At 32.6% G+C, this 72,089-nt stretch overlaps 2 protein-coding genes and 7 pseudogenes across 2 annotated transcripts; 4 read left to right on the top strand and 5 right to left on the bottom strand.

Moving 5' to 3' along the window:
• Positions 1-38,039: 38,039 nt before the first annotated feature.
• Positions 38,040-39,397, bottom strand: LOC122818537 (cytochrome c oxidase subunit 1-like; annotated as a pseudogene).
• A 4,498-nt stretch (positions 39,398-43,895) lies between these two features.
• Positions 43,896-45,546, bottom strand: LOC122818536 (NADH-ubiquinone oxidoreductase chain 6-like; annotated as a pseudogene).
• LOC127012062 (NADH-ubiquinone oxidoreductase chain 4-like) lies at positions 45,543-46,975 on the top strand (annotated as a pseudogene).
• A 634-nt stretch (positions 46,976-47,609) lies between these two features.
• LOC127012061 (NADH-ubiquinone oxidoreductase chain 5-like) lies at positions 47,610-48,919 on the top strand (annotated as a pseudogene).
• Positions 48,920-51,539: 2,620 nt separating this feature from the next.
• On the bottom strand, positions 51,540-52,211 carry LOC122818923 (cytochrome c oxidase subunit 2-like; annotated as a pseudogene).
• Positions 52,212-52,282: 71 nt separating this feature from the next.
• LOC122818938 (cytochrome c oxidase subunit 1-like) lies at positions 52,283-53,803 on the bottom strand (annotated as a pseudogene).
• A 6,448-nt stretch (positions 53,804-60,251) lies between these two features.
• On the bottom strand, positions 60,252-61,911 carry LOC108035833 (NADH-ubiquinone oxidoreductase chain 6-like; the record flags this gene model as incomplete). Its single annotated transcript, XM_050890251.1, is given in 1 exon segment — positions 60,252-61,911. A coding segment is annotated over 1 exon segment (519 nt), but the record flags the coding sequence as incomplete, so codon positions are not given.
• Positions 61,912-62,053: 142 nt separating this feature from the next.
• LOC127012063 (NADH-ubiquinone oxidoreductase chain 4-like) lies at positions 62,054-63,340 on the top strand (annotated as a pseudogene).
• Positions 63,341-63,974: 634 nt separating this feature from the next.
• On the top strand, positions 63,975-65,284 carry LOC122818554 (NADH-ubiquinone oxidoreductase chain 5-like). Its single transcript, XM_050890245.1, is given in 1 exon segment — positions 63,975-65,284. A coding segment is annotated over 1 exon segment (693 nt). The 5' UTR covers positions 63,975-64,115; the 3' UTR covers positions 64,809-65,284.
• Positions 65,285-72,089: the final 6,805 nt, after the last annotated feature.

The following is a 72,089-nucleotide window of genomic DNA, read 5'->3' as shown; positions in this document are numbered from 1 at the left end:
CGTGCAGTAGTCGCGTGGAAATCAAAATTGAAAAATGGAAGGTTAAACAAAAAAACCACGCTTAAAACGCCTTCATGAGGTCATTTTGATTAGATGTTGCTCATTATTTTTGTGTGTGCTGGAGATAATTTAATTTAAAAGGGGCACGGCCGTTTATATTTATATTGATTAATTATTTAATTAATATATAACATAAGACGTAAAACTCTTACTAAATTAACCATGATTACAATGAGTCAAAACGACGTTTGCATACAACTTTAACGTGAGCAAGACGTGAGAGAGCTTTCAGTACAAAGAAACAACGCGTACTTCTCTTATAAAGCAACCGAAAATAACGTAAGCTCTGATCAAGCGCTTTCATTTACCCCCAACGAAGTGCACTACTGTCGGTCGATAGCCAAAGAGCACGATCTTGCTCACCATGCATACCTAAGGCTACCCCTACTCCGACAGTGAGGAGTAAGCACTTTAGAACCCCTCCACCATCCAACAATGCAAAACCCCCCCACCTGGCGCACCAACAACATGCAACGGTAAAACTTTTGCAAAAGCACTAAATTTATCAGCAACAACAACTGGCAAAAAACCAACAATTACCACAGTTACCGCTATTAGTTCGGAATCGACTGTAACCGCAGCTCTAAATACAACGGAAATAAAAACCACGACAACAAATAAAAACCAAAACAAAACTGGGCAATCGGGTCCGGCCGGTCTGAATGGCCTAGATCGGTACACTCATATCAAGTGTAAGCTTAGCTCGCAGAACACCGCGGTAGGTAACAACTTTAAAATAAACCTTGTCCAAATAGCAAATAAATTACCTGGGAGATCAAACAGCAATAGATTTGCGCTTCTAACAAAAAAATGAGGCTCAGGAGAACCAACCGAAACCTAAACCACCACCAATTTACATTAGGGAGAAAATCTCGAACGCCCTGGTCATTAAAATATTTGCGCTGACCGGGGACGGAAACTTTTATGTTGTTCCGGTCACAACCAAGCATCAGACAAAATCTGAAGAATATATCCGAGCTATTTCCGAACACCTGGAGGAAGCTAGGAAAAGCTCTTAAACGTTCTAACTAAAAAGTAGTAAGGGCCTGAAAGTCCAAAGTTCGAGTCCAACGTAACCACCAAGGAAGTTATCGATGCCCTCAAAGAAAAAGGGTTTTCTGCAAAGAAACTAAAGAGCCGCTGGCACTCTTCAGGTTCGAGCTGAAAGTGCGTACAACCTGCAATACGTGGAAGGGCCACATAAAAGGAATGGCTCAGTGCAATGCATAATTTGTCAAAAGTAAGAACACACCAGTTCATACTGTTCACTGCAAACAGTCTGTGTAGCTTGTGACTTCCAAAATTCGACTTACTGCCATGCCAACAAAGAATACCCCACAAAGAAAAAATGCGCTAACTGCCAAGGTAACCACAAGGCAAACTACAGGGGCTGTCCGATCTACAAGGAGATGAAGGACCGCATGCGAAAAGAGACAGCAACGCGTCATCAGAATACCCAAAGTACGTGCACTTACTCGCGCACGACGCTGGAAGTATTTTTCGGCACGGCTGCAAGATCCTCATTTGGTCAACTAAATACCCAGAAAGGCTTCTCATACGCCGATGCCCTTCAATCAGGGACGGAAAACCCACTTCAGAAAAGCTCAGCAGATCCAAGTGCAATCACCCATCACACTGGAATCTATGAATCACCATGCAACAAAAAATGATAGAATTCATGTCATTCATTAAAACGACCATGCAAACACTGGTTCAAATAACAAATGTGGAACACCAATGACGTTACCCTACACAATTTTTAAAGTAACACAGTTTCTGAACGATAATCATACCGACATTATGCTTCTGGTAGAGACGCACCTCACAAACAAGTACAACTTCCAAATAAGAGGCTACACTTTCTACCGCACAGATCATCCAGATGGTGAAGCTCACGGCGGAACCGGCATCCTAATCAGGGAACGCATCAAGCACCACTTTCACCAAAGGTTTGCAACTAATTACTGGCAAGCCACGTCTATTAAAGATCAGTTAGGCAACGGAAACCTCACCATAGCCGCTGTCTTTTGCCCGCCTCGCTTTACAATTTCTGAAGGACAATTCATGGACTTCTACAACTGGCTTGGAGATCGCTTTATTGCTACAGAGGACCTTAATGCCAAACACACTCTACATACTGGGCAACAGACCCCGGACAACTAGACCTAGAGACTAGAGGCGCCGGCGACGTGCTAGGCAAACCAACAGATCGCCGTCACTAAAACAACGTCTTAAGGAAGCTACTCGCACACTAAATCGAGCTCAAAAGCAAGAAACAGAAAATGCACAGCTGCGGTACATCAAAAAACGTTCGCCAACCGGTACCACTCAGATAAGAAACTCATCTGGCAGCTGGGTCCGCAGAGACGAAGATAGAACCGAAACTTTTGCTTCACATCTCAGAAACGTCTTCCAGCCTAACCCTGTCAGTGGTTCACTTGTCCTACCAAAAATCGAATCTGAATCCATTTTCCTATCACCATTGTTATAACCTAAAGAAATCGAGAAAGTCATTAGGGAACTGAAACCGAAAAGGTCCCTGGCGGTAATTAAATAACGCCAAAAATGTAAAATTAACTGCCATTGAGATTATTTGTAAGCTCTTCAATGGGATCATAACTCTCCAAAAAAATGGAAAAAATGTATTGTCATTATGATACCGAAGCCAGGAAAAGACCACACAATTCGATCATCCTATAGATAGTTTATTATAGTCTCTGTCTAAGTTGTTAGAAAAATGGCTTCTAACTTTCATAATACCATATCTAGGAGTATACAATGTTATCCCTGCTCATCAATTTGGCTTTCGTCAAAACCATAGAACATTCGAACAAGTTAACAGAATAACATCAGAAAAACGCGCAGCCTTTGAGCATAGGGAATACTGCACCGCAATATTCCTTGATGTATCTCAAGCCTTTGATCGAGTATGGCTAAGTGGCCTTATGGACAAAATCAAAACACATTTGCCTTATTACACGCACAAGCTTCTTGAGTCGTATCTGTTCAAGAGAACCTTCGCAGTAAGGTGCAATGCAACAACATCCGACGACTACATTATCAAATATGGACTCCCGCAAGGGAGCGCTCTAGGGCCTACTCTCCTCCTATATACAGCGGATATTCACACAAACGAGTAGCTAACAACATCTACGTTCGCTAACGCTACCGCAATTTTAAGTTGCTTGAGGTGCCCAGGCCAAGCCATAACACAGCTAGCAAGTCACCTCCGCATAATAAAGAGGTGGCTATCTGATTGTCGGATTAAAATAAATGAACAAAAATGTAAATACAAAACGTTTACTCTCAACAGGCAAACATGCCCTTCACTATCATTTAATAATACGCAGATTCCCCATGTGAACGACGTTATGTATCTTGGCGACCACCTTGACAGACGAATAACCTGGTGAAGACACATCGAACGCAAGAAAGTACATCTAAAACTAAAAACCAGCAGTTTCCACTGGATTCTTAACGATCATTCGATCCTGCGTTTGGACTGCAAGGTTTTGCTTTACAACTCCACTCTCAAGCCCATTTGGACATATGGCTCTTATATTTGGGGGAACGCCAGCAGCAGCAACATAGACAGCGCGTTCAATCGAAAATCCTGTGAACTATCACTGGGGCACCATGGTATATTTGCAACCAAAACATCCACAGGGACCTAGTCATGAAATAGACTAACAAAAAGCGTCCAACAATGAAAAACTCTCTGTGCACGCCAATCGCCTCGCAAGGGGCTTGACTTGGGTTTCCAGCCGATCCCGTCTGCAACGCAACGACCTGCCAAGCCAACAATAGTATTTGAACCCCCTTTAGCACAATATAAGTCATATGTGATGTTACAGATGTTACATTAATTAGTTTAAGATTTTATACACATATTGTTAGTATCCAAAGAGAGAAGATTCAATAAATAAATAGCAAAGCGTGTTCTGGCCAAATAATATTTCATTTTGTTATCCCTAAAGATTTATAAATGAAAAAAACGAAGAAGAAGTTTTAGGGGATGCGCCCAAGCCGTAAAAGCTAGTGCAGCCATAATTTTACACAATATTCCATTGTTAACCTAAGTGCCTAAAAGTTTCCAGTTTCCAGACTCAAAAGGCCCCAAACCGCTTATTTTTCAGTTATTGCGCCGCAAATCAAACGGCAAATTAATCTTTTAATTTCATATAATTATCGGAGTTGCCAGATTAATAGAAATACATGAAATAATCTTACTTATAAGAAGTTGATTTTTCATTCAGTGGCTTAGGAAATTAAGGAGGAAGTATGCTTATACCTGATTGGCGGGAAAGATAGAGAAACAAGTAAACGTCCTATCAAAACGAGACAAAATTTATTGCATTCGTAATAACCGATCGAACAAAAAAAAGTTATGATTAACCCACTTTTTTAACAATCTAAAGTAAATTAAATTTGAAAGAAATGAATTTCTCACTTTTTGTTCAATTTTTAAGGTTTAACTAAAATTTATAGTATTGAAAATTACAATTTGTTTGGGTTTTTTGTTTCGGTTGGAAATTGCGAACTGTGATAAAACCTGAGTTTCGGTACAATCGAATATATTTTTCCTTCCCGAAAAAGTCCTTGGATTAATTGATTTTTTGAAACTTTTAAAGGCCGCTCCCCTTTCAAATTTCATGTTCTATCTTGACGACAAAAAATGTAATACTGGATTGCCAACACTTTCTCTTGAATACAAGAAAGTATATTACATGCGAATGTTGTTGTTTTTCCACTCTGTCAGCTAATAGTGAATAAACAGGATCAATTGTTATTTCAAGCTTCAAAGAAATCATGAAGTCCGAACCAAATTTAAGAATTTAGAATTACGCATTACGAATATACGGACTACACATGTCTGTGATTTTGGTTACAGTTATAACGGGCGTTATTTCAATCGAGCATTTAGAATATACGAGGTGTGTTCAAAAAGTAAGGTTACTTTGTATTTTCAAGAAAAACTATTAATTTATTTATCAATATTAATGTTGTCCCCTTCAAAGTAATCCACTTTTCGGTATAGCCTTGAGCTCTTCCAGCGATGCAGTCTTTATCTCCTCAATCGTTGCAAATCTCCGTCCATTCATAGGTCTATTTAGTTTTGGGAACAAGAAAAAGTCACATGGGGCCAAATCCGGTGAATATGGTGGCTGAGGCATTATAGTGGTGTTGTTTTTGGCCAAAAAATCTCTCACAAGCAAAGATGAGTGAGCAGGGGCATTATCGTGATGCAAAAGTCATGAATTGTTTTTCCACAATTCTGGAAGTTTATTTCGTATTGCTTCTCGCAAACGGCGCATAACTTCCAGATAATACTGTTTATTAACCGTACGACCATATGGTAAGAACTCGTACATGTCAGTGATATTGTAGTTGTCAACTTTAAAGTTCCGTTTGAATGTATAACGGCCAGGTAAAATGAATAAATAGAGTCATAGGTCCAATGCTAGAGAAACTTACAGACGTTAAAAATTGATTATGAACAACATGGATTAACAATCAAAAAACAAAACAACCGACTGAGTAGGTGACTATGTGATGGTAATAAAGTTTTGACAGTACGGTGGAGTTTCCAGAAAGTTAATACCAAAAAAACAAAGGACAATATGAAATATATACAATTTTGAAAAATGACAGATATTTAGTGAAAGATGTTGAAGATTTTCAACTAACACGAAAATTTATCAAAGCGCTTGGAGTTCACAAAATATTATAAACATAATAAAAAGAAATTGATAGAAAAATACGAATAGGCATTTGATGACAAGTATAAATTATTAAAGTACAACTATGTTAAATAATATATGTAAGTATAGAAATATTATAATTGAACTATGTACATTACAAAAGAGAGATCAGGAGATCTTCAGAGTCAGAATGGCCGGCTTAAAGCAGGCAATTTACGCAGAATATACATGTTTGAGATTTTGGTTACATTTAGTTTACTCATGTCTGTGATTTTGCTGTTGTTTCTTTTAAGTTCCGTTAGAATGTATTACAAAGTTGTCTTTCTCTAATAAATGTTATCCGATTTGTTAGAATGTAGCTATTTCAATCATTTGAAAAGGAGATGAGAGAGAATAGAGTTGTTGAGAAGCTGCGATTAGGCAGCGGAAGCAGTCTGAAGCGAAATGAACAATAAGTATACATGTGTGTGTACACGTGAAGTAATTAAAGGCCAAATTAACCAAAAAATTTAACTTGTAAACGCCAGGTGGTGTTAATAAAAAATTGACTGGCATCTCAGAAATTTCTTACCACGGGGTGCAAAGCGGAGTTGTAAACTTGTAAAACTCCACCCCCTCCTCGCTTCCCCGGCGGTACTGCCGTTAGGTATTACTTCGCCGGGGGGAATGCCCTAAGGGCTCTCTTGGATACTATCCTATTGGAATATCGCAGCCTTTCTGCAATGCGCAGTTTTTTAAGAATTATTGTGGCCATGTTACATACAGCGGACCAATTTACTTCTGATTCAAGCATAATTTCCACCAGGTTACAAACGGCTGGCGTCCTTCCAACCCTTATGCTCAGATCTCGACGTTCATTTTCAAATCTCGGACAGACAAAAAATACGTGCTCTGCGTCTTCATTATCCGACTCGCAGAGTGGGGAGTGCGGATAACGTTCATGCTTAAACCTATTCAGAAAGTATTTAAAGCATCCATGTCCTGTCAGCAGTTGCGTTAAGTAAAAGTCCACATGTCCATGCTTCCTTCCCAGCCATCTCTGCAGTTGTGGGATAAGCCTATGCGTCCATCGTCCTTTGCTGCTATTTGCCCACCTCTCCTGCCACTTTTCAATGGTAAGTTGTCTGCACCTTTTTCGTAGGGACTCGACACTTTTGACCCCTGTGCTACCTGCGCGGATACCCGCTGACTCCACTGCTAGCAAGTCCATCGGTATTACTCCTGAAATAATAAGCGCCGCGTCGTGGGATACCGTGTGGAACGCACAGCAAACCCTCAGGGCACACAATCTGATCTCTGTACGGAATCACCCTCCTGCAAATAACTCCCATTTTTTGTGGCTCGGGCCCATATGGGAGCAGCATACATCAGCGTCGATGTGACAACGCTAATCAGTAATCTACGTCCTGGTTGCCTCGGTCCACGAGTGTTCGCCATAATTCGCGAAATTGCTGCCGCGGTTCTGCCTGCCTTGGCTGGTGGTCGATCAAGACCCCCAAGTATTTTAAGCTTGGGCGAGATTTTATGGTGGCTTCTCCAATTTTAATAGTGGCCGTTTCCACTTTCTGCCTGCTACTTATCAGGACTGCTTCGGTTTTATGAGCTGCCAAGGCCATGCGCTTGCTCGTTTCCCAGCTTCATTGCATATTCTTTCCGCGTCTGGGAGTTTCTTGGCGGTAACTACTATGGCTACGTCATCCGCGAAACCAATGAGTAGTGCCCCTTCGGGCATTTTGATCCTAAGGATCTCGTCGTACATGACATTCCACAACAAAGGGCCTAGGACTGATCCTTGGGGGACTCCCCCGGTGACCCTGTGAGTAGATTGCCCTGATTCTGTTTCGTACAGGAGCAGGCGACCTTCGAAGTAGCTCGCTATTACTCGCTGTATGTACACTGGGACATTAAGTTTGCTTAGTGCATTTAGTGTGCGGTGCCAGCTAGCGGAGTTGAATGCGTTTTTAACATCCAATGTTGCCGCTATGCAATACTGCTTAGTGCCGTACAACCACCTTTTTCCCTCAATGGCTTTGTCTGCGATCTCACACAGTTTACCAAAGGCATCGATTGTGGATAGTCCCTTTCGAAAGAGAGAGGCCGTTGGTTCCGACAAGGGCACTTTCTAGCCGGGAGTGGATAATTCTTTCAAGAATTTTGCCCACCGTATCCAGCATACAGAGTGGGCTATACGAGGAAGGCTCCTCCGCTGCCTTGTCCCCCTTTGGTATGAGTACCAACCGCTGAGTTTTCCAGCGACTAGGGAACACACCTTCTGTTAGGCATGCATTGTACATGTCAACATACTGTTTGGTGTTTGCTTTTATGGCTATTTTTAATACTTTATTCGGGATTCCATCAGATCCCGGTGCCTTATCGTCCTTTATTGTCTTAAGAACCTCAAGGACTTCCTCAGGACTTGTGAGCTTAATGCTTCTCGTTTCTACGATCTGTGCTATACGCGCCATACCCTCTTGCTCAGGGAATAGTGTTTCTACTACCCTTTTTAGGAAGACTGGGCATGTCGGCGACGGTCTACTACTTTCGCAATGGATTGGTTCCACCAGTATGCCGGTCTTTTCCTTGATGGGAGTTTCCCCTTCCTCTGCATAGATGCATCACAGGCTACCTTTGTGTAATCTGCGATGCGGTTTGCCCTTTCGTCTGCTGATTCGTTTGTAGAGAGGTCCTCGAACAACAGCTGCACCATCTCCACGTCTAGCGTTTCTACTTTGTACCCTACCACGGTCTTTGGAACTCGTGGTGGGCCATTTGTTGACTTAATCGTGCAAATTATTGCCGCATGATCACTACCCATATAGGCGTCACTAACCTCCCAGCTGGAGCCCGAAGCCAGTCCAGCGCTCACAAATGTAAGGTCAATGATGGAACTTGTCCCGGCTCTAGAAAAGGTCGGTTTTGTTCCAGAGTTCAGCAGTAGTAGCTCAAGTGCGGCGAAGCTCTCCAGTAGCGCCCTTCCCCTCGCATTTGTTCGGGGGGAGCCCCACTCCGTAGCCCAGGCGTTGAAGTCCCCGGCAATTACGGAAGGGCGATTTTCCCGGGCGTCTTCTGCAATCTCTTCGAGCACATTTATTGCCTGGGGGAGGCTAAGGCTTGGCGGCAGGTAGCAGCTATAGAAAGCTATACCATTCACGTGGGCCCTGGCGAAGCAATTTCCGCTTTTTTTCCTGCTAATCTGGCGCCTTGGGTTTCCGCTGCTCCATATTGCCGATTTTTTGCTACTAATTGCTAGCCATTCACCGGAGTTTTTATTTCTATATTGCTCGCTTATGAGTGCCATGTCTACGTTTTGCTCGATGACATTTTGCTCCAGCAACGATTGGGCAGCCTCGCAGTGGTTTAGATTGATCTGAAGAATCTTCATTAGCCCCTTAGCCCTTGCAAAGCCCTCCTAAAGTACGGACATTTTCCACTCATTGTTGGGTGGTCACAGTCCTTCTCCTTTTTGCGCTTGCAGAGCATACAGCAGGCCTTTGCTTTGCAGCCTCTGGCTTGGTGCTCCTTCGCGCCGCAGTTGTAGCAGCATTTAGAGCAGTCTTCCTGGGATCTGCAGTTTCCTGCTATATGGTTGAATTCCATACACTTAAAACACCTTTTGGGTGTTATCTTGGACCGGATTCTGCACCAGGTCCATCCCAACCTGAGTTTTCCCTTTTCCACGAGACGCCTCCCTATGTCGGGCATAACTCTTAGTGTGGCGGTTTGGATGCCCCCGTACGCCGCCCGTAGTCCTACCACCGCAGATTCTAGCAGTTCCACGTCAAACTGTGACTTAACCGCACATATGACATCCGTTTTATCCGTGGTCTCGTCGATGTCCTTCACCTCGATCAGCGTTGTCTCAATCAGCGCTCTGACGTCAACATTGCTGCCCAGGACCGATTTCATTTTGCTCTGAAGCTCTGCGGTTTTTGGGTCAGAGACCTTGTTTAGGAGGATTAGCAGTTCCCCCTTTGCTGTTCGCCTGACGGCCTACAGCTTGACCTAGGTCTTCCAGCTGCGGATCTGCCTTTATCTTTTTAAGGATGTCCGCGTAGGACCCCCCAGTAGATGTTGCGATAACTATCGCGTCATTTCGTGGCGGACGTACCTTGGGCTTCCTCGCCTTCGGTTCTACTTTTTTTCACTCCTGTGGGGGTTTTTGGGGCTTACTGGTGCTCTCGGTCGCAGCATGTTTGCCCCTATTTCCGTCTTGTCTAGCTTCGCCGGCGCCTTATGCATCGTTTTTTTTGCTGGCATGGCTAGCGTTTTCCCAGTTTCATGTCCCCTGGGTCGCTTGCTATTGCCGCTCGCGAGCACTTCTGCGCAGGTTTTTTTAGCGGTCACTTTAGCTCTTTCCTGTTCTTCGAGTATGCCTTGCACAGCCGACAGAACTTCTCTCTGAAGATAGTCAATTTCATCGACTATGTTCCACATAGGGTTTGTGATGGAGCGCTTTCCGTCCATTAGCTTCTTCAGCTCCCTGGCCTTCGATCCAAGGTCAGTAAGCTGTTTCAGCACATCCCCTTGCTCTTCATCAGCAGCTTTTGGGCCGCCTTTCTCTACTATTGGGGGGGTGCAGGCTGCTTGCCGATGCTCTCCGCCCTTTTTTCTGGCGATCTCGCCATCACATTGCTTTTTTTGAATGGGTCAACTCCCATGTTGGCCCAGTCGGGTAAGCTGGACAGTGGCGTATGGAATCCGTTCGCATTAGCCGGCGCCGCCAGTCCTTTGCTTGCCGGCGTACCACCGCCCACCACCAGCCCAACTCCTAGGATAGCTCCAGGGGGTTGTGCCCCCGGTCCCCTACCCACCATATCCCCGCCTGGGGAATTCACCGGTACTGCACTAAAATTTGGGCCTTTGCCCTCAGTGATCGGACTTTGATCAATTATTTAATATAAAACGAAAAAATCTTAGTTATAAGGTTTAGAAGTTTTATATTTATAATTTCCCGCGAGAAAATACCGCCTAAGGTGTTCCTACGTGCTACGGCACGCACTTATGTGCTTGGCCTGCACCCTGTCCGAAGCTTGCTGCTATGGCACCCGCAGACCCTTTCGCACACTACGATCAGCTGGATGCGCAAGCGCTTTTCACCACTGATTTAGTGTTTGCGAACAAAAAGCGCGAGTGGAAAATTTGGCAACAACTAAACAAACAACGAGTGGAGATAAGGAAGAGGAAAAAGAAAAAGATGCCTCCCCTTCCTCGCCTACGACCGGCACCTGCCTGGCCGCCAAACCTGTTGGGGATAAATTCCCGGGTTGTTCCTGGATGCCGTCCACGACCTCCTGGCCACCAGGTGACGTCAAGGTATGTGTCCCGATGCTTCATGCCGGATAGCCGGCTGTTCCTTCGGGTTTTTGCTGAAAACTTTGGAAAGCTTTCAGCAAAATCCCAGAAGAACAGCCGGCTATCCGGCCTGGAGCATTTGGACACGTACCTGAATGTCAGCTGGTGGCCAGGATGCCGTGGACGACACCTAGGAGCAACCCGCGAATTTATCCCCAACAGGTTTGGAGGCCGTAGCACGTAGGAACACCTTGAGGAGTTTTTGTTCGTGTGAAAATTATAAATACAAAATTTGTAAGTCTTATCACTAAGATTTATTGCTTTTCTATTAAATAATTGAGCAAAGTCCGATCGAAGAGAATCAGGTCACTGCGGGTTAAGGCCGAAATTTCGTGCCGGTGAATTCCCCAGGCGGGGATATGGTGTGTATGGGACCGGGGGTAAAACCCCCTGGCGCAAGCCTAGGAGATGGGCTGGTGGTGGGCGGTAGTACGCCGTCAAGCAAAGGACTGGCGGTGCCGGCTAATGCGGACGGATTCCATACGCCACTGTCCAGTCTACCTGACTGGGCCAACATGGGAGCTGACCCATTCAAAAACGTAATGGCGAGATCGCCAGAAAAAAGGGGCGGAGAACAGTGGCAAGCAGCCTGGCACCCCCCAATAGTAGAAAAAGGCAGCCCAAAAGCTGCTGTTGAAGAGCAAGGGGATGTGCTGAAACAGCTTACTGACCTTGGATCGAAGGCCAGGAAGCTGAAGAAGCTTATTGAAGGAAATTGCTCCATATGCGGGCCATAGTCGATGAAATTGACTATCTCCAGAGAAATGTTCTGCCGGCTGTGCAAGTCATACTCGAAGAACAGGAAAGAGCCAAGGTGACTGCTGAAAAAACCTGCGCAGAAGTGCTCGCGAGCAGCAATAACAAGCGACCCAGGGGACGTGAAACTGGGAAAACGCTAGGGACCGAGAGCACCAGTAAGCCCCAAAAAACCCCACAAGAGTAGAAAAAAGTAGAACAGAGGGCGAGGAAGCCCAAGGTACGTCCGCCACGAAATGCCGCGATAGTTATCGCAACATCTTCTGGAGGGTCTTATGCGGATATCCTGATAAAGGTAAAGGCAGATCCGCAGCTGGAGGACCTAGGTTGGAGGACAGGCCGTCAGGCGAACAGCAAAGGGGGAACTGCTAATCCTCCTTAAAAAGGCCTCCGACCCAAAAAACGCAGAGCTTCAGAGGAAAATGAAAGAGGTCCTGGGCAGCAATGTCGACGTCAGAGCGCTGACTGAGACAACGCTTATCGAGGTGAAGGACATCGACGAGACCACTGAAAAAACGGATGTCATATGTGCGGTTAAGTCACAGGAAGGGCACGAAGGAGTGCAGACAGAGGCTGCAAAGCAAAGGCCTGCTGTATGCTCTGCAAGCGCAAAAAGGAGAAGGACTGCGTGGAAAATGTCCGTACTTCAGGAGGGCTATGCAAGGGCTTAGAGGCTAATTGTATAGCTTTCTATAGCTGCTACCTGCCACCAAGCCTTAGCCTCCCCCAGGCAATAAATGTGCTCGAAGAGAGTGCAGAAGACGCCCGGAAAAATCGCCCTGCCGTAATTGCCGGGGACTTTAACGCCTGGGCTACGGAGTGGGGCTCCCCCGAACGAATGCGAGGGGAAGGGAGCTACTGGAGAGCTTCGCCGCACTTGAGCTAGTACTGCTGAACTCTGGAACAAAACCGACTTTCTCTAGAGCCGGAACAAGTTCCATCATTGACTTCACATTTGTGAGCGCTGGACTGGCTTCGGGCTCCAGCTGCGAGGTTAGTGACGCCTATATGGATAGTGATTATCCAGCAAGATTAAGTCCACAAATGGCCCACCACGCGTTCCAAAGACCGTGGTAGGGTACAAAGTAGAAACGCTAGACGTGGAGATGGTGCAGATGTCGTTCGAGGACCTCTCTACATACGAATCAGCAGACGAAAGGAAAACCGCATCGCAGATTACATTAAGGTAGCCTGTAATACATCTATGCAGAGGAAGGGGAAACCCCCATCGAGGAGAAGACCGGCATACTGGTGGAACCAATCCATTGCGGAAAGAATGCCATAGAGCAAGACGCGCATACCAACGCTCAAGAGGAAGACTCGAATTCAGTGCACTCTAGATATACTACAGGGAAAAAAACGAGCCCTGGACAAATCCATAAAAGAAAGCAAACGCAGGTGTTTTAATAATATATGCGAAGAAATAGACTCCAACACTTGGGGCTTCGCATATAAACTCGTCATAAAATGGCTTCGGGCATTTAGTAGACCATCGCTGACATGCATAGTCATCCTAAAAAGGATAGTTGAAACACTATTCCCTGAACAAGAGAGTATGGCGCGTATAGCACAGATTGTAGGCAAGAGGAGCATAAAGCTAACAAGTCCTGAAGAAGTCCTTGAAGTTCTGAAGACAATAAAGGACGACAAAGCACCGGGACCTGATGGAATCCCGAATAAAGTACTAAAAATAGCCATAAAAGCAAACATAAAAAAGTATGTTGACATATATAATGCATGCCTAACAGAAGGTGTGTTTCCTAGTCGCTGGAAAACTCAGCGGTTGGTATTCAAACCAAAAAGCGGACAAGCCGGCGGAGGAGCCTTCTTCGTGTAGGCCACTCTGCATGCTGGATACGGTGGGTAAAATTCTTGAAAGAATAATCCACTCCCGGCTAGAATGTGCCCTTGTTGGAACCAACGGTCTCTCTGAGATGTAGTATGGTTTTCGAAAGGGATTATTTCCAATCGATGCCATTGGTAAACTGTGCGAAGTCGCATACAAAGCCATTGAGGGAAAAAGGTGGTTGTACGGCACTAACCAGTATTGCGTAGCGGCAACATTGGATGTTAAAAACGCATTCAACTCCGCTAGCTGACACTACACACTAAATGCATTTAGCAAACATAATGTCCCAGTGTACATACAGCGAGTAATAGCGAGCTACTTCGAAGGCCGCCTGCTCCTGTACGAAACTGAATCCGGGCAATCGACTCACAGGGTCACCGGAGGAGTCCCCCAAGAATCAGTCCTAGGCCCTTTGTTGTAGAATGTCAAGTACGACAAGATCCTTAGGATCACGATGCCCGAAGGGGCACGACTCATTAGTTTCGCGGATGACGTAGCCATATTAGTTACGGCCAAGAAACTCCCTTACGCGGAAAGAATCTGCAATAAAGCTGGGAAACAAGCAAGCGCATGTCTCGACTCTAAGGCCTTGCAAGCTCTTAGGACCGAATCAGTCCTGATAAGTAGCAGGCAGAAAGTAGAGACGGCCACTATTAACATTGGAGAAGCCACCATAAAATCTCGCCCAAGCTTAAAATTCAAAGATCATCTAGCGGACGCTAGTGACAAGGCAGGCAGAACCGCGGCCGCAATTTCGCGAATTATAGGACGTAGGATAGGACGTAGATTACTGGCTAGCGTTGTCACATCGACGCTGATGTACGCTGCTCCCATATGCGCACGAGCCACCAAAAATGGGACTTATTTGCAGGAGGGTGATTCCTTACAGAGACTGTGTGCCCTGAGGGTTTGCTGTGCGTTCCGCAACTGCTGACAGGACATGGATGCTTTAGATACTATCTTAATAGGTTTAAGCATGAACGTTATCCGCACTGCCCACTCTGCGAGTCGGATAATGAAGACGGAGAGCACGTGTTTTTTGTCTGTCCGAGATTTGAAAATGAACGTCGAGATCTGAGCATAAGGGTTGGGAGGACTTAACCTGGTGGAAATTATGCTTGAATCAGAAGTAAATTGGTCCGCTGCACTATGGCCCAGAACCCGTTTTTTTTGGCATGAAGTCGATTTTTTTATGTCAATACATCTTTGTTTTCTTGTTTTTATCTTAAAGTAAATTCTTCATACATTATAAAAATGTTAATTAAAAGCTTTAAATGTGCGACCAAAGCTTATTGTGCGCTTTTAAAAGTGCGATTGCGATCAGCTGATTTCCGAATAGAAATTCGCGCCAAAATATTTACTTGCTTTGAGTGGTGTCACACGGTTTAATTTAGTCCGAAAAATTAAACTAAAATATGGAAAATAATCCTCAAGGTATGCACTATTTAATGTATATTGTTATTTTATGTGTAGTTCTACGTATTTAGTGTTGTGTAATGTCCAATTTATGTGTATGTTTTTAGAAAACTAACATGCGTTCTCCGTGTTTCGTGGAATATAACTAATGAGCTGCTCCATGCTGACAGCAACTAATTGGTCCAGAATGTACTTGTGAGTGTTGTCTTTACCTACAAACCAAAAACTCATCCCCGTTCGTCCCCCTTTTTTCGCATTTTGGTAATTTATAGGCACGTTTGAGTTTACTCACAGCGAACTTTTTGAAATATGGCGCAGCGGCAATCGCAAAAATCAATGTGTATCTGGGATATACACAAAAATTAATAAAAAAAATTAGTAATTTTAATAGTTATATTCATAAACGGCTTCCCAAATATAACTACATGCTTGAACGGTTCATGTCTAAGCATACTGTATGGTTGGAATCAAAAATATCAATTACTATTGATGAATCCTGCAAAACACCACAGCAGATGGGACGTCCAACCTTATCTTACACGAATGCGGGTACGGCTGCAGCAGTCTCTGCAAAGAAACAAAGCAAGAAGGACACGGCTTTTGTTCTAAAAAAAGCCATAACAACACCCGAATACTCAACTGAATCGAGAAAACAATTTGATGTGCAAAAACCCATTCCACTTACACCCGATGAAGGTTTGGCATACATCCTGGATAATTCTCTTACAAAACAGCAGTACATGAACACTAGATTTATCAATAAAAGTCGCCATAGTGACATTTATCCAGCCTATAGTCTAATAATGGAATCTAAATTTCAATGCCGTCCTTGAGATATAAAAGTTACAGAAACTGCCGCCCAAGTATCATTCCAAAACCAATTATTAAAATGCAAGCCGATATTTTAAGCCAGTTTCCAAACAGCTCTGAAATTAAACTAAAATGCAGCTATGGATTTGATGGTTCAATATACAAGCAGAAGTTTGATACCAAAACAACTGGTGAACAGCTTTCAGATCACTCCATTTTTGTGACTTCTGTTATACCCATAAAAATTATAGACGCTTTTGATCACAACATATGGAATAATAGAACACCGCTATCTATACGATTTTGCAGACCTTTGAAAAGTGAACTTGAAAAAGAAACTACGGCACACATAATGATGGAAAAGAACTTTTTAGATTCTCAAATTAATAATCTCAAACCATCTGTTTATAAATTCAATGAAAATCGTGATATAACAGTAAATTATGAAATGCATATGACACTTATTGATGGCAAAGTGCTTAACGTTTTGACTGGAACTACATCTACTCAATGTTGTCCAATCTGTGGTGTCACTCCAACAAAAATATTAGAAATAAAAGATTTTAATTCTAAACATTTTGTCCCAAAGCCTGGAGCTTTGCAGTTTGGCGTAAGTCCATTGCATGCCTGGATCCGGTTCTTAGAATTTGTCTTAAACATTTCATATGAAATTGAATTAAAGAAATGGCATATAAAAGGTGATGACAAGATTGAAATGAGCAAACGGAAAAAAATTGTTCAAGAAAATTTTTGGAACGAAATGGGTCTTCGGATAAGCATGCCAAAGCAGAATAGAAGCGGCAATACCAATGATGTTAATACGGCAAGGAGAGCTTTTTTACTAAGGTACTAGCATCTGTTACCAACTTCAACGAAGATCTTTTAAATAAATTTCACGCAATTTTAATCGCCATTTCTTCCAATCATTATATAAATTCGGAAAAATTTCGCTCATTTTGTGAAACAACTTTTTTATTATATTTGCGAAGCTACCCTTGGTATCCGATGTCACCAACAATTCATAAAATATTGGTTCATGGTTACCAGATTAATAATTCGAGCTTAGTTCCACTAGGATGCTTAGGCGAAAATGCTTCTGAAGCTTGCAACAAAATATACAAAAAAAGATAGATTGTCGCATTCAAGGAAAAATAGTCGTCTCAATACTATGAGAGATATATTTCACAGAGCTATAGATTCCTCGGATCCATTATTATCGAGTGTATCTCTAAGGGAAAGAGAAAAAAAAATAAAAAGAAACCTTTCTCAAAAGAGGTATTAAGTCTTTTGGACCTTCAGTTCACAGCAGAAAATGAGAATGATCTGCAGTGCGATTCTGACGACGATCTGGATAATTTTAATATTGAATTGATTGGATGAAGAAGATGATGATGATGAGGATGAAGAAGAAAATTGCATTTAAAAAATAAGTAAGTAATTGAATAGAACAGGAAATAATATATATTTATTCTTAATCAGTTTGCAGGGGCGGCAGACGTGGGCGTGATCGCACTGACCCAATTTTTTGTATAGAAATTTTTAATGCCATAGAAATAAATTCTGCAAAGTTTGAACCCTGTAGCTCAATTTTTCGACTTTATGCCAAAAAAAAACGGGTTCTGGACCATAGTGCGCTGTATGTAACATGGCCACAATAGTTCTAAAAAAATTGCGCATCGCAGAAAGACTGCGAAGTTCCAATAGGATTGAATCCTAGAGAGCTCTTAGTGCATTACCCATTAAGGCTAATTATCCATTGCGCTTAATTGGTGATCTATAAGATAAACTTGTTGGAAAAACGATGTTTTCAAATTTTGATTTAAAAAACGGATATTTTCACGGTTTTCTTTAAAAAGAGTCTATAAAATATCAATAACTCCATAAGGTCAGTTTAAGTTTTTAAGAATGCCTATCGGCCTAAAGAATCATATATTCCAAAGATTTGAGTAAAAATTTTACAGTAGCGGGGAAAACACAGACTGTTAAAAATTTCTTAAGACTGTGTTTTTATTATCGTAGATCTATAAAGATTTCTTAACGCAAGCAAAGCCTTTATATAATTTATTCAGGAATAAACAGACATTTAGTTTTGAGGAGAAATAATAAGAATATGTTGCGTACGCCCTCCATAGGTAAGATTCACATAGAGAAACAACGACGATTCTTGAGTCGGAGGGAGGGGTGCATTTGACTTCCAGACTTAGGCAAATAAAATTGTAAAATTCTCCTCTTCTCCAGGATCAGTCACCAGGATACAGTAGCCCTTGAGAAGGACACAAGTAGCTTAAGAGATATTCGTGTGTTGGACCATCGCCGCCATTATAATCAATGAAGGAGGGAATATCAACCACAAGGACGACACTCGATATACTGGGATGACTGTGGCCGCAGTACTCGAAATTCTCATGCTTCCGAAGATTGTTCACCAACAGAATACTTCGAAAAAGTGGTGGTGCAATGTAAATGTATCCATCGAATCAATCTAAGCTAAATTGAACTTACGCATAACCGATTTAAAAATTCATTGAAATACATTTAAATCAAGTGAATCTGAAGCTGATCCTGATAAACAATTAACGAAGACGAGTCTCACCACCAGCGTTACGTGAATTGGTGTCCTTAAAATCAGCAGTCTATTAGTGCACGTATGTTATATTTATATCTAATATAATATTTTGCAAGTTCCAGGAATCGGATACTTACATACGGTACCCACCGACATAAATATATTTCCAGTAAACTTATAATGTGAAAAGGAAGTCGAAACCTTGGTGAACTAGAACTTTCACAAGGGGGGAGTGCTGATACAAGAAGTGGAGTAGGTCAACTTTCGACGGACAACCTTGACAATAGGGGATCGTATTGTGCGGCCCGCGACGATCCATTGGCACACGAATGCGTGAAGGGAGAAATTACAGCCCGATCGTATTGCGATTGAGCGACAGCTAAGCTTGTGGGGCAGTGTGGACTGACGACTGACGAACTTTACACACTAATATTATTTTCCAGGCTTTTTAAGTATTTATTCTTGATATGTTGGATAGGAGAGAGGTTTACCAAGATCCCACGACCCGAATAAAACGTAGCTTATGCCTGCAAAAATGGTGTCTGAACATCGGACGCCTATCCCTCGGCCTGAGTCCTTTTCAGGACTCAGGTACTAATATGCCCACGTAACAGAATTTGCACCCAACGCAGAATTTTCATATTCCTTAAGGAATTTCATCAGGGTAAATCATCTGACCTGTGTATGGCATAGCTTCAGCAGCACTTTGTCGCAGGGAAAAGGTCTGACTTTGCAAAGTTTTTAACTGTAAAAAAATTCTCTGTTTGTGCATGGCCAAATTTAGCAGAATTTCCTTAAGTCAAGAGTTTTGAGTTACCTTTTTAATAATTCGACACTTACAAGTATGTGCTGACAGACTATTTGTTGAAGTTAACGTAAATATTACTTAGATGTGCTTTCCGACGCACCATGACGTTTTACGCATTGGCCAGGTGGTTTGATAGGTACAGAATAGCAATTACAGTAATGTAACGCATTTAGCACTTGCGGTGCGGGTGTACTGTTCGTTTGTCAATCCAGAACAGACATGGGGTGGGGGAACTGACAGGAAATGTAAAGCCGACGCACGTCAATGTACTGTGCATTAGTTCGGTCGTTTGCTTGGTTCGAGTTGGCTGTTGTGGATATTGATCAGTCAAACAACCGGATTTCTGACGACTAGCGAGAGCGTTTCTTCGGACAGATTCCTTGTCTATATGCAGCCTGTTCCCGTTTGGAACATTTGCGCTGACTAGCTTAGCGGAACCCAGTTGTGTAGAAGAGGCTAACATTCCCAGGTTAGGGATACTTGTTTTGTTTTATTTTTGGGTTTAAATATCGGTTCTTGACCGAAGAGAGACTTGTGGAGCAGAGAGCAGCACCCCCAGTATATACACATTATAATTGTCGACTTCAGCGCTTACGTCGCTGACCGGGTGTTTGGAAAAAATCACGTGAGCCTGTTATACCAATGTAAAATAAAAAAAAGTGTGTGCTATCATTAGTCTGCACAAAGTGACAATCTATTAAAGAAAGCCTTAAAAGAAGGTCCAACTATATAAATAAAGGGGGGCCAAAATGAAGGTCCTGTTCCAACCCAGCACCGGAAGAGTGACCCACACAATGACGGGCGGAGAAAACCACCAACCCCGGAGTTTAAGCGGGCCAAGGCTAGGATATTCGCCTGAAAGAGATATTTGGGAGCTCGCCCAAAATCAGCCAGGACAGGTAGGCACCCTATCCTAAGAAAACAATCTGGACCAAGCCCCCGAAATGGAGGTAGCCTCCGGTGGGGAGAATCTACTCCTAGGACCTTCTATAGGAAGATATGCTTCCCCAATATCAGAGAGGCGTGGAGGACATCTTAGAGGCTGCTGAGCAACGTGAACAGAGATTGATGGAGCTCCTAAGGCAGAGCAATGAAATGCAGCGTGGTATGAGCGTCCAGATAAAAACATTGAAAGCGCAAGTAGCAGGGCCCCAACAGAAAGGACTGCCTTCACCAACCCGAACCGTTCCGAATCCGACTGACAGCTTTTTATGATACCAAGAGATTTCGCCTATGAAAACGGTAACGCAAGCCATGCTCAGTAGACAGATACACCGGCCGAGAACACCCAGGTGGACGGATCCTCCGTCTCGCAGACAATCCCAGCCAGACCAGAGGGAGACGAGTCACCAAATGCAACCAGAGATTGATCGGAATTCATCGTACAGGGACCGAGGTCAAGAGAGGAAAAAGCAAAAAACTACGAGTCTGACTACTATTCGATGACACAGAAGATGGAACGAGCTCTTTCCACCAACGGAAGTGACCTAATAAAAGTCAATAGTTAATGGAGCGCAAGCAAGGACAGTACTCAACCTTTAGTGATTATGTCTCGAGTATGCACGGCTTGCATTTCATACTGAAGCGTAAAATCGCTGAAGATGAGTTTGTCGAGCTTTTGAAAGACAACATGATCACCCAGATGGGCAGCTTGCTGCTTATGTCCCCATTCACTTCGTTAGCGGAATTCAAAAAGGAGGGTCTCCAAGTAGACCGCTGGTTAAAAAATACTGCCAGAAATATGCGCAGCCCCACCAAACTTGAATAATAGTACAGTTTATCCGCTCCAAACTGTCGGCTAAAAAGCTCTCCTAGGGTATAAAAGACCTTAGAAGATCAGAAAGGGGGAGTATCCTTTCTGGTGTCTTGCTGACGGAAGCCGCCGGCCCGTGGAAATGCGACTTTTCCAGGGGCAGTCGGTCGGATTTAAAAGGGGGATAAGTTTGTCGGAACCCGGTTTAGCGTTTTGCTAATGTGCGCACCTCACCGGTGGTAATTCGATACTCTCCAATATTACTTATACACGGCAGTAAACTTTTAATGTGAAAAAGAAATCGAAACCTTGGTGAACTATAACTTTATAAAGGGAAGGCACCAAAAATGGTGCCTTAACATCGGACGCCTCTCCCTCGGCCCGAGTCCTTTTCAGGACTCAGGCACTAATATGCTTACGTAACAAATATTTTGAAATGTTAAAATATAAGTTACTGGAAGCAGCGGTTTTGTCAATTTATAGTTATAAGGAAGAAATTGAAGTAAATTGTGATGCAAGCGCATTGGGCTTTGGAGCAATATTATTGCTTAAGAAGAAAGATCATCAAAGAGGGCATCCAGTATTTTATTTTCGAAACGAACCACACGAACTGAAGCAAAATATCGTAAACATTACCTATAATATACGCATTGCGAAGATTTATGATTTACTTACAAGGGAAACATTTTAAAATTATGACTGATTGTAATTCGTTAACACTGACATTAAACAAGGTGTAGATTAGCCCAAGTGGATGCGTTAAGTTGATGTTCGAATATCTGAGGAGATGAAAGCACACATTTTGTATAAATATCATAATGATTAGGTCACATTGGAAGAGATAAAATGCTAAATGTAATTGGAAAAACATATTGGTTTAAAAATGCTAAGGAAAATATTATTTAATATATCGAAAATTGTTTAAAGTGCGTCGCTTTTGCACCAAAACATGGGAAACAGAATGGACTTACAAAGTATACCCAGAGGGAATAAACCGTTTGATATAATTCATATAGACGATTACGGACAGCAGAAAGATCGAAAAAAATATATATAAGCATTAGCTTACGAAGTGTGTGAGGTTATATACGACGAAAACAATGACTTCGAAACAAGCAATAAAGCGTTGAGAAAATATTTTCGTTCGTTGAATACTCTGAGTTTTATTTTATCAGATCGTGGATGTGGTTTCACATCAATACAATTTGAAGAATTTATGAACGACGTAGGTGTGAATCATATAAAAATTGGTTCGGTGCAGGCGAACGGCCAGGTGAAAGGAAAAGTTTTGACAGTACGGTGGAGTTTCCAGTATAAATTATTAAAGTACAACTATGTACATTACAAAAGAGAGACCAGGAGATCTTCAGTGTCAGAAGCAGGCTACATAAGAATTACGCATTCAATTTACGCAGAATATACATGTCTGAGATTTTGGGTACATTTAGTTGTTTTTGTTTCTGTTTTTTCTTTTAAGTTCCGTTAGAATGTATTACAAAGTTGTCTCTCTCTAATACATGTTATCCGATCTGTTAAAGTGCAGCTATCACACTCTCTTGAAAATGATATCAGAGAGAAAAGGTTTGTTGATAAGCTGCGATCAAGCAGCGAAGTCAGTCTGAATCGAAACTTGAAAGCGAGAGCATTGAAATAAAAAAACGAACAATAGGTATAAACGTTTTCTTTCTTCCAAAAAATGAAATTTAGCATATCATGGAAAATATCACGTCACATATACTTCCAGTAGCCTTAGAGATACCGCGTTAGAAAAACGAAGAAATTTCTCTATCTCAGGGTGTGCAAATAAGGAAATCCTAACAACCGTAGTACAAACTAGTACTAATATAAGTATCTTAGCATTGGTGAGCCACCAATCAACCTTAACCACCTTTTTGTCAACTAATGCGGAGCTAGAGGACGCGCTGGCTAAGGTGGATGAGAAATCAGTAGACATTGGCACGATGCTGGTTACCTTACTGTTGTATTAGCGATACAACTTCGTCCCTATCACGGCTCTAACTTCCTTAAGGTCCATGTTGGCATATTAGGAATCGGATAGCGGTTTTCAACATAGCGACAAGTGTTTGACGTTTAAAGTTATGCAATACCTATTTTGCAAGTATGTCAGCCTTTTTGCAGGCGTGGGCAATACCTTCCAATATCCATCCAGGTAGGCTCCTAAAAAATAAGCGAACTTAGTACTCAGGTCACCAAAGTATGATTCTAAATGTTTCTCATTCGGCATGCTTCATCAATACCGTCAGTTAAAAAAAATACATCCTAAAGACATATAGCAAAGCCTGAAGCTTAAGTATTTCACAAAATACGGGTATTAGCAGGCCACATGTCTCTGATTTGGATTGAACAAGAGAATAGGGTTGTTGGAAAGCTGCAATCTCGCAGCGGAGTTAGTCAAAAAAGAAGTGTACATTTTCTTTTTCTTTCTCATTTAAATGTTCCAACCTTTGTTCATTACATTCTTGTAATTCATTATTTATGCCAAAATTAAATGATTGATCCTTTAACAAGGGCGTATAAAGGCATTCAAATGCGGTCTTATTGTCTTCAATAATTTTCTCAAATGATGGTAGATTAAGGCATTTTACAGCGATCTTATCCATTCCTATATTATTTTTTGCATTCTTTATATAAAGTGACGTGTCACGGATCCGCTTCACAACTTATTTTTGCTTTACTATTTTTTAAATAATCTCTGCCTATCAAAATATCGTAGATGTCAGAAAATGTATGTAAATAGAATTTTTTGCTTAGTAGGACAGATTTTACAAGGATCTAATATTACACTTTTATTCAATTTTCATTGATCAATTTATTGTATACACTTTTAGCTTTTCTTCCTCCTCTTTATTTTTAGCAAAATTTATTGTCATTAAACTGATAGATGACCCTGTATCTATTATGGCTATAAGGAGTTTTACCTTAATCATCACTCTGCCATATGGGCAACACTTTTTGTATCCGAGGCAGTTTGCTGAGAATTTACGTCCATCCTATTCTGTGCACTGTCAGTTTCCCTTTGTCTCTTAACAGTTGCATTAGGAGAATTACTACCACGGTCTAGATTTCTCATAAACTCATGATAATTACCTTGGTTCTTAGGGTGAATTCGATTTTTACTTTGTGAACCTTGAGGATTTTTTGAATTATTATTATCCCTTGAATTGTTATTATTATATCTTTTATGGCTTTGTGATTCATAAATATATTTTTGATAATAATAGTTTTGATGTGAAAGAATTATACAACCTGTGGTGCCCCAGTTCGTTCCGAACATACCATGGTGCCCCAGTGATTGCTGGCAGGATTTTTGATTGTGTGCGCTGTATGATGTAAAAGTTTCTGTTGCTCGCGGTCCCCCAAAGTTGAGAGGCGTAGGTCCAAATGGGCTTAAAAGTGGAGTTGTTGAGAAGAACCTTAAAGGGGTGATTGAGAGTTTATAATCCAGTGTAGGCTGCTAGTTTTAAGTCTGAGTTGTACTTTCTCACATTCAATGTCCCTCCGCCAGGTTAGGCGTCTGTCGAGGTGGACGCCGAGACATGTTACATAGCTGGCTTTGGGGTTCTGCGCACTATTCAACGTTAGCGGGGCACGATTGTCTATTAAGGGTAAACGTAATATGTTTTGTTTTGTTCTCACTTCTCAATAACCACCTCTTGCTCTAGTTGGGCATCTCGAGCGGCTCAGGATTGACGCCGAGGCAAATGTGGATTTCGTCAGCCTCTCATCCACTGCGCAGTTTGGAAGTTCAATAATCATTTTTGGCGTTATTATATCGCCCCCTGAAGCTTTTTTCGGTTTTAATTGCTTCCTAATGACATTATCAATTTCATGTGCTTGAAATCGCGTTAAATTTAAATTCAAATTTGGCGATCTGCAGGAGTGCAAAGCGAGTCTTAGGTGTCGTTTTTCCTAAACTAGTTGTTCTATTTGCTACACAGAATAGTATCTGACTCTAAGGCATAAGCACAGGAGTCGATGTCATTCTCAATGTTTAATTGTGCTGTTAGCTCAATGTGGGAACTTACGTACTTTGCGCTTACTAAATTTCTTGGCATGTTCTGGGTCACAGCGTAGTCAATTAGGTCCGGAAGTTTTCAGGGATCAGTTGGCCAGAATGTGGGGCTGCCAGGAGAGACATAGTAGAGTTTGTTGCTGAAATTTATAATTGCATTTTACAGTTTCCTCCCTTTAGGGGTCACGAGTCTTAATCCCCAGTGCGAATGCTTGGCGTTGTAGTCTCCTGCTGCTAAAAATCGATCTTCTTGTAGAAGTTCATGAATTGCTCTTTAATTATTGTAAAACGCGGTAGGCAGTAGACAGCGGCTATAGTGATACTGCCGTTGCCTGCTTGTAGTTTTGTAAATGAAAGTGGTGTTTAATGCGTTCCCTGATTAAGATTCCGGTTCCTCCCCTGGCCTTACCGTCCGGATGATCTGTGCAGTATGAAGTATAACCTCTTATTTGGATGTTGTATTTACTTGTGAGGTGCTTTTCTGCCAGCAGCATTATATCTATTTGGTTTTCATTAAGGAATGGAGTTATTTGCTCCATTTAACTCCATTGGCATTCCACATAGATATTCGAATTCAAGACATCGATTATTAAGATTATTGAAATATAAGCAAATTTTTTAAAATTTTTTTAATTTTTTTTTTTTTTTTAATTTTTATAATATTTTGGATCTTTGTTTTCATAAAGGACATAAATTCCATCATAGCCTGTTGTAAAGTCAGCATCATGGTTTAGATGCTGTATGGTAGTTGTCATATTGCTTGCTGAGCTTTTATTACATTTTGCCCAGAGCATTGAGCTTGTGGCATCTCCGTCTGATTGCCAAATCCTGATTTTAAGGCAATGGCGTATGAAACTCCCCCATTTGTGTTTAGTGAGCGTGCATATTTTGTTTGTTGAAGCCGACTCTTCAGCTCTTTATAGACCGGACAGCCTCGGTAGTTTGCGGTATGGTTTTTTCCTCAGTTAGCTTCTTTGCTTGCAGGGCACGGTTCGGAGTTTTGGAAGCCTCCACAAGCTAAGCAGACTGATCGAAGCCCGCAGTTATTCCTGATGTGAAGATCGAGTGCACTTCATTTTTCTTTAAGAATCTGCTTTCTGGCTCCAGTTCGACCTTAAAGAGTGGTTTCTTAGCTTCTTAGCTTCGTCTAGATATTTGGTTACAGATCTGAATTGATCTTCAGTTTTAGTTTGAAGCTTTGTATCGTGAATATTCCTTTGACAAGAGGAGTAACATAAAAGTTGTCATTCCCGACCAGCACAACAATTTTCATTGCCTTATAAGTTCTGTTCCCTTATGTGAATTGGTGGAGGCTTTGGCTTCTTTTGTACAGCCTGTCCAGCTTCGTATTGTATATTTTCAATATCCGACAACAGGGCGAATCTGTTGTTACTAGATGGCCCTGGTTGTTCGCTGTTGTTACGGCAATTTAGTTTCGGTTTATTTTCAACCATTTTATTTTGCGGACTTAGCTTCAGTTTGATCATTGCCAGTCTGTATAGCCCACTTCTTGTTGTTCGATATTGCCGATATTGGCACTCGTACTTACATTTGGCTTTGTAATTTTTTTCGGCGCTGCAGAAGTTTACGACGAATTCGAAATCGCGTTGTTGGTTGATGTTGTTGTGGCAGCGATTGCAGAAATAAACGAGGTTGCAATGCTCGTGTCTGGTGAGCTGTGAGTGGAAGCTGGGGGTGGGGTTCTACATTGCAAGTGGTGTGAGTAGGGCGGGAGAACAAGACCGTGCTTTCGCGCTGTCAATGGTCAGTAGGGCTGAGTTGCTCTTTCAAGAAGGTCTTTCTTCTTCTGTATCACCGGTTGAAAAATATGCGATATAACTTTTTCTTTGGTCTACGGAGCTTAGCATTAATTATTGTTTGTTATTAGCGTATTATTGCCTTAATTACACTACTCCAGTATTTTAAGTTATGTGTTCTTCATTATTAAGCTATTTTTTCCGGAGCTCGCGCAAAACTTTTCACTTTCACTTTTTTGTAGCGCACTTCTTTTCTATTGTTATTAAAAGTAAACAAATAAATTTAAAAGAATATGAAAAATAAAGGCAAACAAAGCAAAAGAAATCAAATGTTGCGAACATAACCTGAGAATCAAAGGAAAAAATAAGTAAATGAAAATTAAATAATAAATAAAAGTAAAATTTAAACTAATAATAATACTGAAATTATGTTTAATAAATTTAAAAGAAAACAAGAACTGATTACAACGAATTGGGTCATCTTATGAGATAAAATATATTTATATCCTTGCAGAGGGTATAATGATTTCAATCAGAATTTCAGAATTTTGAATTTAATTTCATTAAGGTCTGACGACTGTATCATATAATAGGAACGAACGGAAAATTGTAAGTAAATACTATAAAAAATAGATATATTTGGTGTTTTTGACATACTTTTATAACCTTTTTCTGAATTTGGAATTCAACTGTATTGAAATCGAACGTCTATATTATATAGCTGTCACAGGAAAGATCGGGAAATTGGTGGATAAATAATATGAAACAAATTATAGCTTCGTCGTTTTTTGACATATTATCTTATAATATTGGGAATATAATTTCTTATATTTTTTAGAATTTAGAAATAAATTAAAAAAATCGTAAGACTCTAATACAAAGCTGTCAAAGAAATGGTTAGAGAAATTATGGTATATTTGTTTTTTTAATATCAAAGGAGCTAGCATTATTCCTTCAAAATTTAACATGATGTTACTAACGTTGATTATTTTTTATAACTGAAAGGGCATACAAACTTCGGCTTGCCGAAGTTTATTTCCTTTCTTGTTTTAAATAAAAATTAAACTTGAAGCATGACTAAAAGTTTCCATATCCGGGAACTATGGAAGTTGGAGTGCCATAGTGGGGCAGTAGTCACTCTCAAAGATCCTTAAGACGAACCACTTGACAAAAGGATCTTGAGGGTGGGCACTTTGAGTAGCGTATTAAAATGTATCACTCTTCTTGTGGCTTTTTTTTCTATATTTGACCGTCTATCTTTCTATCTTGGTCGTCTTGTCAATATATCAAATAGTCAGAAACATCAGAGACAACGGAGTTAACATTATAGAAATAAAGATGCGGGTAGAAACAAGAAACTTGGTTCTATTTTTTTCTTTACCCTTTTAAACCCAACTTTGTATTTCAGTAGGCTTTGTTAAAAAAGGAAGATATTTCTTAAAACGAAAACAGGTATATTCTAGATTGCCAAACCAAGGATGTAGGTACACCCCAAGCATTTCCCTTTGATGTCGGTAATGCAACAGAAGCTTAATAAAGTATTGTTACATTGGTGTATGGATAACATAGAAAACTTTTATGTCATGCAACGCAGAAACTTTGCGTCTTTTAGGATATTACTGGATTGGATTTTCTTTAAATTTTCTTTTCTAATTCAGTAATAAATTGGAGCTTCCTTTAAATTATTAATTTTGCTATAGTTTTTCAAAATCACGATTAATAAGTGCATGAATTAATGCCAGCAAATATATACTTTGATTTTGAAATCGGTGCCGTATCGTTTCGGGGATAATTTGTTAATTATTTGTTTCAAGTCGTGCGCAATAAGCTAGCTTGCTCTTTCAGTGAACATTCGTGTTTTTGTCTTGCGCTCCGATTTTTATTCTTTTTGTCCAAAAGCCATCGGGGTTTAATTTAAAAAAAAAAAAAAAAAACATTCGTTCGCTTCGCCAGTGCATAATGATTGTTTTGTGTTTAGATTAATAAAATTAGTTTCCAAATGCTGCGTGGAGTGATAATAGTTCAATCGGTAGTTACCCGCTCTATCGCACTCCCGCATAAAACTTTGTTTTTGAAACATTCCTCAGCTACTCACCACCGATCACTCTCATCCGCTCCCTAACTCTCTCTTTTACTTGCGTAGCACTCTCTTTGCACTCTGGTTTTGAATATTGAGATAGTGACTGTCTGTTATTTAAAGAAATGCAAGTTGTTGATTTCAACTGGACAACAGACCATCGTGCCATAGTGCAAAACGCGAGAGAATATTTTTCATGCAAAATGCCTTGGCTATTCGGGCCTGGTAAGCTATGTAATCGATATGAGAAGTGGCTCCGGCTACCATTGCAGCATAGACCAGATCCAAAGAAATACATATCTTCTTGTGGAGCTTGAGTGGCAGCTCACTAGCCGAATGCTATCTGGACCCGATTCTACAATTTAATTTTCCATATTCTAGGGAAGAATATTCATTTAAGAGCGGTGTTTCCTGTGCTCTTTTTGCAGCTATAGGCTTAGCCAATTTTTGAATTTTCGTCATGTTATAAGTGAAAGCTTACTTCAATGCGAAGGATCAAACCAGTCTACTCTCCGGGTCCGGACGGATTTCTTGGACTTTGTGTAGACCATTGCACAAACTTTCTACTTTGTCTTTAGAAACATAGGATGGAAGGAGTGGTTTGTTATCCCACTTCAAAGGGGAGGAAATAAAACGCAAATAATTATATAGGTATTTCAAGGGAGTCAGCTACACCAAAGCTCTTTGAGAACATTATTACGCCCCATTTGCAGCACAGTTGTATGTCCATTATATTCTCTTGTCAACACTGTATAACGTAGATCAAGTACAACAAACTTTTTGGAATTTATTTAATTTGTTTTGTTTTAGAAAATATCGTCAGACTGATGCAATTTACACTGATTTCAGTAAGGCGTTTGAATCTGTAAATCACCCAATTCAAGTCCGGATATCGTTTTAGATTGGTCTTAAGTTATTTGAAGGACTCGAACTGTTGTTTTTAAAAACTCGTTTTCATCCATAATCCGAATTAAGTCCGGTGTATTACAAGGAATTTATCTTGGCCCGCTCCTGCTTACATTATTTATAAATGACTTTCTTCACGTGTACTTTCGAACGCAGATGACTTTAAGTTATGTCTGCGATATAATAATCCCGCACAAAGTTTAGTTTTCCAATCTGATCTCAAACATGGTGCATGGATAATTAATTAAATTAAAATGGTTCTAAGTGTATACCAATAATCTTTTTTCGTGTCAGCCCTAACTAATCAACTTATACTTTGAGTGGTTGTGTGTTACATGGAATAACGCATGCTGACGACCTTGCAGTCCATACAGACCCTACACTTAAATTTTCGGATCACATTACTACCATTGTAAACAGGTGACCGAAAGAATTTAATGATTTTTATGTCAGAAAGACCTTTTTTATTTCATCAGTCCGACCATTTCTTGTGTACTACACTCCTGTAGGAACCGTATTGAGTCTATTGCAAAGTACTCTAAAAGGTTCATGCATTGCATAATTAGAGATACCATTATTTAATACCAGCGCAATATAGTTTCCAGTGATTTTATTTGGTACGTTAAAATGCAGGCAATCCAGTAGGTCGGGACTCTCCACATAACCATAAATAAGATTTATAATAAAAGTAATACCCAGCATAGCTCTACTGTTAGCTTATGATGGTAAGTTAATAAGAAGTACTATAGTCTACTAGAGTAGGATGGTAGTTGCACAGACTCACCGGATTAAGTATATATGCACCATGCATCCATATTGGGGACTCCAAATAGGAGCGCAATAATCAAGAATTAGTCGGACTAATGAAATGACCCAGAAACCGAAGTTCAGCACTCCTCGAGCAACCTCGACTGGAGCAACAGACTTGTTGTTCAGGACTATAATTGCTTGTTTACATCCTCTTTCCAGTCTTTCGTAGAGAAATGCGGATTGCATTCATCGCAGCTGGGAGCCAGATCCGAGCTCGGGGCCTGCTGAGAACGTCACACCAGTCGAGTGCCACAATGTTTCCCTTTCATAGACTTTGCCAAGTTTGCTTGCCGTCTGCTTATATAGCTCTGCTGACCGCTGACTTTCGCAAGCCAACACTTTGACGCTGCCCTGATACCAGCCGACGTCCGTGCAGCAGGGCGATGAACATGGCTTTTCCCCTATCATGCTCTGGGAAGTGAGGGTGAGCTGGGATGACAATTTCCTCCACTCATTTCTAGCGATCCTGATCTCCAGATCGCCTCTATCGTCAAGACCATGTAGGACTCGATCTTTGGTAATCTCGGCGAATGAGACCGATGACATGGACTTTAGATCTCTTCGCCATTGGTCCTGGTAGCTCTAGGGAGCGCTGCCATTTTGACTGAGCACCTTCTTGGGCGAGTATATCTTGCCCGTAGTTTGGAAGCACCGTCCTTGTCCATTTTAATGTGTGGCGACGTTGCTTCTTGCATGCGCAGAGTCTGGGCAGCAGTCTGCCATTCCGCTAGCGCTAGCGTGTGGCCCAAGCGCCTTGGCTGTGCCTACCGCTGCTTTAAATATATAAAAACCTCACTATTCCGGCAGTCCTTATTTAATCTGAATTATCAGACCAGGACTTAACCGACTCGGATTTTAACAACAGCATTGTAGAAAAAAAACCAACAACAATTCATGATGAGACAATTGCCCCAACGGCATACATAAAGAAATATCGAATGCCATCGCGGAGTTTAACGGGCAAAGGATACACTTTTAGATATTCGTAACAGCTTTGAAGTTGTTTAACCTTACGAAAGGTACAAAAAGAAACAACAATATAAGCCATAATTAAAAAACTGAAAGATACTATAGTCGCTGCTTTAGGCGCAGGTGCGCACGAAGCGGAGGCATTGGCGGCTGGCTTTCTGCCACTCGACTTCCCCAGTTTGGGATGCAGTCCTTGCGGCCTTCTGTACCGGGCTGGTACGGATGTTGGAAACAGTGTTCTTCAATTCATGGGTTTTTTAAGCGTTCCGTCTCTATTTGTTGTTTTATATTTGTATTATTTTCTATAGTTGTTCCCAATAGTTGCAAAAGAAGGGTAAGTCTTACTTACTCCTATTAACAAAGCTGAACCAAGTAGCAGTTTTCGGCAATCCTCGCCGCAAAGGTACTGTATGGTGCACCTCTCTTACTGCAGGAATATTTAACCAGTACTGCAACCGTGAAGAACTCCAGCTTCTTTACATCACAACAGGCGTACCCAGAAGTTGTGTAAAGAATTCACAAAACTGGATTGATTTTCAAAATCGGTTGTTATCCAACGAAGTCGACTTGAAGCAAAGAAGTCTTAGAAAAGCGTGAAAGGCAAGCAGCAGTTTTCGGCAATCCTCGCCACATAGTTACTGACAGGGGATTTGCTGTAGTATGCACACATATAAAATGTATGTATTGATTACCCACAGTACCAAGTGTACAAAAGACACGCACTGTAGTTTTCTCACAATTATATAGAAAGTGTTGAAGTCAAATTAAAAAAAAACTACGGCCCAATAAGGCGATTTTTAACTACATGAGCCAAACTAAAAGGGAAATAAATTATAAATTAAATTACACGTTTAACATAAAAAATCTTATAGCAGGTCACGGAAAAACACCCAAAATGGATTTAGTAGACGTAAAAAAAGTGGACTCCACAGCAAACGTCATAAATAAAATCGTATCCAAAACTAGGAATACAGATTTATGGAACATTTTTTTATCAGTCATTGTCTTCATTTATTTTGTACAAGGCATATATGTTTCATTATAAATTTATAATAAAGAGAGCCATAAATAAGAACCAAGCTAATGATCTGAACAAAATGTAAAATATATAAAGCGCCAACAATAATTATAAAAGGATGTTAAAAAAAATAAGAACCACAAACCTTCTAATATTAATATGTATATCCATATATTGATATATTGTATATAAATGTATATTTTATCCAATAATCTTATCTAATGTACAACGAAAATAAACAAATAAATAAAAAAAAAACAATATAAAATGTGAATACTACAGAGTGTATTAGAATCACTCTTGATAAGGAACCAAACTTTCAGAATATTGTATTATCGATAATCGAAAAAGGAGGAATATGAGTACATGTATAGGCATAACTTAATCTTTTCTCCTTTGATATATTGCTCAAGTACCCAGAAGGCGATAGTATTAGGCACCGTCCCGACCCTAAAAATCAAGTCCGCTATTATCAATAACAAGATACTTGGAGGACATCTTTCATTGATGGTTTTAAGAATCTAGAAAATATTGCTTACATAATGGAATGGGATGAATATTAAAATAACTAAATTATATAAAAATTGATTTTGACAGATCTTAGAAGTCATTATCAAGACCCCGGCCAGCACAGCAAAACACTGTGAACAAGCATGCCGAAATATTAGTAAACCGTTTCAATACGCGCGTCTACTAATAAACGAACAGAGAGACAGGCTAAACAAAGCCCATTGGTTTCAGGTATCAAAATATTAAAACAAATTACGGGATAACCTAATAGCTATAAAGCAAAGGTACGACTTAAAAATTCCAGTACCAACTATCCTAAACACACCGTTGAAGATAGAAACTGGAGAAGAGTCAGAAACATCAGATCCACCAGATCAGCTGAGGCTGACGACCCTACCTGTACAGATCCCTATATAGAGGAAAAATATATAAAAACCTCACTATTCCGGCAGTCCTTATTTAATCTGAATTATCAAACCAGGACTTAACCGACTCGGATTTTAACAACAGCATTGTAGAAAAAAAACCAACAACAATTCATGATGAGACAATTGCCCCAACGGCATACATAAAGAAATATCGAATGCCATCGCGGAGTTTAACGGGCAAAGGATACACTTTTAGATATTCGTAACAGCTTTGAAGTTGGTTAACCTTACGAAAGGTACAAAAAGAAACAACAATAGAAGCCATAATTAAAAAACTGCAAGATACTATAGTCGGAGAAACTTCCGACGTAGTTAAAGCCAAAATGACAAAAACAAGCCAAAAGGTAAAACTGCAGAAAAATGCACCATAGAAAATGACAGCCTACGAAAGCTCTTAGAAGCTGCGTATATTGATGAAGGCCTATCGGCCGAACACGCTGACAAATTCAGCACCAAGGAAGTCATCACCATACTGGTCAAAAATTGTGAGGATGGCTGCCTCAAAACAATATTGGAAGCCGGCAATTTTGCAACCATGAATGAAGCCTTCGCCAAGTACATACAAAGTAGTATTGAAATGACAGGCATTGCTAATTCCATATTGTACCCCCAACGTGGAAAGAATTATCGTGGCAATAATTATAAAAACAATTATCGCGGTAGAGGTAATGATCGAGGTAATTATAACAATACAATAATAAATGAAGTCATTAATACTGATGAAGTACGTAAAGTAGTGACCTTGCATGTAAATAATAAAATATGTCTATTTAAGCACGGAAAGAAAATTACAGCAAGATGATGTTAGCAACCATTGACTTAGGTCAATTCTTTCAAAGGCTTGAAAAGCAGGTCGGTATTCACAAAGTCAGCAAACTCAAAGTGGCAAAGTGGGAAAATATCGTTGAACGTGTTTCAATTGATAATTTGAAAAATATGGGCAGTAATTTATTGAGAGTAGCGCTACTCAACCCGGTGACCGTAATAAAAAATAATAAAGAAAAAGGAGCTATATTGTCTGCATTCCATGATGATCCAAAACATGGTGGTCATACAGGCATTACAAAACCCTTGGCCAAGGTCCAGAGACACCATTACTGGAAAAATATGTCCAACGACGTAAAAGAGTACATAAAGAAATGTCCTAAATGCCAAAAGTCCAAAACGACTAAACATACTAAGACCCTACTAACTATAACCGAAACTCTACAAAGAGCTTTCGATATAGTAATTGTAGATGCTGTTGGTCTACTTACAAAATAAAATAATGAAAACGAATACGCAGTAACAATCATCTTCGATTTATCTAAATACCTGGTTGCTATACCTATACCACGTATGGCCAAAAAATAGAAAAACAAATTAAAAACCAAAAAAAAAATTTATTTTATTGCTATAAATACTATTTTTCTTTTTCTCAAAGTTTGTAAAATTAACGTTAGAAAATGACGTTATTTTTCAAAAGGAGGGAGATGTAGTATGTACTGTACCAAGAGTACTAAAGAGCACGAACTGTAACACTTTGTGCCTCGGCCCACACTCTGAAAGTGCATGTGTCAGCATAATTGCAACACGAGCGGACCTCATGTATGTGCATACAACTCCGCGCTCCAGACTAAGTGAGCATAGCTATAAACTTAAGAATACATAGGTTGCCTCTCCGCTCCCGTGTTGGCAGCGCAGCTACGAGACTTAGACCTCTTTAGCTTCTAAGTAAATTGGGCTTAAGAAGAAACTCCTAGATCTTAGATTTTCGTCTGCGTTTTTTCACGTCCTTTGTACTCGCGTCGTTTTTGCACGTCTTCTCTTCGTCGTTGCAAATTCTTGATTCCTTCTTCTCCTTAATTTTGGCAGGCTTGCCACGTCGTTAGTATTGTCCAATCTCCCGTTTTTAGACCAGCTGATCTGGGTTGCCACACCATTCCCACAAATCGGCCATCCTACACTGCACTCGCCTCGAATGCGTCGTCTTCATCGTCGTCATAAGGTATCCACGGCTTGAGATACTCAGCGCAAGTGCTCGTCTGCCTTGGGCCTTCGCTGAATACTGAGTCTTTAGCTACGTCATAGGTGTCATTTAATTTCACCCTTATAATGCGGTATGGGTTAAGATACTTCGGCCTTAGCTTTAGTCCTGGGTCAAGCTGTGTTCTCCTAATAGCAACTAAGTCGCCGACTTTGTATTTTGATGCTGGCCTTCGTCGTAAGTTGTATCTTTTTGTTGTTTTCTTCTTGCATTTTCAAAATCGATCGTTCTTAAAAATATGAATCATTTCTTCTCCTAACATTTGCTGGATATGTATGTCGGCTTTGAGACGCATCTTGGTTCCCGTAAGTAACTCAAAAGGCGTTGCTTTAGTGCTTCTGCAAAATGTTAAGTTGATGACTTGCTGTACGCTGCTAACAAACTTAAACCATTGTCGTGGATCTTCGATAGAAAGTCTAGAACTCTCTATTACAGTTGAAATTCCTCCGACGTGAAAGCAGATCTTTTGTCAGAGAATATGTGACTAGGATTGCCAAAGATTTTGCTTTGCTCCTGAAGTCTCGATACAGCATCTTTGGTAGAAGTCGTCTTGGTCGGATAGAGCCAGCAAAATTTGGTGAAACTATCGATTAATGCAAGTATGTGCTTATACTGCTTGTGAGTCGAGTCCAAAGGGCCAAGGAAATCGATGTGATACGTCTGCAGCGGATTTTCGTCCTTGCTGAGTGGATGAAGTTCGCCCTCCTACTTATCCTTCTTACGGTTGCTGACAATTCATGGTGAACAGCAGCTTTTACACTTCTGAATCTTCTCTGCCAGCTTCGGTATGTAGAACTCCTTACCAATGATCTCTTTACACTTCTTGACAGAGAAGTGACGGTGTTCGAGTGCTTGCTTGATACTTTCTCGTTGCATACCGAAAGGAACAACAATGAGTGCACAGTCGTCAACCACTTTGTGTTTGAGTCCCAATTTCAAGAAGTAATTGTTATGGGTCGTCTTTTCTGCTAGAATGTCTATGATTGCTTTAAGCTGGTCGTCTTGAACCTGCATATTCTTGATTCTGTTAAGTAATGATATCTCTGTTATCATCATCATGTTATCATCGTCACGACTTAGGGCATCTGCGTTGCGAATTCGAGTGCCAGCTCGGTGTTCAACGACTTATTCGAACTTTTGTAATTGAAGAAACCAGCGAGCTATTCGGGTGCAAAGATCCTTTTTTCTATGATCTTGGCTGGAGCATTACAGTCTGTTATGAGTCTAAATCGCAAACCCAGTAAGTAGACCCTGAACTTTGCCCACTAAGCCAAGGAAACACTGTAACTGTTTCAGGTTAGTCGGAACAGGAAACGATGTCACAGCATGTGTTTTGGACATCGATGGACTTATTTTTTGATTTTCAATTATGTGACCCAATTACTCGATTTTGGTTTTCAGAAAATGACATTTGTTGAAGTTAATTAAAAGTCCATACTCTGAGCATCTCTTTAGAACTTCGATTATGTTTTCTACAGCTTCTTTCTCCGTTTTTGCAGGGATTATAATGTCATCGACTTACGGTATGGCCACTCCTTTACATGTCAGGTTTCTGAAGATAGCATTCACGTATCCTTGGAATACGCTCGGCGAATTGGAAAGCCCGAAAGGAACTCGACGAAACTGAAACTGTCCGTTGTGTGTGACGACGTATACTTGCGACACTCTTTTTCTATACCGACGTGGAAGTACCCGATTTTCAAACCAATCGAGCTAAATATACGCGCGCCCTGTAATCTGTCAAATTGATCCTCGATCAAAGGGAGAGTAAAATGGTCTCTGACGATGAGTTTATTGATTCGTCTGTAATCGATGCATAGGCGATGAGATCCGTCACGTTTTTTAACTAGGACAACTGGGCTGCTGTATTCCGACTCGGAGATTTCAATTACACCGTCTTTTAGCCATTGGTCGCTCGACATTCGAAAGTCTTCGAGGTCGTGAGTGTATCGGCATATCGTCGTTAAGGATCAAACTAATTTGAATGTTTGTGGATTTCGTGCTTACCAGTTGATAGTTCTGGACAGCTTTGTATACTACCTCGGACACATACACTTTCTGATGGTTCGATGTCAGTGACAACTGCTTCGCAGTATTTAGTGTCAATTTTAAAAATTGAACTGATCTCTTCGTCGGCACTGCGTGGTTTGGTTACTTTCACGCCTTCACTAGAAATTTTCAATTTTTACACTGAAAACATTTTCGTCCCTAGTTTTTGTTTTCGCAATTCGCAGATGTGTGACCTTTTTGCGCCGCAATTGTAACACTTTAGGAATCGATTTACGTAATTATTAAAAAATAATATGAATATTAAATATCCAACTAATACAGTAATTATAACTACAATTAATAATGCGTGATCGTGAAAAAAAATTAATTGTTCCATTAAAGGAGAAGCTCTATCTTGTAAACCTAAATTAGCTCATGTAGACATTAATTTTCTAATAAAAGTGAAATACTTTATATATGAAGCTTAAATCCATTGCACTAATCTGCCATATTAGAAATTAATTTGTTTAAAGAGGTAATTCAGAATATCTATGTTCAGCAGGGGGTGTATTTTGGTATCATTCGATAGATGAATTTAATTGAATTGGGTAAATTACTTGTCGTTGTGATACTAAACTTTCTCAAATAATATAAAAAAAGAATAAAATACCTAATAATGAAATTGAAGACCCAATAGTTGATACTACATTTCTGAATAACGTCGAGGTATACCAGCTAACCCTAAAAAATGTTGAGGGAAAAATGTTAAATTTACTCCAATAAATATAATGATAAATTGACTTTTTAATCATTTAGCATTTAATGTTAATACTGTAAATAAAGGGTATCAGTGGATGAACCCTGCTATAATAGCAAATACAGCTCCTATTGATAATACATAATGGAAGTGAGCTACAACATAATAAGTATCATGAAGAATAATATCAACTGATGAATTAGCTAATACTACTCCGGTTAATCCTCCGACTGTAAATAAAAATACAAATCCTAAAGCTCATAAAATAGCTGGAGAGTAAGAAAGTTGAGTTCCGTGTAAGGTTGCTAATCATCTAAAAATTTTAATACCAGTAGGAACGGCAATAATTATAGTTGCAGAAGTAAAATAAGCTCGAGTATCTACATCTATTCCTACTGTAAATATATGGTGAGCTCATACAATAAACCCTAATAATCCAATAGCAAGTATAGCATAGATTATTTTTAAAGAACCGAAAGTTTCCTTTTTACCAGATTCTTGACTAATAATATGAGAAATTATTCCAAATCCAGGTAGAATTAAAATATATACTTCAGGATGTCCAAAAAATCAAAATAAATGTTGGTATAAAATTGGATCTCCTCCAGCTGGGTCAAAAAATGAAGTATTTAAATTTCGGTCTGTTAATAATATAGTAATAGCTCCAGCTAATACTGGCAATGATAATAAAAGTAATAAAGCAGTAATAACAACTGATCAAACAAATAAAGGTATTCGGTCTAGTGTGATTCCTGTTGATCGTATATTAATTACAGTTGTAATAAAATTTACAGCTCCTAAAATTGAAGAAATTCCGGCCAAATGTAAAGAAAAAATTGCTAAATCAACTGAAGCTCCACCATGAGCAATTCCAGCAGAGAGAGGTGGGTAAACCGTTCACCCTGTTCCAGCTCCATTTTCTACCATTCTTCTCACTAATAATAAAGAAAGAGCAGGAGGTAGTAATCAAAATCTTATATTATTTATTCGTGGAAATGCTATATCAGGAGCTCCCAATATTAATGGTACTAATCAATTTCCAAACCCTCCAATTATGATAGGTATTACCATAAAAAATTATAATAAAAGCATGGGCAGTAACAATTACATTATAAATTTGATCATCCCCAATTAATGCTCCTGGATGTCCTAATTCAGCTCGAATTAAAATTCTTAAAGATGTTCCTACTATTCCGGCTCAAGCTCCAAAAATAAAATATAAAGTTCCAATATCCTTATGATTTGTAGAAAATAATCATTGTCGCGATTGGATTAAGTGGCTAAAGTTTAGGCGGTAGATTGTAAATCTATTTATAAGAGTTATTCTTCTTAATCAATAAAATTGGTCTTATAGTCAATAATGACATCAAACTGCAATTTTGAAGGAGTAAAATTTTACTAAGGCTTAAAGGGATGCCCTCTACTTACAGCTTTGAAGGCTATTAGTTTTATTAACTTAAAGCCTTAAAATATAAAAAAATAAAGAATTTAAGAATAACCCAAAAATTGAAAAAAAAAGTTATAATTAAATATAAATTCGTATTACTACTATTTATATTTATTTCTATGACTCAATTATTTTCAAAATAATTTAATATTTTGAGTAACAAATTCGAAGATAAAAAAATAATGCAATTAAAGTTGATATTATTATTAATGTTAATAAAAAATATTGATTACATAATGTTAATTGTTGAATTACAAGTCATTTAGGTAAAAATCCTAAAAATGGAGGCAATCCCCCTAATGATAAAAAATTTATAAATAATGAAAATTTTAAAATTTTTCTATTAACAAATCAAGAAAATAAGTGATTTAAATGAAATAATTTAAAAATATTAAACATAAATGTTAAAATAAAAGATAAAAATGAATAAAATAAAAAATAAATAAATCAAATAGATTCACTAATTATTAATGATCTTAATATTCATCCTAAATGATTAATAGAAGAAAAAGCTATTAATTTTCGTAAAGAAGTTTGATTTAATCCTCCAAGAGCTCCAATAATTACTGATAAAATTACTCTAATTAATAATAAATTTTTAATGTTTAAATAAGAAATTAGTATTAATGGGGCAATTTTTTGTCAAGTTATTAATATTAAAGCATTTATTCATGTTAATCCTTCTATTATATTAGGGAATCAAAAATGAAAAGGAGCGGCTCCACTTTTTAATAGTAAAGCTGATATAATAATTATTGATGTAAAAGATTCATTAATTTCGTTATTTATATTATTTTTCAATATTAATAAAATTGAAGAAAATAACAGTACAGTTGATGCTAAAGCTTGAGTTAAAAAATATTTTAAAGAGGCTTCAGTTGATATTACGTTATTATTATCTCTTAATAGGGGGATAAAAGATAACAAATTAATTTATAAACCTATTCAAGCTCCTAACCAAGAATTAGATGTAACTGTGATTAGTGTTCCAATAATTATAATTGTAATAAATAAAATTTTTGAGGAGTTATTAAAAATTAAAAAGAAAAGGATTATAACCTTTATAAATGGGGTATGAACCCAGTAGCTTAATTAGCTTATCTTTTTATAAATAATAAATATAAATATATTTTGGTGTATGACGCACAAAAGTTTTTGATACTTTTAGAAATAGTTTAATTCTATTAAATATAAAAAATCTTTGTAACTAACAACAAATAAATCAGTCAATAAATGCAGAAAAACTGCATAATTTACCCTATGAAGGTAACCCTTTTTATCAGGCAATTCATTATAAATAAAAAATCCTTTTTTTTTTTTTTTATTTATTTACTATTAAATTTTATTAAATATTTATTATTTTATAGTAAATAATACATTTTAGTTAAATTTTTAATAAAAATATTAAATTAAATTAAATAATTAAATTTTTCTATATATATATATATGTAATATAAATTATCAACAATATATAAATTTATAAATTAATAATAATTATTTAAACTATTATATTATTTATATAAATCCAAGAGATTTTAGATAAATATTTGAATATAGATTTTTTTACCATTTATATTACCATTTTTGGATTGTGAAATTTTTTGTTTAAATTGTTAACTATATAATATAATATATATATAATATATAATATATTATATTAAATATTTATATATATATATAGATTATCTATTAATCTTGAACTTAGTATACAAAAAATTTAAAAAAAAAAAAAAAAGATTTTTTATTATTAATGAATTAATTTAATAAATTTTAAATTTTATTTAATTATTAAAATTAAATTTTTTAGTATATTTTAAATACTTATTTTATATGTATATGTATAATATATATATATATATATATATATATATATATATATATATATATATATACTATATTATAATAATGATAAATTATTGATATTTTTAATTTTATTAAATTATAATGTATCTAGAATGACAATTTAAAGCTTATAAAGTAAAGTATTTCATTTACATTGAAAAGATTTTTGTGCAAATCAATATAAATTGATTATATTTTATTTATTAATTTAAATTATTTTAATGAAAATATTAGAAATAACTATAAATTTTAAAGTTTTAGTATTGTTTAAAGAAAAAATAATTTTAATAATAGTTTATTAGTATTGTAAAAGAAAATTGAAATAATTTGAAAACATTTTATTATAAAAGAAAATTTAATTTTTTGTACCTTGTGTATCAGCGTTTATTAAATAAAAAATAAATATTTATTTTTCTCGATTTTAAAAGAGTTAATATAATATATAAGTTAATGTGATAAAATTATTTAAAATATTATATTAGAAATGAAATGTTATTCGTTTTTAAAGGTATCTAGTTTTTTAAGAAATAAATTTAATTTAGAAATTATAAATTTATTTTTTTAATTTTATTAATTAAATAATTTATAATTTTAATATTTTATGGGATAAGCTATAAAATACATTTTTAAAATATTAAAAAAATATTAAAATATTAACTGTTTCATTTAAATTTTTTCTTAGAATTTTATTTTTTAGTCAAAAAGCTAAAATTTATTTAAAAGGCGAGAAGACCCTATAAATCTTTATATTTTGTTTATTTTAATTATAAAGATTAATTTAATTTTAATAAATTAAAATATTTTATTGGGGTGATATTAAAATTTAAAAAACTTTTAATTTTTAAAAACATTAATTTATGAATAATTGATCCATTAATAATGATTAAAAAATTAAGTTACTTTTGGGATAACAGCGTAATTTTTTTTGGATAGTTCATATCGATAAAAAAGATTGCGACCTCGATGTTGGATTAAGATATAATTTTGGGTGTAGCCGTTCAAATTTTAAGTCTGTTCGACTTTTAAATTCTTACATGATCTGAGTTCAAACCGGTGTAAGCCAGGTTGGTTTCTATCTTTAAAAAATTATAATATTTTAGTACGAAAGGACCAAATATTAAAATAATTATATTTTTAAATATGAATATTATTAATATAAAACTATTTTGGCAGATTAGTGCAATAAATTTAGAATTTATTTATGTAAATTATTTTACAAATAGTACTTGTTTTATATAGAATTTGTTTTATCATTAATTGGAAGTTTATTATTAGTAATTTGTGTATTAGTAAGTGTAGCTTTTTTAACTTTATTAGAACGTAAAGTTTTAGGTTATATTCAAATTCGTAAAGGTCCTAATAAAGTTGGTTTAATAGGAATTCCTCAACCTTTTTGTGATGCAATTAAATTATTTGCAAAAGAACAAACTTATCCATTATTATCTAATTATTTAAGATATTATATTTCTCCAACTTTTTCTTTATTTTTATCTTTATTTGTTTGAATATGTATGCCATTTTTTGTTAAATTGTATTCTTTTAATTTAGGAGGTTTATTTTTTGTATGTTGTACAAGATTAGGTGTATATACTGTTATAGTAGCTGGTTGATCTTCAAATTCTAATTATGCATTATTAGGAGGATTACGAGCTGTAGCTCAAACTATTTCATATGAAGTTAGATTGGCTTTAATTTTATTATCATTTATTTTTTTAATTGGTAGATATAATATAATTTATTTTTTTAATTATCAAATTTATATATGGTTTTTAATTATTTTATTTCCTATAGCTTTAGTTTGATTAACTTCTCTTTAGCTGAAACTAATCGAACACCTTTTGATTTTGCTGAAGGAGAATCAGAATTAGTTTCTGGGTTTAATGTAGAATATAGAAGAGGAGGATTTGCTTTAATTTTTATAGCTGAATATGCAAGAATTTTATTTATAAGAATATTATTTTGTGTAATTTTTTTAGGATGTGATGTTTTTAATTTATTATTTTATGTTAAATTAACTTTTATTTCTTTTGTTTTTATTTGAGCTCGTGGGACTTTACCCCGATTTCGTTATGATAAATTAATATATTTAGCATGAAAATGTTTTTTATCATTTTCTTTAAATTATTTATTATTTTTTATTGGTTTTAAAATTTTATTATTTTCTTTATTATAGTGAATTTATTTTAGTAAAGTTAATAGAAAATTAAATTCTATCTTATGTTTTCAAAACATATGCTTGTTCAAGCTCATTAACTATTAATTTAATAAATTATCTCATCATTTTGTAACTAATGGATTAATTAAATAATATAAAAAATAAATAACAGTTAAAATTTGTCCAATTAATACATAAGGTTCTTCAACTGGTCGTGCTCCAATTCATGTTAATAAAATTACTATAACTAATATAGATCAAAATAAAATTTGATTAATTGGGTAAAATTGAATTCCTCGGAATTTTCTTAAATTATAAAAAGGTAAAATTATTAAAATTGCAATTGATAAAACTAATGCAATAACTCTTCCTAATTTATTAGGAATTGAACGTAAAATTGCGTAAGCAAATAAAAAATATCATTCTGGTTGAATATGAGCAGGTGTAACTAAAGGATTAGCTGGAATAAAATTATCTGGGTCTCCTAATAAATTAGGACTAATTAATACTAATGAAATTAAAATAAAAATTATTACAATAAAACCTACAATATCCTTAAATGTAAAATAAGGATGGAAAGGAATTTTATCAATATTAGAATTTAATCCAATAGGATTATTAGATCCTGTTTGGTGTAAAAATAGTAAATGAATTATTGTTATAGCAAGAACAATAAATGGTAAAATAAAATGAAATGTAAAAAATCGAGTTAAAGTAGCGTTATCAACAGCGAATCCCCCTCATAATCATTGAACTAAGTCTATTCCTAAATAAGGAATTGCTGATAAAAGATTTGTAATAACAGTAGCTCCTCAAAATGATATTTGTCCCCAAGGTAAAACATATCCTATAAAGGCTGTTCCTATAACTAAAAATAAAATAATCACTCCTACTAATCAAGTTGGGGTAAATAAATATGATCCGTAATAAATTCCTCGACCTACATGTAAATAAATACAAATAAAAAAAATGATGCACCGTTAGCGTGTAAAGTTCGTAGTAATCAACCATAATTAACATCTCGGCCAATATGATTAACTCTATAAAATGCTAAATTAACATCTGCAGTATAATGTATTGCTAAAAACAATCCTGTTAAAATTTGAATAATTAAACATAAACCAAGTAAAGATCCAAAATTTCATCAACTTGAAATATTAATTGGAGCTGGTAAATCTACTAATGCATTATTAGCAATTTTAAATAAAGGGTGGGAAGTTCGTAAAGGTTTATTCATTAATTAAGATATTATTCAAATAGGTCCCTTAAATAATTTTACTACTACAATTAAAGTAATTAAAAGATAGTTTATTAATAAAATAGTGATAAAATTAGTAGGAAAATTATATAATTTATTTAAAGATAAAGAATTTTCTGTTAAATATGAATTTATATTTATAATTGATTCTATTTCATTATTTATTAAAAATAATGAAATAGAAGTTTTATCAACAATAAAAGATAAAATTAGTATAATAAATAAAATAAAAGCAGAAAATAAAGTAAGTTTAATTGATAAATTAAATATTTCATTTGAAGCTAATGAAGTAACATAAATAAATAAAACAAGTATTCCTCCTAAAAAAATTAAAAATAAAATATATGAATATCAGAAACTTTTAGTTATTAATCCTGAAATTAAACAAACAAAAATTGTTTGAATTAATAAAGTTAATCCTAAAGCTAATGGATGGATTATATTTTAAAAAATAATAGAAGTAGTAATAATTAAAGAGTATAAAATTAATTGAATAATTTCAAGAGGTAGTTTATTTAAAATATTAATTTTGGGGATTAATGAAAAAGAAATTTCTTTTCTCTTGAAGTTTTAAAAGAAAAAATCTTATTTTTGATTTACAAGACCAATGTTTTTGTTAAACTATTAAAACTAATGATTATAATTTTATATTGAAGTTTACCTATAATTTTATTTATTTTAGGTTTATTTTGTTTTGTTTCTAATCGAAAACATTTACTTTCTATACTTTTAAGTTTAGAATTTATTGTTTTAATATTATTTTTTATATTATTTATTTATTTAAATATGTTAAATTATGAAAATTATTTTAGAATAATATTTTTAACTTTTAGAGTATGTGAAGGAGCTTTAGGTTTATCTGTTTTAGTTTCTATAATTCGTACACATGGTAATGATTATTTTCAATCTTTTAGAATTATATAATGTTAAAAATTATTTTTTTTTTATTATTTTTAACTCCTGTTTGTTTTATTAATAATATATATTGAATGGTTCAAATTATATTATTTTTTATTAGATTTATTTTTTTATTAATAAATAATTTTATAAATTATTGATCAGAAATTTCTTATTTTTTAGGTTGTGATATACTTTCTTATGGATTAATACTATTAAGATTATGAATTTGTTCTTTAATATTATTAGCTAGAGAAAGAGTTAATAAATATAATAATTATAAAAATTTATTTTTATTAAATATTGTAATTTTATTGTTGTTGTTAGTTTTAACATTTAGAAGAATAAGTTTATTTATAATAAATTTATTCAATAAATTTTTATTTAATAAATAATTTTATATTTAATTATGATTTACTATATTTTTGTTTATTATGCGCTTTTTTAGTGAAAATACCAATATTTTTAGTTCATTTATGATTACCCAAAGCTCATGTTGAAGCACCAGTTTCTGGTTCTATAATTTTGGCTGGGATTATATTAAAATTAGGAGGTTATGGAATATTACGAGTTATTTCTTTTTTACAATTAATAAATTTAAAATATAGTTTTATTTGAATTAGAATTAGATTAGTAGGAGGAGTATTAGTGAGATTAGTATGTTTGCGTCAAATGGATTTAAAGGCATTAATTGCTTATTCTTCTGTTGCTCATATAGGAATTGTTTTAGCAGGTTTATTAACAATAACTTATTGAGGGTTATGTGGTTCATACACTTTAATAATTGCTCATGGTCTGTGTTCTTCTGGATTATTTTGTTTAGCTAATGTTTCTTATGAACGTTTAGGAAGTCGTAGTATATTAATTAATAAGGGCTTATTAAATTTTATACCTGCTATAACTTTATGATGATTTTTATTAAGATCAGCTAATATAGCTGCTCCGCCTACATTAAATTTATTAGGAGAAATTTCTTTGTTAAATAGAATTGTTTCTTGATCATGAATTTCAATAATTATATTATCATTTTTATCATTTTTTAGATTTTATATATTTTATATATTCTTTATATTTATATTCTTTTAGTCAACGTGGAAAATTATTTTCTGGAGTTTACTCTTTTAGAGGAGGTAAAATTCGAGAATATTTGTTAATATTATTACATTGATTACCTTTAAATTTATTAATTTTTAAAAGAGAATCATGTATATTTTGATTATATTTAAATAGTTTAATAAAAATACTAATTTGTGGTGTTAGTGATATGAAATAATTCATTTTAGATCGTGAAATATTTATCAATTTGTAGAATTAGATTTGTTAATTAAATTTCTGTTAGTTTATCATGTTTTTTATTAAGATTATATTTTTTACTGAATAATATAATTTATTTTATTGAATGAGAAGTTGTTTCTTTAAATTCTATAAGAATTGTAATAACTTTTTTATTTGATTGAATAAGTTTATTATTTATATCTTTTGTTTTAATAATTGCTTCATTAGTAATTTTTTATAGAAAGGAGTATATAAGAAGAGATGAAAATATTAATCGATTTATTATATTAGTGTTAATATTTGTTTTATCAATAATATTATTAATTATTAGTCCTAATTTAATTAGAATTTTATTAGGGTGAGACGGTTTAGGATTAGTTTCTTCTGCTTTATCTAATCGAATTGGGGATGTAGCTCTTCTTTTAGCTATTGCTTGAATATTAAATTATGGAAGATGAAATTATATTTTTTATTTAGAAGTTATACAAAATGAATTTGAAATATTGATAATTGGAAGTTTAGTAATGTTAGCTGCTATAACTAAAAGAGCACAAATTCCTTTTTCTTCTTGGTTACCAGCTGCTATAGCAGCTCCTACTCCTGTATCTGCTTTAGTTCATTCATCAACTTTAGCAACAGCTGGAGTTTATTTATTAATTCGGTTTAATATTATTTTAAGAACTTCTTGATTAGGCCAGTTGTTACTTTTATTATCAGGTTTAACTATATTTATGGCTGGATTGGGGGCTAATTTTGAATTTGATTTAAAGAAAATTATTGCTTTATCTACTTTAAGACAATTAGGTTTAATAATAAGAATTTTATCTATAGGATTTTATAAATTAGCTATGTTTCATTTATTAACTCATGCTTTATTTAAGGCTTTATTATTTATATGTGCTGGAGCTATTATTCATAATATAAATAATTCTCAAGATATTCGTTTAATAGGAGGATTAAGAATTCACATACCCTTAACGTCTGCTTGTTTTAATGTTTCTAATTTAGCTTTATGTGGGATACCTTTTTTAGCTGGATTTTATTCTAAGGACATAATTTTAGAAATTGTTAGAATTAGAAATAATAATATATTTTCATTTTTTTTATATTTTTTTTCCACAGGTTTAACTGTTAGTTATTCTTTTCGATTAGTTTATTATTCTATAACTGGTGATTTAAATTGTGGAAGTTTAAATATGTTAAATGATGAAAGTTGAGTTATACTTCGAGGGATATTAGGTTTATTAATTATAAGAATTATTGGAGGGAGAATATTAAATTGGTTAATTTTTCCTATTCCTTATATAATTTGTTTACCTTTTTATTTAAAATTATTAACATTATTTGTATGTATCTTTGGAGGTTTATCAGGTTATTTAATTTCGATAAGAAATATATATACTTTAAATACATCTTTATTAAATTATAATTTAGTTGTTTTTTTAGGGTCAATATGATTTATACCATATATTAGAACTTATGGAATAATTTCTTATCCATTAAATTATGGTCAGTTAGTGGTAAAAAGTTTTGATCAAGGTTGGTCAGAATATTTTGGAGGTCAACATTTATACCAAAAATTAACTGATTATTCAAAAACTTTATTTTTAATACATAATAATAGTTTAAAAATTTATTTAATATTATTTGTATTTTGAATTTTAATTTTATTTAATTTTTTATTATTTTTATATTCAAATAGCTTATATATAGAGTATGACATTGAAGATGTTATGGAGATTAATTAATCTTTGAATATAGTGAATTTATTTTAGTAATTTATAAAAATAATATATTTTATTATTACAATGAAAATGTAAAGTTTTTATTTAAACTATATAAATAGAAGTATAAATGGAATTTAACCATTAAAAGAAAAAAGTTAGCAGCTTTTACTTGATCACCATACTTCCGTAATTGGAGATAATTCTCAGTTATATCATTAACAGTGATACGCCTCTTTTTGGCTTCAATTAAAGAATAAGGGTAAATTTACCTAAGGTTAGGTCGAAACTAACTGCAATTAATCGCTTCATATTCTATTTAAGGTAGATTGAATATTCAATACTTTTTGAATGCAAATCAAATGTTATAATTAACTACAACCCTATTTTAATTAGATCAATTTAATATACCTTGATTTCATTCATGATAAAGACCAATCAATAAAATTAAAATAAAAATAATTGAAGTAATTGTTCAAATTATAATATTTGAATATTTTAAAATAATAATTATTGGTAGAATTAAGGCAATTTCTACATCGAAAATTAAAAAAATAATAGTAATTAAAAAAAATCGTAGTGAAAATGGAAGTCGAGAAGATGATTTTGGGTCAAATCCACATTCAAATGGAGATCTTTTTTCTCGGTCAATAAATGCTTTTTTTGATAAAATTGAAGCTAAGAATATAACGACAGTTGTAATTAATAAAATTAAAGAAGCAATAATAATAATAGAGAAAATTATCTATACTATTTATTAATAGACCTTATGATTGGAAGTCAAATATAATTTTATACTATATAGATAATTTTAATGATAGTAGTTTAACCTCCTCATCAGTAAATTGTAATATATAAAAATAATCATACTACATCTACAAAATGTCAATATCATGCAGCTGCTTCAAATCCAAAATGATGATTTTTTGAAAAATGATTATTTAAATGTCGTAACAAACATACTAATAAAAAAGTTGTTCCAATTAAAACATGGACTCCATGAAATCCAGTAGCCATGTAAAATGTTGATCCATAAACTGAATCGGCGATAGTAAATGGGGCTTCAATATATTCATAAGCTTGTAAAATTGTAAAATAAATTTCTAATAAAATAGTAAAAAATAAACCTTGAGTTGTTTGTGAATGATTTCTTTCTATTAAACTATGATGAGCTCAAGTTACAGTTACTCCTGAAGCCAATAAAATAGCTGTATTTATAAGAGGAATTTGAAAAGGATTGAATGAAATAATACCTAAAGGAGGTCATGAAGCTTCTAATTCAATTGCTGGAGATAATCTTCTATGAAAGAATGCTCAAAAAAAACTTACAAAAAATAAAACTTCTGATAAAATAAATAAAATTATTCCTCATCGTAATCCAATAGTTACAGCATAAGTATGTAATCCTTGATATGTTCCTTCTCGAGATACATCTCGTCATCATTGATAAACTGTTAAAATAGTAATAATATTACCTAATAAAAATAATGAAATATCATATTGATGAAATCATTTTACTATACCTGATACAGTTGTTATAGCTCCAATTGCTCCTGTTAAAGGTCAAGGGCTATAATCAACTAAATGAAAAGGGTGGTTTGAATGTGTAGACATTATAATTAATTTACTTCTCTAGAGTATAAAGTACTTAATACGGCAAATACATAAGATTGAATTATAGCTACAGCTGATTCTAAAACTAATAGGGCAATTTGAGCTACTAATAAAAATGTTACTAATAAATAAGACATAGAAGGTCCTGTATTTCCTAATAAAGTTAATAATAAATGTCCAGCAATTATATTAGCTGTTAATCGAACAGCTAATGTTCCCGGTCGAATAATATTTCTAATAGTTTCGATACATACTATAAATGGTATAAGAACTGCAGGTGTTCCTTGAGGTACTAAATGAGCAAATATATGTTGAATATGATTAATTCATCCATATAATATAAAACATAATCATAAAGGTAATGCTAAAGATAAAGTTAAAGTTAAATGACTTGTTCTTGTAAAAATATAAGGAAATAATCCTATAAAATTATTAAATAAAATTAATGAGAATAATGAAATAAAAATAAATGTTGATCCATTATGTCCTGAAGGTCCTAATAAAGTTTTAAATTCTTTATGAAGTGTTAATAAAATAGAATTTCAAAAAATATTATATCGAGAAGGCATAAGTCAGTAAATTGAAGGAATTATTAAAAGTCCTAAGAATGTTCTTAATCAATTTAAAGATAAATTAAAAATAGCTGAAGGGTCAAATACAGAAAATAAATTTGTTATCATTTTCAATTCATTGAATTTAAGTTAATATTTTTTAATTCGTTAGATTTAGGGGAAGTTGGTATATAAGAATAATAGTTAATAGAACAAAATAAAATAAATGTGATAGAGAAAATAATAAATAATAATAATCATCTAATTGGGGCTATTTGTGGAATTAAAAAATATTAATACTTTAATAATTTTAGTTTGACATACTAATGTTATATATTTAACTAATTTTTTATTCATTAGAAGTAAGTGCTAATTTACTATTGGATGGTTTAAGAGACCAGTACTTGCTTTCAGTCATCTAATGAAGAATTATTACTAGAAATTCATTTAATAAAATAATTTACAGGAACACTTTCAATTACAATTGGTATAAAACTATGATTAGCTCCACAAATTTCTGAACATTGTCCATAAAATAAACATGGTCGGTTAATAAAAAAATTTGTTTGATTTAATCGACCTGGGGTTCCATCAACCTTAACTCCTAAAGCTGGGATTGTTCAAGAATGAATTACATCTGCAGCTGTTACTAAAATTCGAATTTGTGAGTTTATAGGTAAAACTACTCGATTATCAACATCTAATAATCGAAATCCATCAGTTGCTAATTCATTTGTAGGAATTATATAAGAATCAAATTCAATATTATTAAAATCAGAATATTCATAACTTCAGTATCATTGATGACCAATACTTTTTAAAGTAACTGAAGGTTCATTAATTTCATCTAATAAATATAATAATCGTAAAGAAGGAAGAGCAATAAATAATAAAATAATTGCTGGTAGAATAGTTCAAATTATTTCAATAAGTTGCCCATGCAAAAGGAATTATTAAAAAATAATATGAATATTAAATATCCAACTAATACAGTAATTATAACTAAAATTAATAATGCGTGATCGTGAAAAAAAATTAATTGTTCCATTAAAGGAGAAGCTCTATCTTGTAAACCTAAATTAGCTCATGTAGACATTAATTTTCTAATAAAAGTGAAATACTTTATATATGAAGCTTAAATCCATTGCACTAATCTGCCATATTAGAAATTAATTTGTTAAAAGAGGTAATTCAGAATATCTATGTTCAGCAGGGGGTGTATTTTGGTATCATTCGATAGATGAATTTAATTGAATTGGGTAAATTACTTGTCGTTGTGATACTAAACTTTCTCAAATAATATAAAAAAAGAATAAAATACCTAATAATGAAATTGAAGACCCAATAGTTGATACTACATTTCTGAATAACGTCGAGGTATACCAGCTAACCCTAAAAAATGTTGAGGGAAAAATGTTAAATTTACTCCAATAAATATAATGATAAATTGACTTTTTAATCATTTAGCATTTAATGTTAATACTGTAAATAAAGGGTATCAGTGGATGAACCCTGCTATAATAGCAAATACAGCTCCTATTGATAATACATAATGGAAGTGAGCTACAACATAATAAGTATCATGAAGAATAATATCAACTGATGAATTAGCTAATACTACTCCTGTTAATCCTCCGACTGTAAATAAAAATACAAATCCTAAAGCTCATAAAATAGCTGGAGAGTAAGAAAGTTGAGTTCCGTGTAAAGTTGCTAATTATCTAAAAATTTTAATACCAGTAGGAACGGTAATAATTATAGTTGCAGAAGTAAAATAAGCTCGAGTATCTACATCTATTCCTACTGTAAATATATGGTGAGCTCATACAATAAACCCTAATAATCCAATAGCAAGTATAGCATAGATTATTTTTAAAGAACCGAAAGTTTCCTTTTTACCAGATTCTTGACTAATAATATGAGAAATTATTCCAAATCCAGGTAGAATTAAAATATATACTTCAGGATGTCCAAAAAATCAAAATAAATGTTGGTAAAAAATTGGGTCTCCTCCTCCAGCTGGGTCAAAAAATGAAGTATTTAAATTTCGGCCTGTTAATAATATAGTAATAGCTCCAGCTAATACTGGCAATGATAATAAAAGTAATAAAGCAGTAATAACAACTGATCAAACAAATAAAGGTATTCGGTCTAGTGTGATTCCTGTTGATCGTATATTAATTACAGTTGTAATAAAATTTACAGCTCCTAAAATTGAAGGAATTCCGGCCAAATGTAAAGAAAAAATTGCTAAATCAACTGAAGCTCCACCATGAGCAATTCCAGCAGAGAGAGGTGGGTAAACCGTTCACCCTGTTCCAGCTCCATTTTCTACCATTCTTCTCACTAATAATAAAGAAAGAGCAGGAGGTAGTAATCAAAATCTTATATTATTTATTCGTGGAAATGCTATATCAGGAGCTCCCAATATTAATGGTACTAATCAATTTCCAAACCCTCCAATTATGATAGGTATTACCATAAAAAAAATTATAATAAAAGCATGGGCAGTAACAATTACATTATAAATTTGATCATCCCCAATTAATGCTCCTGGATGTCCTAATTCAGCTCGAATTAAAATTCTTAAAGATGTTCCTACTATTCCGGCTCAAGCTCCAAAAATAAAATATAAAGTTCCAATATCCTTATGATTTGTAGAAAATAATCATTGTCGCGATTGGATTAAGTGGCTAAAGTTTAGGCGGTAGATTGTAAATCTATTTATAAGAGTTATTCTTCTTAATCAATAAAATTGGTCTTATAGTCAATAATGACATCAAACTGCAATTTTGAAGGAGTAAAATTTTACTAAGGCTTAAAGGGATGCCCTCTACTTACAGCTTTGAAGGCTATTAGTTTTATTAACTTAAAGCCTTAAAATATAAAAAAATAAAGAATTTAAGAATAACCCAAAAATTGAAAAAAAAAGTTATAATTAAATATAAATTCGTATTACTACTATTTATATTTATTTCTATGACTCAATTATTTTCAAAATAATTTAATATTTTGAGTAACAAATTCGAAGATAAAAAAATAATGCAATTAAAGTTGATATTATTATTAATGTTAATAAAAAATATTGATTACATAATGTTAATTGTTGAATTACAAGTCATTTAGGTAAAAATCCTAAAAATGGAGGCAATCCCCCTAATGATAAAAAATTTATAAATAATGAAAATTTTAAAATTTTTCTATTAACAAATCAAGAAAATAAGTGATTTAAATGAAATAATTTAAAAATATTAAACATAAATGTTAAAATAAAAGATAAAAATGAATAAAATAAAAAATAAATAAATCAAATAGATTCACTAATTATTAATGATCTTAATATTCATCCTAAATGATTAATAGAAGAAAAAGCTATTAATTTTCGTAAAGAAGTTTGATTTAATCCTCCAAGAGCTCCAATAATTACTGATAAAATTACTCTAATTAATAATAAATTTTTAATGTTTAAATAAGAAATTAGTATTAATGGGGCAATTTTTTGTCAAGTTATTAATATTAAAGCATTTATTCATGTTAATCCTTCTATTATATTAGGGAATCAAAAATGAAAAGGAGCGGCTCCACTTTTTAATAGTAAAGCTGATATAATAATTATTGATGTAAAAGATTCATTAATTTCGTTATTTATATTATTTTTCAATATTAATAAAATTGAAGAAAATAACAGTACAGTTGATGCTAAAGCTTGAGTTAAAAAATATTTTAAAGAGGCTTCAGTTGATATTACATTATTATTATCTCTTAATAGGGGGATAAAAGATAACAAATTAATTTATAAACCTATTCAAGCTCCTAACCAAGAATTAGATGTAACTGTGATTAGTGTTCCAATAATTATAATTGTAATAAATAAAATTTTTGAGGAGTTATTAAAAATTAAAAAGAAAAGGATTATAACCTTTATAAATGGGGTATGAACCCAGTAGCTTAATTAGCTTATCTTTTTATAAATAATAAATATAAATATATTTTGGTGTATGACGCACAAAAGTTTTTGATACTTTTAGAAATAGTTTAATTCTATTAAATATAAAAAATCTTTGTAACTAACAACAAATAAATCAGTCAATAAATGCAGAAAAACTGCATAATTTACCCTATCATTTATTTACCAGGCAATTCAATAATAATAAAAAATCCTTTTTTTTTTTTTTTTGTTTTCAAATAAATATATTTACTATTAAATTTTTAAAAATTACAATTTTAAAATATTTATTATTTTATAGTAAATAATACATTTTAGTTATATTTTTAATAAAAATATTAAATTAAATTAAATAATTAAATTTTTCTATATATATATATATGTAATATAAATTATCAACAATATATAAATTTATAAATTAATAATAATTAATTAAATTATTATATTATTTATATAAATCCAAGAGATTTTAGATAAATATTTGAATATAGATTTTTTTTACCATTTATATTACCATTTTTGGATTGTGAAATTTTTTGTTTAAATTGTTAACTATATAATAATATATTAAATATTTATATATATATAGATTATCTATTAATCTTGAACTTAGTATACAAAAAATTTAAAAAAAAAAAAAAAGATTTTTTATTATTAATGAATTAATTTAATAAATTTTAAATTTTATTTAATTATTAAAATTAAATTTTTTAGTATATTTTAAATACTTATTTTATATGTATATGTATAATATATATATATATATACTATATTATAATAATGATAAATTATTGATATTTTTAATTTTATTAAATTATAATTTATTTATATTATTTTTATTACTAAAAAAAATTATTTTTATAATAACAAAAAATAATTTTATTTTTTTTTATTAAATTTATTATAGTATTAAATATTTAAAAAAAAATAAAATTATAAAAATGTTAAATAAATATATTTTTATGTTAATTTTTTGAATTAAAATTTATTTAAATTTTAAAATATTTTATAGGGGACTAATTTTTCAGATTTAGTGATTAAAAAAAATTGTTTATGTGTATATATATATATATATAAATAATTTATATATATATATATATATATATATATATATATATATAAATTTTATTTTTATTTAATTATTATAAAATTACTAAAAAATAGTAAGATAATAGATAAAAGATAATAAATTAAATTTTAATTAATTTATAATTTAAATATTTATAATTTATTTATATGCGTATATATAATTTCTATACTAAATAATTTTTATTAATTATTTTTTTTTGAAAAAATTTTTTTTTTTTTAAATAAATTAAAATTAAAATTTTAAAAATTTTAATGTAAATTTATTTTAAAATTAAAATTTTATAAATTTTAATTGTTTTAAAAAAAATATTTTTTTTTTTAATTTTTTTAAAAAAAAAAAAATCAAAAAATTTAATTTTTTAAAAATAATATAATTAAATTTCTTCATAAACAAAAAAAAATTAAAAAAATTTGAAAATTTTTATTTTTTTTACACAAAAATTATTTTTTTTTACATTTTTTTTTAGAAAAAAAAATAAAAATTATTTAAAAAAAAAATTATTTTAAACTAAATAAAAATAAAAAAAAATAAACTTTTTACATTTTAAAAAAAAGAATTTTTTTATTATTAATGAATTAAAATTAGTTTATATTTATAAATAACATGCTATAAATAATAAATAAAAAAATATATATATATATATATATATATATATATATATATATATATATATACACATATATCAATTAATTTATAAAATTAAAATAAATTAATTAATAAAATTTTATAAAACAATTTAATAAATTTTAAATTTTTAAATTAACAAAATAATTTATTTATTTATATATATATATATATATATAATTAAATAAAAATAAAATTTTAAAATATTTTATAAAAATAATATAAAAGTTTTATTATTAATTTGATTTATATGTAAATTTTTGTGTGTATTTATATTTATTTTAAAAATAAATATATAAATTTTATTCGGAGTAATTAATATTATTAATTAAAGAAATTTAGAAATAGCAATATTAAAAAGTATTGACCAAATTGGTGCCAGCAGTCGCAGTTATACCAATAATACAAATAAATTTTTTTAGTACTAATTAAATTGAATTTTAAAAATAAAATTAAATATATTAAGTGAAATTTTATATTTAAATTATTTTATATAATTATAATTGAAGTTAAAAAATTTTAATAAAAAACTAGGGTTAGATACCCTATTATTTAAAATGTAAATTAATTGCTAAAGTAGTAATAGTTATGTTCTTGAAACTTAAAAAATTTGGCGGTATTTTAGTCTATCCAGAGGAACCTGTTTTGTAATCGATAATCCACGATGGACCTTACTTAAGTTTGTAATCAGTTTATATACCGTCGTTATCAGAATATTTTATAAGAATAATAATATTCAATAATTTTAATAAAAATTTATATCAGATCAAGGTGTAGCTTATATTTAAGTAATAATGGGTTACAATAAAATTATTTAAATGGATAAAATTATGAAAAAATTTTTGAAAGTGGATTTGGTAGTAAAATTATATAGATTAATAATTTGATTTTAGCTCTAAAATATGTACACATCGCCCGTCGCTCTTATTATTAAGGTAAGATAAGTCGTAACATAGTAGATGTACTGGAAAGTGTATCTAGAATGACAATTTAAAGCTTATTAAGTAAAGCATTTCATTTACATTGAAAAGATTTTTGTGCAAATCAATATAAATTGATTATATTTTATTTATTAATTTAAATTATTTTAATGAAAATATTAGAAATAACTATAAATTTTAAAGTTTTAGTATTGTTTAAAGAAAAAATAATTTTAATAATAGTTTATTAGTATTGTAAAAGAAAATTGAAATAATTTGAAAACATTTTATTATAAAAGAAAATTTAATTTATTGTACCTTGTGTATCAGCGTTTATTAAATAAAAAATAAATATTTATTTTTCTCGATTTTAAAAGAGTTAATATAATATATAAGTTAATGTGATAAAATTATTTAAAATATTATATTAGAAATGAAATGTTATTCGTTTTTAAAGGTATCTAGTTTTTTAAGAAATAAATTTAATTTAGAAATTATAAATTTATTTATTTAATTTTATTAATTAAATAATTTATAATTTTAATATTTTATGGGATAAGCTATAAAATAAATTTTTAAAAATAATAAATAAATTTGATAAATATATGCTTAGAATTAGCAATTATTAAAAAGTGTGTTATAATTTATTTTATAAATTAAATTATTTATTAAATTTTAATTATTTATTAAAATATTAATTTTAATATTTAAAATTAAGTAATAATGATAGAATTAGTTAATTATATTGTTTAAACAAATTTTTATGAAAAGTTTAAATAAAGAATCCGGCAAAAATAATGTTCGCCTGTTTAACAAAAACATGTCTTTTTGAATTATATATAAAGTCTAACCTGCCCGCTGAAATTGTTTAAATGGCCGCAGTATTTTGACTGTGCAAAGGTAGCATAATCATTAGTCTTTTAATTGAAGGCTGGAATGAATGGCTGGACGAAATATTAACTGTTTCATTTAAATTTTTTTTAGAATTTTATTTTTTAGTCAAAAAGCTAAAATTTTTTTAAAAGACGAGAAGACCCTATAAATCTTTATATTTTGTTTATTTTAATTATAAAGATTAATTTAATTTTAATAAATTAAAATATTTTATTGGGGTGATATTAAAATTTAAAAAACTTTTAATTTTTAAAAACATTAATTTATGAATAATTGATCCATTAATAATGATTAAAAAATTAAGTTACTTTTGGGATAACAGCGTAATTTTTTTTGGATAGTTCATATCGATAAAAAAGATTGCGACCTCGATGTTGGATTAAGATATAATTTTGGGTGTAGCCGTTCAAATTTTAAGTCTGTTCGACTTTTAAATTCTTACATGATCTGAGTTCAAACCGGTGTAAGCCAGGTTGGTTTCTATCTTTAAAAAATTATAATATTTTAGTACGAAAGGACCAAATATTAAAATAATTATATTTTTAAATATGAATATTATTAATATAAAACTATTTTGGCAGATTAGTGCAATAAATTTAGAATTTATTTATGTAAATTATTTTACAAATAGTACTTGTTTTATATAGAATTTGTTTTATCATTAATTGGAAGTTTATTATTAGTAATTTGTGTATTAGTAAGTGTAGCTTTTTTAACTTTATTAGAACGTAAAGTTTTAGGTTATATTCAAATTCGTAAAGGTCCTAATAAAGTTGGTTTAATAGGAATTCCTCAACCTTTTTGTGATGCAATTAAATTATTTGCAAAAGAACAAATTTATCCATTATTATCTAATTATTTAAGATATTATATTTCTCCAATTTTTTCTTTATTTTTATCTTTATTTGTTTGAATATGTATGCCATTTTTTGTTAAATTGTATTCTTTTAATTTAGGAGGTTTATTTTTTGTATGTTGTACAAGATTAGGTGTATATACTGTTATAGTAGCTGGTTGATCTTCAAATTCTAATTATGCATTATTAGGAGGATTACGAGCTGTAGCTCAAACTATTTCATATGAAGTTAGATTGGCTTTAATTTTATTATCATTTATTTTTTTAATTGGTAGATATAATATAATTTATTTTTTTAATTATCAAATTTATATATGGTTTTTAATTATTTTATTTCCTATAGCTTTAGTTTGATTAACTTCTCTTTAGCTGAAACTAATCGAACACCTTTTGATTTTGCTGAAGGAGAATCAGAATTAGTTTCTGGGTTTAATGTAGAATATAGAAGAGGAGGATTTGCTTTAATTTTTATAGCTGAATATGCAAGAATTTTATTTATAAGAATATTATTTTGTGTAATTTTTTTAGGATGTGATGTTTTTAATTTATTATTTTATGTTAAATTAACTTTTATTTCTTTTGTTTTTATTTGAGCTCGTGGGACTTTACCCCGATTTCGTTATGATAAATTAATATATTTAGCATGAAAATGTTTTTTATCATTTTCTTTAAATTATTTATTATTTTTTATTGGTTTTAAAATTTTATTATTTTCTTTATTATAGTGAATTTATTTTAGTAAAGTTAATAGAAAATTAAATTCTATCTTATGTTTTCAAAACATATGCTTGTTCAAGCTCATTAACTATTAATTTAATAAATTATCTCATCATTTTGTAACTAATGGTTTAATTAAATAATATAAAAAATAAATAACAGTTAAAATTTGTCCAATTAATACATAAGGTTCTTCAACTGGTCGTGCTCCAATTCATGTTAATAAAATTACTGTAACTAATATAGATCAAAATAAAATTTGATTAATTGGGTAAAAGTGAATTCCTCGGAATTTTCTTAAATTATAAAAAGGTAAAATTATTAAAATTGCAATTGATAAAACTAATGCAATAACTCTTCCTAATTTATTAGGAATTGAACGTAAAATTGCGTAAGCAAATAAAAAATATCATTCTGGTTGAATATGAGCAGGTGTAACTAAAGGATTAGCTGGAATAAAATTATCTGGGTCTTCTAATAAATTAGGACTAATTAATACTAATGAAATTAAAATAAAAATTATTACAATAAAACCTACAATATCCTTAAATGTAAAATAAGGATGGAAAGGAATTTTATCAATATTAGAATTTAATCCAATAAGATTATTAGATCCTGTTTGGTGTAAAAATAGTAAATGAATTATTGTTATAGCAAGAACAATAAATGGTAAAATAAAATGAAATGTAAAAAATCGAGTTAAAGTAGCGTTATCAACAGCGAATCCCCCTCATAATCATTGAACTAAGTCTATTCCTAAATAAGGAATTGCTGATAAAAGATTTGTAATAACAGTAGCTCCCCAAAATGATATTTGTCCCCAAGGTAAAACATATCCTATAAAGGCTGTTCCTATAACTAAAAATAAAATAATCACTCCTACTAATCAAGTTGGGGTAAATAAATATGATCCGTAATAAATTCCTCGACCTACATGTAAATAAATACAAATAAAAAAAATGATGCACCGTTAGCGTGTAAAGTTCGTAGTAATCAACCATAATTAACATCTCGGCCAATATGATTAACTCTATAAAATGCTAAATTAACATCTGCAGTATAATGTATTGCTAAAAACAATCCTGTTAAAATTTGAATAATTAAACATAAACCAAGTAAAGATCCAAAATTTCATCAACTTGAAATATTAATTGGAGCTGGTAAATCTACTAATGCATTATTAGCAATTTTAAATAAAGGGTGGGAAGTTCGTAAAGGTTTATTCATTAATTAAGATATTATTCAAATAGGTCCCTTAAATAATTTAGTAATTTTTACTACTACAATTAAAGTAATTAAAAGATAGTTTATTAATAAAATAGTGATAAAATTAGTAGGAAAATTATATAATTTATTTAAAGATAAAGAATTTTCTGTTAAATATGAATTTATATTTATAATTGATTCTATTTCATTATTTATTAAAAATAATGAAATAGAAGTTTTATCAACAATAAAAGATAAAATTAGTATAATAAATAAAATAAAAGCAGAAAATAAAGTAAGTTTAATTGATAAATTAAATATTTCATTTGAAGCTAATGAAGTAACATAAATAAATAAAACAAGTATTCCTCCTAAAAAAATTAAAAATAAAATATATGAATATCAGAAACTTTTAGTTATTAATCCTGAAATTAAACAAACAAAAATTGTTTGAATTAATAAAGTTAATCCTAAAGCTAATGGATGGATTATATTTTAAAAAATAATAGAAGTAGTAATAATTAAAGAGTATAAAATTAATTGAATAATTTCAAGAGGTAGTTTATTTAAAATATTAATTTTGGGGATTAATGAAAAAGAAATTTCTTTTCTCTTGAAGTTTTAAAAGAAAAAATCTTATTTTTGATTTACAAGACCAATGTTTTTGTTAAACTATTAAAACTAATGATTATAATTTTATGTTGAAGTTTACCTATAATTTTATTTATTTTAGGTTTATTTTGTTTTGTTTCTAATCGAAAACATTTACTTTCTATACTTTTAAGTTTAGAATTTATTGTTTTAATATTATTTTTTATATTATTTATTTATTTAAATATGTTAAATTATGAAAATTATTTTAGAATAATATTTTTAACTTTTAGAGTATGTGAAGGAGCTTTAGGTTTATCTGTTTTAGTTTCTATAATTCGTACACATGGTAATGATTATTTTCAATCTTTTAGAATTATATAATGTTAAAAATTATTTTTTTTTTATTATTTTTAACTCCTGTTTGTTTTATTAATAATATATATTGAATGGTTCAAATTATATTATTTTTTATTAGATTTATTTTTTTATTAATAAATAATTTTATAAATTATTGATCAGAAATTTCTTATTTTTTAGGTTGTGATATACTTTCTTATGGATTAATACTATTAAGATTATGAATTTGTTCTTTAATATTATTAGCTAGAGAAAGAGTTAATAAATATAATAATTATAAAAATTTATTTTTATTAAATATTGTAATTTTATTGTTGTTGTTAGTTTTAACATTTAGAAGAATAAGTTTATTTATAATAAATTTATTCAATAAATTTTTATTTAATAAATAATTTTATATTTAATTATGATTTACTATATTTTTGTTTATTATGCGCTTTTTTAGTGAAAATACCAATATTTTTAGTTCATTTATGATTACCCAAAGCTCATGTTGAAGCACCAGTTTCTGGTTCTATAATTTTGGCTGGGATTATATTAAAATTAGGAGGTTATGGAATATTACGAGTTATTTCTTTTTTACAATTAATAAATTTAAAATATAGTTTTATTTGAATTAGAATTAGATTAGTAGGAGGAGTATTAGTGAGATTAGTATGTTTGCGTCAAATGGATTTAAAGGCATTAATTGCTTATTCTTCTGTTGCTCATATAGGAATTGTTTTAGCAGGTTTATTAACAATAACTTATTGAGGGTTATGTGGTTCATACACTTTAATAATTGCTCATGGTCTGTGTTCTTCTGGATTATTTTGTTTAGCTAATGTTTCTTATGAACGTTTAGGAAGTCGTAGTATATTAATTAATAAGGGCTTATTAAATTTTATACCTGCTATAACTTTATGATGATTTTTATTAAGATCAGCTAATATAGCTGCTCCGCCTACATTAAATTTATTAGGAGAAATTTCTTTGTTAAATAGAATTGTTTCTTGATCATGAATTTCAATAATTATATTATCATTTTTATCATTTTTTAGATTTTATATATTTTATATATTCTTTATATTTATATTCTTTTAGTCAACGTGGAAAATTATTTTCTGGAGTTTACTCTTTTAGAGGAGGTAAAATTCGAGAATATTTGTTAATATTATTACATTGATTACCTTTAAATTTATTAATTTTTAAAAGAGAATCATGTATATTTTGATTATATTTAAATAGTTTAATAAAAATACTAATTTGTGGTGTTAGTGATATGAAATAATTCATTTTAGATCGTGAAATATTTATCAATTTGTAGAATTAGATTTGTTAATTAAATTTCTGTTAGTTTATCATGTTTTTTATTAAGATTATATTTTTTACTGAATAATATAATTTATTTTATTGAATGAGAAGTTGTTTCTTTAAATTCTATAAGAATTGTAATAACTTTTTTATTTGATTGAATAAGTTTATTATTTATATCTTTTGTTTTAATAATTGCTTCATTAGTAATTTTTTATAGAAAGGAGTATATAAGAAGAGATGAAAATATTAATCGATTTATTATATTAGTGTTAATATTTGTTTTATCAATAATATTATTAATTATTAGTCCTAATTTAATTAGAATTTTATTAGGGTGAGACGGTTTAGGATTAGTTTCTTCTGCTTTATCTAATCGAATTGGGGATGTAGCTCTTCTTTTAGCTATTGCTTGAATATTAAATTATGGAAGATGAAATTATATTTTTTATTTAGAAGTTATACAAAATGAATTTGAAATATTGATAATTGGAAGTTTAGTAATGTTAGCTGCTATAACTAAAAGAGCACAAATTCCTTTTTCTTCTTGGTTACCAGCTGCTATAGCAGCTCCTACTCCTGTATCTGCTTTAGTTCATTCATCAACTTTAGCAACAGCTGGAGTTTATTTATTAATTCGGTTTAATATTATTTTAAGAACTTCTTGATTAGGCCAGTTGTTACTTTTATTATCAGGTTTAACTATATTTATGGCTGGATTGGGGGCTAATTTTGAATTTGATTTAAAGAAAATTATTGCTTTATCTACTTTAAGACAATTAGGTTTAATAATAAGAATTTTATCTATAGGATTTTATAAATTAGCTATGTTTCATTTATTAACTCATGCTTTATTTAAGGCTTTATTATTTATATGTGCTGGAGCTATTATTCATAATATAAATAATTCTCAAGATATTCGTTTAATAGGAGGATTAAGAATTCACATACCCTTAACGTCTGCTTGTTTTAATGTTTCTAATTTAGCTTTATGTGGGATACCTTTTTTAGCTGGATTTTATTCTAAGGACATAATTTTAGAAATTGTTAGAATTAGAAATATTAATATATTTTCATTTTTTTTATATTTTTTTTCCACAGGTTTAACTGTTAGTTATTCTTTTCGATTAGTTTATTATTCTATAACTGGTGATTTAAATTGTGGAAGTTTAAATATGTTAAATGATGAAAGTTGAGTTATACTTCGAGGGATATTAGGTTTATTAATTATTAGAATTATTGGAGGGAGAATATTAAATTGGTTAATTTTTCCTATTCCTTATATAATTTGTTTACCTTTTTATTTAAAATTATTAACATTATTTGTATGTATCTTTGGAGGTTTATCAGGTTATTTAATTTCGATAAGAAATATATATACTTTAAATACATCTTTATTAAATTATAATTTAGTTGTTTTTTTAGGGTCAATATGATTTATACCATATATTAGAACTTATGGAATAATTTCTTATCCATTAAATTATGGTCAGTTAGTGGTAAAAAGTTTTGATCAAGGTTGGTCAGAATATTTTGGAGGTCAACATTTATACCAAAAATTAACTGATTATTCAAAAACTTTATTTTTAATACATAATAATAGTTTAAAAATTTATTTAATATTATTTGTATTTTGAATTTTAATTTTATTTAATTTTTTATTATTTTTATATTCAAATAGCTTATATATAGAGTATGACATTGAAGATGTTATGGAGATTAATTAATCTTTGAATATAGTGAATTTATTTTAGTAATTTATAAAAATAATATATTTTATTATTACAATGAAAATGTAAAGTTTTTATTTAAACTATATAAATAGAAGTATAAATGGAATTTAACCATTAAAAGAAAAAAGTTAGCAGCTTTTACTTGATCACCATACTTCCGTAATTGGAGATAATTCTCAGTTATATCATTAACAGTGATACGCCTCTTTTTGGCTTCAATTAAAGAATAAGGGTAAATTTACCTAAGGTTAGGTCGAAACTAACTGCAATTAATCGCTTCATATTCTATTTAAGGTAGATTGAATATTCAATACTTTTTGAAAGCAAATCAAATGTTATAATTAACTACAACCCTATTTTAATTAGATCAATTTAATATACCTTGATTTCATTCATGATAAAGACCAATCAATAAAATTAAAATAAAAATAATTGAAGTAATTGTTCAAATTATAATATTTGAATATTTTAAAATAATAATTATTGGTAGAATTAAGGCAATTTCTACATCGAAAATTAAAAAAATAATAGTAATTAAAAAAAATCGTAGTGAAAATGGAAGTCGAGAAGATGATTTTGGGTCAAATCCACATTCAAATGGAGATCTTTTTTCTCGGTCAATAAATGCTTTTTTTGATAAAATTGAAGCTAAGAATATAACGACAGTTGTAATTAATAAAATTAAAGAAGCAATAATAATAATAGAGAAAATTATCTATACTATTTATTAATAGACCTTATGATTGGAAGTCAAATATAATTTTATACTATATAGATAATTTTAATGATAGTAGTTTAACCTCCTCATCAGTAAATTGTAATATATAAAAATAATCATACTACATCTACAAAATGTCAATATCATGCAGCTGCTTCAAATCCAAAATGATGATTTTTTGAAAAATGATTATTTAAATGTCGTAATAAACATACTAATAAAAAAGTTGTTCCAATTAAAACATGGACTCCATGAAATCCAGTAGCCATGTAAAATGTTGATCCATAAACTGAATCGGCGATAGTAAATGGGGCTTCAATATATTCATAAGCTTGTAAAATTGTAAAATAAATTCCTAATAAAATAGTAAAAAATAAACCTTGAGTTGTTTGTGAATGATTTCTTTCTATTAAACTATGATGAGCTCAAGTTACAGTTACTCCTGAAGCCAATAAAATAGCTGTATTTATAAGAGGAATTTGAAAAGGATTGAATGAAATAATACCTAAAGGAGGTCATGAAGCTCCTAATTCAATTGCTGGAGATAATCTTCTATGAAAGAATGCTCAAAAAAAACTTACAAAAAATAAAACTTCTGATAAAATAAATAAAATTATTCCTCATCGTAATCCAATAGTTACAGCATAAGTACGTAATCCTTGATATGTTCCTTCTCGAGATACATCTCGTCATCATTGATAAACTGTTAAAATAGTAATAATATTACCTAATAAAAATAATGAAATATCATATTGATGAAATCATTTTACTATACCTGATACAGTTGTTATAGCTCCAATTGCTCCTGTTAAAGGTCAAGGGCTATAATCAACTAAATGAAAAGGGTGGTTTGAATGTGTAGACATTATAATTAATTTACTTCTCTACAGTTAAAGTACTTAATACGGCAAATACATAAGATTGAATTATAGCTACAGCTGATTCTAAAACTAATAGGGCAATTTGAGCTACTAATAAAAATGTTACTAATAAATAAGACATAGAAGGTCCTGTATTTCCTAATAAAGTTAATAATAAATGTCCAGCAATTATATTAGCTGTTAATCGAACAGCTAATGTTCCCGGTCGAATAATATTTCTAATAGTTTCGATACATACTATAAATGGTATAAGAACTGCAGGTGTTCCTTGAGGTACTAAATGAGCAAATATATGTTGAGTATGATTAGTTCATCCATATAATATAAAACATAATCATAAAGGTAATGCTAAAGATAAAGTTAAAGTTAAATGACTTGTTCTTGTAAAAATATAAGGAAATAATCCTATAAAATTATTAAATAAAATTAATGAGAATAATGAAATAAAAATAAATGTTGATCCATTATGTCCTGAAGGTCCTAATAAAGTTTTAAATTCTTTATGAAGTGTTAATAAAATAGAATTTCAAAAAATATTATATCGAGAAGGCATAAGTCAGTAAATTGAAGGAATTATTAAAAGTCCTAAGAATGTTCTTAATCAATTTAAAGATAAATTAAAAATAGCTGAAGGGTCAAATACAGAAAATAAATTTGTTATCATTTTCAATTCATTGAATTTAAGTTAATATTTTTTAATTCGTTAGATTTAGGGGAAGTTGGTATATAAGAATAATAGTTAATAGAACAAAATAAAATAAATGTGATAGAGAAAATAATAAATAATAATAATCATCTAATTGGGGCTATTTGTGGAATTAAAAAATATTAATACTTTAATAATTTTAGTTTGACATACTAATGTTATATATTTAACTAATTTTTTATTCATTAGAAGTAAGTGCTAATTTACTATTGGATGGTTTAAGAGACCAGTACTTGCTTTCAGTCATCTAATGAAGAATTATTACTAGAAATTCATTTAATAAAATAATTTACAGGAACACTTTCAATTACAATTGGTATAAAACTATGATTAGCTCCACAAATTTCTGAACATTGTCCATAAAATAAACCTGGTCGGTTAATAAAAAAATTTGTTTGATTTAATCGACCTGGGGTTCCATCAACCTTAACTCCTAAAGCTGGGATTGTTCAAGAATGAATTACATCTGCAGCTGTTACTAAAATTCGAATTTGTGAGTTTATAGGTAAAACTACTCGATTATCAACATCTAATAATCGATGTAGTAGGATGATATGGGTCTTCAGGTACAACAAAAGCGTCAATTCTACATACTGTGATTTCAGACGGGTCTGAAACAAACACAATATCTAATTGTCTTCTTAAGAAATTTTTTATAAAGCTTACTTGCTGTAACGATAATTCTAAAAGGCCATCCACAAAATCGTGGGCGGATAACGGCATAGCGACAAATGAGTCAGTAGGAGGAGACCAAGAAATATCAGGTAGGTTAAAGTCACCTAAAACAGTCAAAAGGTCTCTGTTAGAGAGAAGGGATAAAACAGTTTTTATTGCAGACAGATGGTGCTCATAAATTATTAGGTCAGAGCCAGGTAGAATATAAGAACATGGAACAAAAACAGATATGTTCAGATTTTGGACAAAGTCTTTAATTACTAAACCATCATTAAGCCAAAAGCTTTCAGAAAGTAAAACATTTAAAACATCAGGCGAAGAAAATATTTTAAAAGAAGATATCCTACGAGCATATGAATATCGAAATTGTTCAACTGCAATATCTTCGGATGGGAATTTTTCACGTATGAATTCCAGAACATCCTCAGATGTGGTATCTGGGGTAAATCTATAAACAAATAATTGCTTCCTTCGTGGAACAACTGAAAGTTTCTTATGCTCCCCAGCAGCAGTCTGAACCTCACTAGGCTGAGATCCAGGAACGGTGCCCACAGTACCTGTAGGAACGGTCGGCACCGATTTCTTTGACTTAGCCAGTACAGAAGCTTATAGTCCGGAAACATGCACTACACTCGAGCTAGCTGTATCCGTACGCACAGTTGGTTCGCTTACCCCTGTGTCGACAGGAACTGCTGCTACCAAGTTCGGATTTGGGTTGGATTCCATGGTGGTATTAACGGCGGTTAAGCTGGCTTTTTTGCGTTTAGGCGACTCTGTTAATAATTTTTTATTATTAAACTGGACACAGACGGTATTGAACCCCTCATTGAGTTGCCTAAAAGCACCCGAGATATTCAACAGGCTGTCTCGAGTCTGCTTCATAAAGTCGCTCATCTCAACCACCATTTCCTTGCAGGGACCACATGACCACATAAGACCAGAGTTAAGATCAATAAAATCTTTAACTCTTCCGGTGAATCCTGCACATTTGACGTGCATCATCGAATCGCAGAGCCAGCAAAAAATAAAGGGGTCTTTCGTTGAAGACACAAGTGTGCAGTTTTTCTTAGAACAGACAAGGGCCATAATAAGACAAACAAATGAAATAAAATATCAAAAATACCTCGATGTAAATTTGGCACTGGGTTCAAATTCAAAAATCACAAAAGCACAAAAGCACAAAACACAAAAAAAAAATTAGAGCGCGAGATCGCGAAAATTTATGAAAACGTAAGAGAGCACGAGAGAGAGAAAAAAATATTCTATCGACTGAGCGTGGCTTGTGCGACACTAACAACTTTAAGTACGAACAAATACAAAGTAAATCAAGCAAGAGAGACAGAGAGAGTTGCAGAAAATAGCACCGAAAAAGTCTAATAGAAATTCAGCGGGTGTATAGAGAGCAGGTTACAGTTATAAAATAGAGCGAGGGAGATTAAGAGAGAGTAAAAGAGTTTTAGCAAGTTTAGGAGCGTATGTTACAAAAACAAAGCTATGTGATTAAACAAATCTAATAGAAATGTTAAAATAACTATTACCACGTACGCGTTACTAGGAGATCTATTTAGAATTACTAGCAAAATTGTAAGGCTAATCTTTGTAAATAAATACACACAGAACACTCGCACAAAAATCACTGGAAAAGACAAAAACTCGGAGCACAAAAGTAAACACAGCTGTTCACAAGCACCGCTAAATTTGATCGTGTTTTGATCTGATTTAACTTTGGCTTTCTTAGATTTTTAAATGTGGTATCGGTAACCGAATTGTACTTGCTTCCGGTGTCGATCAGAGTGGTGAATTTTACATTATTGGCCTCTACAGTGATGCATATAAACGCGTGAGAACAACTTACACATGTGGGTTGATTTAATTTTGTCACTCAAACTCTTTGCTGGGCATTCTTTTGCGATATGTTGTTAATTGTTACACTGAAAACATTTTCGTCCCTTGTTTTTGTTTTCGCAATTCGCAGATGTGTGACCTTTTTGCGCCGCAATTTTAACACTTTAGGTCTCTGCTTGTATTTCTGTTGGGCACTGCTTGGTTTTTAATTTCACTTTTTGCCTCACTTTTGTTCACGAAAACGTGAATTGACTTTTACTCTCACTTTTTGATTTTCCGCGGATTACTTCGTAGCACTTCAGTTTGTCTTTAAGCTCGCTCAGACTTTTTGCGTTGTAGAGCACTAGCTTATTTGCACACGAATCGACAATTCCTTCGATTACGTATTGGATTAAGGCACTGCTTTCGATGTTTCCCCTTGAAGCTAGTTCTTTCATATGCAAAAAATATTCTTGCAGACCTTAATCTTTCTGCAAAGATTTTGGCAAGGCCTTGCAGCGATCGCTTGGCAAAAATGAACTTTTGTAAATCGTTCCAGAACATAATTGTCGCCGCGTCCTCAAATTCCTTCACCCACACTTCGACCGACAAATTGTCTTAGCCATTGAACGCTCGGACTGAGTCCTCTATGTCACGAAAGTTTAGAGCGAACCTCGGTATTTCAGAAAAACTGCTTGTAACGCGGTTGTTTTTGGCACTGCTAATGCTTCGAATGCTTATGGCGTCTACTACTTGATTCTCGTCCCTTTCGTCTTCGGATTCATCATCTTCGTTTTCATCTTCATCGTTCTCGTTGAATTCTGCGTCGACCAACAAGGAATGTTTTTGCAAATTGCAAAATATGTGTTTTGTCAGGTTATCTTTATTATGTGGAAGTTTGAGCAAGTTACAATTTATAGCCAGATCCATATCAGACAAGTGGCCGGCATCATAATTGACTTTCTTCGAATAATTTCTGTGTTATTCGTCATATTCGTAACCTTGAAACTCCTGCAACCGTTTTCTATTGTTTCTGTCCCCGTCTTCTTCAAAAACAAACTTGTGCAAAAGTAGAGAATTTTGCTTTTTTTCATCGCGAAGCATCGCACTTATACTCTCAAACTCGTTCAATTTTGTCATTTTGCACTCTTACGGACGCTCATGGATATCAGAAATTGTATGTGTAGTCCCAAACGCTTGATTGCCGGCTGCGTTTTTTAAGCGAGCTTTAAGTTTAGCGAAGTTAAGCTGTTCTGATAATGTGATTTCTCGAGCTTTTTTGCACTTTCTTTTTCACTTTTACTCTTGGCTTTTATTGGTTGAGCCCCCAAGCTATGTGGTACCGGGCTGTGATTAGGTTATTGAAATAACGTACACGTAATCCCACTGGTTTTGATTACATTTATTGTAGTTTTATTATGAGGTTTTTAGTATTATAAATAGGTTTTGCTAAATGGATTAATATGCGTCTTAGATCCTCGTCTGCGTTTTTCACGTCCTTTGTACTCGCGTCGTTTTTGCACGTCTTCTCCTCGTCGTTGCAAATTCTTGATTCCTTCTTCTCCTTAATTTTGGCAGGCTTGCCACGTCGTTAGTTTTGTCCAATCTCCTGTTATTAGATCAGCTGATCTGGGTTGCCACACCATTCCCACAAATCGGCCATCCTACACTGCACTCGCCTCGAATGCGTCGTCTTCATCGTCGACATAAGGTATCCACGGCTTGAGATACTCAGCGCCTCAGGGCCTTCGCTGAATACTAAGTCTTTAGCTACGTCATAGGTGTCATTTAATTTCACCCTTATAATGCGGTATGGGTTAAGATACTTCGGCCTTAGCTTTAGTCCTGGGTCAAGCTGTGTTCTCCTAATAGCAACTAAGTCGCCGACTTTGTATTTTGATGCTGGTCTTCGTCGTAAGTTGTATCTTTTTGTTGTTTTC

Source organism: Drosophila biarmipes, unplaced genomic scaffold (genome assembly GCF_025231255.1).
Source record: "Drosophila biarmipes strain raj3 unplaced genomic scaffold, RU_DBia_V1.1 ptg000017l, whole genome shotgun sequence".
NCBI lineage: Eukaryota > Metazoa > Arthropoda > Insecta > Diptera > Drosophilidae > Drosophila > Drosophila biarmipes.
This window is presented reverse-complemented; position numbering and strand designations above follow the sequence as displayed.